Raw genomic sequence first — 72,089 nt, 5'->3', positions numbered from 1 at the left:
CATCTACTGAAATCCACACGGACAGTTTCGGCCCAACCAATCAAAAGAAAATCGAATTCCAACCATAAATTTATCCATCATTAAACCATTTTAATTTATATTTCTCATTGGACAATTATACACTTTAAACAAACATACATACAAAACACACACACACACACACACACGCCCACGATTCAAACCATACCATCGAATTTTCGACTTCTCAAAAAACTGTTTACTTAAAGTGCCTAGAATTGTTGGAAAAATGGAAGCGAAGCCTTGTCTAAACTAAGGCAAAGTGCAAATTAATACAGGCGCTGCGCCAGAAATGCATTCTTCCTAAAATTGGCCGCTCTTCCTTTGTCACAAACACACATATACTTCATCGAATTATGCTAACACACCGAACATAATAACTGATAGAACAAAAAAATAAAACGGACTCTGTGGAAATTGCCAAACACGAGACAATCGGCAATATTCAATAAGAACCAAAAAAAATCATATTTATTCTACGTACATTTATCATAATCGTAAATTCTATTTTTTTTATTTATAATTTATCCAAATGTGTCCAATTTAATCATATATCGACCTCTTGACCTCTTGACCTCTTGACCTCTTGACCTTACTTACTATCCATATCCAAATATCTCTTTGCCTGTCCACTATCCAATTAAGTCATATATAGACAAAGCAATGTTTTAATTTATTATTCAAATTTTGTTTTAGTTTATATTGTATGTTGATAATTTTAGAATTAGAATCATTTTTTTCTTGAAATGGATTTATATGTAATTGAAAATGACAACAACGACGAAACAAAAATGGTTTCAACTTTTTTTTTCTGATAGAATAATTTGTGTTTAAAATAATTTATATTAGACTTTTGTTTTGTAAACCCAAAGTTCCCATTCCCTTATTTACTTCCGTCCATGAATTTTTCAGCTATGCATTTAAATTCGTTCATTTAAGTTAAAGTGGATATTTGAACATAATTTATTTTTACTTTTGATTCGTTTTGTTTTTGTGTCTAAATTTTTGTGATGACTGATTTTTTATGTGTTTTTTTTTTAATTTTCTTTTCCACATTCTAGAAATGGTTCATAATTTAATTTCTAATATGATGTGGTGTACTGATGATAATTTAGTATCTGGTTTTTATTAAATGTGGGTTAATTTTTGTGTTTATTTTTTCCATTTTTTTCTATACTTTCTTACATTCTGTTTCTGAGATCATTTCTTCTATTTATCTCAAAAAAGGGGGTTCGGAAACACCAATTATTTCCAAACGAATTCAAAACTACACACACTTTGTATGGTAGCTAACATAAGCATACATATTTGCATATCTGACTGTGAAACTATGTGTGCTCACAGCGTTCCGTCCCCTTTCCTCTATCAGTTTTTATGCACTTTCCTTGAGTTTGCATTTTTTTTCCATAATTTTCCTTCTCCTTATTCACACACTCCTCCTCTTTTGTTCACCCGATTTGATTAGTTTTTATTTTGTTTTTCATTTTGTTTGGTAAACTGATCAATTTTGTTTTTCTTCTCTTTTTTTCCCTCCGTATGGTTACACACTACTTATGCAGAAAACGTAAATGTAGTAGATCGAATATGAATTGCCGTTTTAGGCATGATAAAAATCGCACAAAATGGGATTTCGAAGTAAAAAAAAGAAACAAATATGAACACACACACACACACACACACGCAGTGACCGAATACATTTTTAGAAAACAAACATTCTATGCAACTTTGTACATTTTTTTTCTGGGGCGGATGAGACATATTGGATCCACATTAAATATTAACATTTATGTTTTTTTTTCTGTACACACAACGATCAAATTCTTTTCCCCGAAGCAAAACATATATGAATGTCCGAGAATGGAAACGCAACTTCTATTCACAACACATATAAGTGAAACAAAAATAAATTTTTTTATTGAAATGAAACAACACAATCGAATTTTTTCAAAATGTAACAACAAAAAAGATTTTTTTAAAGTGTAACATCGGTATGTTGTTACACTTACTACATACCGATGTTACACTTTAAAAAAATCTTTTTTGTTGTTACACTTTGAAAAAATTCGATTGTGTTGTTTCATTTCAATAAAAAAAATTATTTTTGTTTCACTTATATGTGTTGTGAATAGAAGTTGCATTTTCATTCTCGGACATTCATATATATTTCAATTAACGAAGCGATTGGGTGAAGAAAATTTGGATGTCGGTTTATATTTTCTCAAAAAAGTAACAAGATATGTATTTAGTTTTAGGTAACGATTTAAGTAATCAACAAAACGTCAATAACAAACTTTGTTCTAGATTGGTGTATATCGTCTGCCGTTGGCACATGATTGAAAGGTGAATGTTTTGTTTTTGTTAGAGAGGGGAAAAAGTACAGTTTTAAATTGAATCTCGCACACATGCAACAAAGTCATATTAATAGAGAAAGAGTCTTCCACTCGAGATAAAGAGAAAATATTGAGTTTACTGTATCTATTTGTTCGATAAGAATTTGATAGAATTATTGGATGAATACTTCTAGTGTGCGATGCCGTTTAGGATAGGAATATATTTATTTTTGTTTCTTGTGCTGTTTATCGTGCCTAGAAAAAGTTTCAGTTGAATGTTTGAAGACGAAAATAGAACACACACAGCTTTTTTTGGATTCAGCTGAACATACACTGAGAAAAGGTTTTCTGAAGGTTTTTTGGTGGTTATATCGTATTGCAAATAAAGTTGGACGATTCACAAAATCCATATAAAAAAGATTGGAAACTAACCATTTACAAACGCCATCTGTAATTTTTTCAGAAAACTTTTTCTCAGTGTATACACTGAGAAAAGGCTGGAAGGAAATATTCCAACAAGTGCGGGAATGCTATCGAAATTCCAAACATGGTTGGACAATTCACAAAACCGTCTGCAATGACAACATTTACAACGCAGGGTTGGAATATTTCCTTCCAGCCTTTTCTCAGTGTACACACAAGAAATGTGTATATATATTGTATGTGTTTAAAATTTTGAGGTAGAATCGGTAAAAGCAAATTATGCAAACTAACAATCATTGTTCCGAATTGTATGAAATAACAACGTAACCGAAACGTACTTATTTTGTTTATGGTATTGGCTTCCGAACGGAAGTGCCGGTGCAAAAATTAATTGTCCCTTAAATAATGACATGTTTTATGTTTATTTTCATCAATATTTTTGCTTCGTTCGAAAGTTGGCTTCGTAATTGCAAATTAATACTCACAATGTCAATAAGCCATTTATCATATGTCCAAGTGGTGAATTACTAAAAATTATACACCCAAAAATAAACAAACGACTAACAACAATCCATATGGAAAGGACATTTTTGGAAATTAATGTTTATGTGGCTAAAAGTATCTACCCAATTAGAAAAAAACACACACAACATTTTAATACCCAATTAGACATGTCGCGCAGACAGATATTTTTTTTTCGGAATTGTGATTTTGTTAACACAGTGAATTTTGAAATGCCGAAACGTATAAGTTTTGATCAGTGATATTTTTTTTTCTTCTTTGATTATTTTCTCTTTTTTTTATTTTTCCTTCATTTATTTAGTGAGTAGAGCCAAGAAGTTTAGTTCATAAGGTAAAGCAAGTATGCAAAAATTGTCATGCAAATTTGTAGCGCTAGAACCATTCATGGAAAGCAATATTCAATTATAGTTGATATGTTTTTTTTTTATTTTCATAACAGATAACTTTAGTAGCAATTTTATAATATTACTCTCTATTTTGCGTCTGTGTACGACGGCAAGTAGGATTTCGATAGTGTTTGATTTTTAGATAAACAACAACAGAAAATACTGGAAAATTCGCAAGTAAACAGAGCGAGTATTATACCGCTTGAAACTTTCGCGCTCTTTTGATGTAATTCTGTTGAACCTTATTGTAAACAAGTGTATTAATAAAGCAAAAATTATATTCTTGATACGAAAAAAAAGCGTAAAACGAGTTTGTTTTTTTTCCCCATTCAGCTGATGCATTCATTTCGATTAATCCAATATCGATTCGGTGAACGTGTTTTTTCTTAATTCACTCTCCATTCTGTTTGCCATAGTCCAATGAATATTCAGAATACCCTTGCTCTTAGCTAAGAAAAAAACATACGGAGAAAAGAGCGATTCGGGTTTTCTGTTCCTCTCTTCTTTCATTTTTTTTTCATCCATCGCCCAACATACCGCATAGATAATTAAATAAGTTTATTACTTCCGGGTTAATCCGAGTTAATTTTAAGGTGAGTTGATTCAATTCATTAACTTGATAACTTAAATATACCCGAAAAAAGCTAACACCAAATCTTTCGTTTTGAACACCTGCCGAAGATTGCATGTGAAAAAGCGCCTGTGCTTATGCTATATACCCCATTGGAATGGGATTGACGGTGAATGTAATTTACAGTGTGAATTTAGGCGTGAAATTGCAATATTTAAGCCGCTGTCTTACCACTTTTTCTTTAGCCCGATTAAATTTTTTGTCTTGTCAATTCCCAAATTTCAAGTTCCAATGAAAACCACTTATTGACTAATTTATCGGTAAGCTAGTCGGAAGGTAAGTAAGAAAGGTAATCAATGAATGAAACTGCAGTTTTTTCTGTGTTTTCTTCGTGTTTGTTTTTCTACACAATTTATTTGGCTTTTACCAATTGATACCGTCATAGAATTGGAGAAAGGGAGGGAGGGGATAGAAAGGTTGTACAATAAACTCAATTCCTAAACAGGTAACTTCAAATCAGAATTGTCGAAAATTAAATATAGTAACACAATGTTGCATCGCAAACCGAAATAGGAATGAATGGACTGGACATAGAAGCAAGAAAAATGCATTTGATAAAGAAAAAAGAAAAATCTATGGAATTTCGGGAATGGGATAAAACGTGTTCGAAAAGTTGAGTATTTCATTATTGTTTTTTTCTTCTTGTTGTTCTTCAAATATTGTGACAAAACAAAGTCTAAAATATTCTCTGGTTAAACGGAAACAAGAAAATATAAATTGCTATTACCACTATACATTAACCATCTTTGCATTCTACATCCAAATTCAGCTGGACGATTTGGGCGAGGAGTTTCCGACGCGAGCTATTCTAAACGAGAAACAAATTTTTGATTTTGGCATGTATTTATGAAACTCCATTGTCAAACTATCATCATTATCAGCTGATTCCGAAGAGTAGCGATTAATTAAAAAAAAAAGAGAGAGAGAGAGAGAGATAGAGATTGGAGTGAGAGGACAACAGAAATACTGCCGAAAGACTTAATTTAGCGCTTAAACTAGGCCGGCATCAAGGCGTTGTTTGAACAATCCCTGTGGATCGTATTTGTCGATAAGTGATTTCCAGTCTTGTGGTCGTCTTGTTCTCAAGAAATTGATGACTTTCTTCGAGTTACGTTTCTGTGCTGCGCTGCATTTTGAGCAATCGGATTGAATGGCGTCAGGTAAAAGTTCTGCAATAAACGAGAAAAAAAAGAAAATTAGCTGTGTGTTGTGTTTTGGATTGTTTTTTTTTTCTCACAGAAATAAGTTGAATGAACAAAAAAAAACCCCAAGTGCTGTTGCTTCGTAATTAAAAAAATTCAAATGAGTGAACCGCTTGCGGAGAAATGGAGGAAATGCTCTTTTCATCCAACATGCAAATAGAATTGGATAATTATGCTAGATTTGCTATAAGTGTGCTCCAGGTTACGAAATGATATTTATTCTAAGTGCTAGGCACTCCTGCATACAATTACACCGAATGTACATTTCGTATATGAGCATATCAACAACAAGAAGAGACAATTGATTCTGCATTTTTAATTACTTACTGAATATAAATGCGCTTCCTTGTATCACAGCCAACAAAAGCGGATGATAAACTATACAAAAAGAAACAAACGCACACACACAATAACTTGGAGCTCGCATGGTATTGCACAGTTCAGGAAGCAATTTCCATATTTCTAAACACACACACACACACACACACACATTCTAAGATCGTGCATGCAACCCATTTATTAAGTTCTGACAGGGGTGGGTTTGTTCTGTTTGTTTTTGTGTTTATTATGTTTGCGTTTGTTTGTTGTCACACACTTTTGTTCAGGCCAATCTTCAATGGCTTTTTAACATTTGTGTGCTTCCCGTGCCGCACCGCGCGCGCACCATGAAATATGCGTTATTGTGAATTATTCGCATTGCACGGTAAGATCATGATGAATAGGGACGGGATTGTAGGTAGAGTGAGAGTAGAAGTGCTGACTTTTCTGCTGTCATTCGCTTTCGCCATACGTGGCGTGATTAGAGTGATTAAAATCATGCTCATTATGCGATGCGATGCTGTTGCTGATATGGTGGCGATGACTTTAAATGATGTGTGTACTTCGCTTCTTTTTTTTTCGTGTGCAAACAACAAAGTGGAAGAGAAATGTTTCGAAAAATTACGGAGCATCAAGTGCCATCTGAAATGTGTATTTGATCCGTTGCGCGTGTATTCTATATTATATGTATATATCATGATGGTGTCGTTTCAATGGGTTCATCACAAGACACGAGCTACAGACACAAAGCATTTGCTGCATATGCGACCCAACCAGCAAATGGTAACAAAAACGAAAAGAAGAGATCATGTTTATAATGAACTCCTGTACACCATGAACCTGCACAGCATCAGGCATTACATGAATTACTTTTATTTTTGCACTCGGTAATTAAATGTCTATGTGCTTGTGTCTTCAGCACTTGTCATGTGTGTGTGTGTGATTCATAATTCATGCAGCATGTTTGCGCTCGACACGCTTTGAAGAGGCAACGCTTTGACTCGGTCTTTTCATCCGCACACTGTGCAGAAGAGGGAGACAGAGAAAAACTAAGCGAAAATGATGACAGAAATAAAGTCGCTTGAGTACGCATGGATTAATACATATAAATTTCGCGCACGCGATTACATCTCATGATATAAAAAAAGTGGTTTTGGTGGAAAAAGGCGCGATTAACATTGGAACCGGACCGGTTATGAGAGCAAAGTGTGTAGTAATCATTTTTGATGAAAATTGGAATGATTTGAACAATTTCATTTTCTTTGAAAGACCTTAGATACGTTATTTCCAATTTTTTTTTCTTCTCCTTCTAAATGTTCAAAGTTGACAAAAACATGCTCTTAAAAGATCATATACACAGAGATATGGCTCACACATTTAAATATTTATATATGTAATTATTAAACCAAATCGTCGAGATGAAGCACAATTGCGTGCTTGAACTAACCAAAATGACAACAAAACCGAGGCCGCGTACATTTAACATGCAAAGACATTTATATGATAAACTTTCATTTATGACATGATGTGTGCGGTTGGTGACTGGGCTAAAAGAGAGAAATGGAGGGAGTGGAAGAGATGGAGAGAAAGGGGACCGAGAAGCCACAGCAGAAATAGCTCTTGGTGATTATGCTTTCGTTGATGATTGCATGTAAACGATGGCGATGTTGCATAACAAGCGCCGCGCACTTGTTTACACATTTCCAAACATATCGTTCGCCGACGATGAGAGATGCAAAGAGAGCGAAAGTACATGTGTGAGTGTGTGTGTGTTTGTGTGTATGTGTGACCATCGTAGTACAATGTACACGGGCTAAAATGACAACCGAGCCCATTCAAAATGCATCGAGCTTGGCTTTGCTTTGCTTTGCCCGGGAATTATAATTCACGTGGGTACTTCTGTCGTTCATCATGTGTGAACATGTAGACGTAGATGTGGGTGATTGTGTATGTGTATATGTGTACTCGACTTCACACGATTGCATGAATTTTACACTGGACGACAAAAGAAATGAATAAAATATGTTTGGAAACAGCAGCAGTTATTGCAATTGAAAATTTCCTCTGCCCTAATCCAATTGGACCAGTTGATTTTGGCGTCTCCCGCTCTCTCTCTCTCTCTCTCTCGGCGCAATGCCATTTTTATTGATAAATGAATTTAAATTGGAAAAGTCCATTTATTTGTGTCTATTCCTGAAAGCAGAACAAAATGGATGTAATTTAATATTGATTACGATTGGCGTGCTTTAGCTCTTCTACGTCGAAATTGACTTCCGCTCCAAGTACACTAATGGCTTTATTTGATTTAGTTTCTCTCTCTCTCTCTCTCTCTCTCTCTCTCTCTCTCTCTATCACTTTACCCGCTCTTGCGTTCTCCTTTTCCCGCTTTTTTTTCTATTTTGCTATCTTGGTTGATTTTTTTTTCTAAATGGAGCAGAAAATAACCGAACAACCTTCTTCTGCTGTCTTCGAGTTATCACAAAACATGAAACAAGCGAGACATTTTTCAAGCACATAAATCACCATTGATCCGATTTTAAGCTTGTGTCTCTCTCTCTCCTCTTGCATTGTGCGAATAATGCGTTTTATTTGTCATTTGATTTCACAATGTTCTTTATTTTCTTCGCTTTTTTGTTGTTGTTATTGCCATAAATCTCATGTTATTCTCTCATTGTTGTTTCATCGCCGGAATCGATACAAAGCATCCATTTCCAGCTGCACTGCACATTCGGAACAGGATTCGTATAGAGTAGCAAGTCGTCCAATGTTGACATAAATACTTTGCTCTGTTAAAAACTTTTCCCGAATGGTTGATACTGCTGCTGCTGCTGGTGGTGTAGCATGTTTTACATTTTCAACAAGATCGTATTTACTACATTCTGCTGGTGCAATCTTTTACTTCGTTTTGTGTTGATCGTTGTTATCGCCGTCGCTGTCGCCGTCGTTTTTTCTCATTTGTGTTTACTGGAGGAAAAGATAATTTCCAATCTTATTGCATTCACTTGCATTTATTTCACCTCATTTTCGTTTGTCGATGTCTTGAGCCATTGAACGATTGCCAACGACAACGTCAACAACAATCACAACGACGACGACGACGACAGCGCAACAAAATCCACGAACTAAAATGGCAATGGTTTTTGTTCCACATCGTTTTCGATGCATTCATCGCAAATTGTTCTGCATGGAAACAAACTACATTATTACAGTATCCATTGTGCAGTCGTTTGGCTCCTTATTGCTGTTATCATTTGAATTTGTATGTTTTTGTGTGTGTATGCTTTAGCATTTTGTTTGTGATAGTTGTTCCCACTTCATAAACAATACAAATTTAAAAAGCAAACAAACGAATTCCACCAAATTTTGCTGCCTTCGTACAATGTAATATGATGATAATTGGTATCATTGTGGACTAGATGCAGTGCACACGACAACACGGATGGCAACTACCATTGCTGAATTGCGACTTTTTTTTCCCTCACTCTTTCAATTCCTGTTCGACAAAAGTTTTGAAGATTTTTTTTCCTCGTTTGTTTGCTGTTATTTTCTTCTTTTTTTTCTCGCTTGTACCGATTTCGATGCACGAAGTAATCCAGTGTAAATGAAAAAAAAGTAGAGAAATAGACGAAGGAAAATGTGTTTGTAAACCATGGATGCGATTAGCGTACTTTTCTCATTTACTGTTTTATTTTCCATCATTATGGTGTGTTTGTTGTTGTGTGAATGTCTTTTTTCTTCCATGATTACGCTTCGTTTCTAGTAAAGTGTTTGCGCGCAAGCGAAAGCTTTCTTTACTGTATTGTACATTACAGTGCTTCAAATTTATCTATCCTTATACATATATATATATATGTGTGTTTGTGTGTGTGTATTTCATTTATTTTGTTTTGTTTTCATGAGTTCCATCAATATACTCGTACGTGTTGTTTTAAGTTTTTCCTTTCAGCTCGGTATTTATTTCCATTTTGGCGCACTCGTCGTTCTTGCTTCCTCTTTTTCTTCTTCTTATTATTATTCCCTTTTTGTTGCGCTCAACCATTGTGAGCGCGCCCAAATCATGGTCATTACCATTGCAGTAATGCGTCAACAATACATGCCGCACAACAAATAAAACCAAAAGTGTATAAATTACAATTTGTTAAATTTAAAGTTGGATTACTTTTCTTTGCATTACACTTTTTACACTCGCTCTTTCTCTTTCTTTCGTTTTCTTTTTCTGTTTGTGGCCACCCAGCCCTTTCTTCTTGCTTAAGTGAATTTACATAGTATATTTTTCCTGCAGACATTTTGTGAGTGAGATCGCGTTTTCATTTTGTTCCGGCTTTCTTATGCAAGCGAGAGAGAGAGAGAGAGAGAGAGAGAGAGAGAGAGAGAGAGAGAGAGAGAAAGAGAGAGAGAAAGAGAGAGAGAGTAAAATAGATGGGCTGTGACAGAGTTTGCGGTGAACAACAAAGTTCAGATTGAATGAAAAAGGAATGCCTGTTGGTATTATGGAATCCAATGAAGTAACTTTTGATAAATGTATCAAAAGATGCAAGTTCTTAACATCAATCCCGTGTGCCGTTCGTTATCTCCATCTGTGGTGTGACGTGACGTGACGTGGTGTGTGTATAAAGAGTATGTCATTAATGGTCGACAAAAAAGGCCATCGTCATAAAATATTATTATTACATTGTTCACTATGCAAAGTGAAATCTACCGTATGGTTGTTACAGCAAACAAAATGAAAAGTGCCAACAAACAACTGTTAACTTGTTAGTTGGCTCAGGTTTTTGTTAAACGGCTTAGCCGATGCAAACGCGCAACACACACACACACACATGCACAGCGAATGCTCTGATGCTTAGAAATGTCAACACCGAAAGCCCATGACAATCTGATTGCAGAGCACGAGTATCGAGTTCACGCCATCCATGGAAGCGTCTAGATCCCTTTCTCAATCCCACTCTCACATCTCTCGAATTTATAATTAATGTGTACGCAAAAGAAACTCATGCCGAGCAACCGAAAGAGTGTCGGTGTGTCGTAAAACAGAAATCGGTGCAAATGAAACATTTTAAATTGGATTTTCATTACAGTTATTATTACGTAAATGCGAACCAATTCATTTTCACACCTGTTTTCAAACGCGCTCGTGTGCAAACCATATTTTATTGTTGGTTTTTTTTTGAATGAGTCGTTGTTACTGTTAATTGGTTAGCCAGCCAGTCGGCCCACCATATTTGAGACCGTTTTGAATGTTGTTGTGTTGCGTATATCGGTTGTCACCTGCAATTTCGTCCACTAAGCACAAAAAAATTATTCAACTTGATTTTGTGTTAGCCTCGCAATTTTCGCATCATAGCATCGAGGTGGTGGTGACGCCGAAGGCAGAGTTCGATACGGTAATTTGATGTTTGGTATTGTCATTGATGTGATTATGGTGTCGATGCATTCGAAACGTCAAATGAATAATTGAGTTTTATGCTTTCAACATTTTATATAACTTATTCAATTATGGTTTTTCCCATTTTCATTTACAACTTTGCATAATGAATTTTTAACGCTTCATCGCATTTATAAAATATGGAGAGAAGAAAAAAAGGCAGTGACAATATACGTGCACGATCAGTGCGTGCGCGCGCGCGCTCAAAATCATGACACTCTTTTTTCATCTATCTGTCACTCGTTCGCTCTCATTATGTTCGCCTACATCCACTCTCTTCTTGGTCTCGCTGTCTGTCACTAAAAATCATGCGACACATCAATCATGAGCGCGGAAAGAACGCGTACCGCATACCATACATCGACTATGTGACATTTTGACAGCTTGACAAGAACTCTGCTTTCCTCTCTCTCACACTCTCTCTTTCTATTTTGTGCTTCATAACACACCTCGTGTGTTTCTACGCCTCTGCAGTTGCCATACATATTGATGAAGAGAATGAGAGCGAAATCAGAGAAAAAAACACATCATGTTGGTTGTACGCTTCATTTTGATACACACATATTTTGACCTTTCCTCTGTGTATCGATAAAACAATCTGTGTTTTCGTCTGTTCAGAGACGCTGATATTCAAATCGAACGGCAAAGTGAAATTTTTCGCTCTCGCAGTCAATTCATATTGGCTTGCCTGTGTCTGTATGTGTCGGTTCAGGTGTTATTTTGAAATGTTTATAAAACAGCCACACAACAGCAGCAACAACAAAAACAAAGCGCCCACAGAAAAAAAACGAAACCATGCGAAAATACGATCTCAAAAGTCATTTCGTTTATCTGATAGTATTTCGCATCATCAATTCGCCATGTTTAAGACTCAATAAATTATCTAAGCAGAAAAAAACGCAATTAATAATTTTTTCTTTCGCCTGTCTCTGTGTAACTGTGCTGCGGCGCCATTTCCATTTGTTTGACATACTAATACAGTTCCTATTGGCCGCAAAACACTAGACACTCTCTCTCTCTCTCTCTCTTTCTCTCTGCGTGTATGGCTCGACCACGATGTTCACTTAATTTGACTAAAACTTCATTAGCTTCGTATCCATTTCACACGCCTCGTTTATATGCGCTCGACGAAAGAGATGCACCGCATTTCGTCCCAGGCCAATTTGATATTGCAATATTGATAACGCGCCACAGCAAAAAGTGGCGTGTGTTTGTGCAAATGAAAAACGTGCAACGTCAATAATATGACATTTGACTGGGACATATCTCTCGTCAATGATCAGCATGAAAAGTTTTGAAAAGACATTTGCGCTAAACACACGGGGCCACACAATCATCACTATCATAAATCAAAATTGCGATGAGCTAAAATGCAATTAACAACATTAATTGCGTTTAAATGCACATTTTTGTCCTTTTCAACTGAGTTTTTGCACAAAAATTGGCCTGATTCTACGCTTGCACTCGCACTTCAGTTAACACGATTTAGCTAATTGGCTCGATTCATCTCTCTATCGCTCTCTCCCTCTTGCTGTCCGTGCTCCGGAAGCGAAGCGGACGCATCCCGAATAGCTCGGCTTATAGTTTGATATAATTACATAACTGCCGGTTTGATGATGTGTTGGCCAAGCGATAAGATTTTGTCGCTTTTGTGTGCTAATTGGTTATTGTTAGTTTTATGCTTTGCAACAAAGCATTTAAGCAAACATAAAATTAAACAAAACGAACGAACGAACGAACGAAATAAATAATGTATTAGTTAACCCAGTTGCTCACGGGTCGCATTGAAAAAAAAAAGCGAAAAGGTCTTAAAGCGATCTAGACATTTTTCGCTTCATTGTCGAACTGATTTTGTTATCGTGCTATTTATATAAATTACTATTAAAAAGCAGCAAACACCGCTCTCGAGACATGCAGTTTAAAGTAATATTCTCTGAATAATTGAGTGCTAGTGTATTATCACCTTGAATTTTGTATGAAAAACAATTTGCTTCCATTAATTAAAAATTCAATTATGAATGAGTGAAGCGTGCTCATTGCTCACCCATGCACACCAATACACCGATAATGCACAGGCACACGAGCGCGCACGCACACACCGACAAACAGAGCGTTTGTATGTATGTGCAAGCACATCGAAATAACGCGATGTGCCCATAGACACTTGGAAAGCAGATTCGCACGTAAACTTTCAGTTTTATGTCCGAACGAAACGATTCACCGATGAAATTTCATATGAAAAATCGAACTTGCTCTCGGCGTGTATGTGTGTGTGTGTGTTCGGTGCTTTTGTTCAGCTCTTGCAGTTTCTTCGGTTGTGGCAATACAACCGACAACCGACAGCAATACAAACACACAATATACCGATACGGCCAAGCTGTTGCTGCTACCGCTGTAGCATTGTTATTATTTTGACGCCCGTCAAATGCTTTCAAACGAAAGCAACATTAATTTCAGTGGCCGTGCCCGAAAACGAACTGCGTTCGCACGAACGGCATCGTATGAGCCATGCTCATGAAGGTTAATAGCATTGGGTACTATAATACCGAAATTGCGAAGATGGATCGATGGACATACACTTAATGCTTCGAAAATGTCGTCGCACTTGTGACAACGTGTCATCAATACTAATTAGAATTTTACTGATAAATTGCGTGTCATTTGTGGCGACCAAAAATGAATTTTAACAAAATAATGATTGTTTGCGCATTTGGCAATTCCATCGGTAATTGATATGGCAATGCGCGGCCCCAGTAACACCGAATTATTATGATTATTGTTATTTCGATTCTGAAGAAAACCATGGACACAAAACGAAAAGTAATAATTGATTTTGCAAACAAATTATCGAAAAGTCATATCTGGTTGACGTTCCCACATCATCGAAACCCAAAGGAAATGGCAAATAAATTGCCATGACGAGAGAAATGAGGGCATTAATTCTATCACTATCACACACTCAATGGGTTTTTTCCTTTCGGCAAATAATGCGATATGCTTTATGGACAACTTTTAATATCTTCATAATCGAATATTTTCTCTCTCTCTCTTTCTCTCTGTCTTGGACTTGATGTCGGTCCGTTTCTTTGGTTCTCATAATTGAACGGCATTTCTCGCATGACCAATTCCAGCCTTTGATAAAGCGTCAATGACATTTTACGTCCAACGAGCCATCACAACAAGGGCCGGTGCGGTTGGACTGAATGAATGAGTGAAAAATGGCGAAGAGGCGTTCGTATTCGTTTTTCTTCTTTTGTTCCGTTTTTGGCCAGTGTCAGAGTTTTTATAAACGAGTTAGGAAAAGTAATGAAATCGATTCGGTTGATAAAATATTTACATAAATGTCGCAGCTGACTTCTAAATCTCTGATGTTTGACATACAATACTGCTGAAGTGGCTTGTTTTCAACTCTTCACTCGTGCACAACACAAGCGAGCAAGCAAGTAAACACATTGGTAAACATGAACATTGAACAACACTTGACAGTGATGATGGTTTCGGTTTTGTGATGAAGCGTCGTAATATTTTTATGTATCAATTAAAAGATGAAGACTTGAGATGAAAGAAGCCTATACATGCGTCTGTACAACACTTCATAATTTTGTTTTTTCTGCCATGAACGACTAAACGAATGAATGGTCAAACGAAAATCAAGAGCCACAAAAAAGAAGAAGAAGAAGTACTATAAATGTAAACAAAGTAGCTTGCACATCGGAGTAAACTCAAGTCAACGATAATGGATGAGTGAGAACCGAGTTTCTTTCATAGACACTTGCACACTTCTCGGTTCATAGTGTGTAATTTGACGCAAATATTTGTTTTATGGCTACATAAATGTGTGGCTTGGCACACTTCAACTGTTTAGTTCCTTCAATGGATTATGTCGTAAACATCCTTCAATTCTTCTAGCACACTCGCCACTCAACTTCTCGACTTCTTCGATTACGAATCGTGGCCTTTCTATTATTCCCATATTGATTATTTCTTATCTCCTTCTCGACAGTTGTCAATGCGCGGCCGAAACCAAAGGTCCTGCATCTAAGCGTTTGACAGCTAACTTCTAGCGCTATGAGACAAGTGTCAAAAGTTGTGACTCAGATCGTTCACTATTGAATCTTTTTTATATTTGTTGATTAAGTAGACAAAAAAAAAAATAAAAATGTCACGAATGTGCAAAATTGATTTTTGTGAGAGGGTAGCACGTGATAAACATCAATTTTATGAGTAAAAAAATGTTCTTTTCATTACGGAACATTGTTGATGCGTTCAATTTGTCGCGTCCATGAGTGCGTCTAACGACTTAAACGATATGAAATGAACTTCACTGAATGCGCTCATCGCAAATTCGTGTTTTGTTAGTATGGTGCAGGGGTTGCGGCCGAAACGCTCCATCGAAGTGAAAAAATGGGAAATGGTCGAAGCATCAAGCAACAAAATGGAAAAGAATAAACACAATACATATCGAAAAATACGATACTTACTTTTCAGTTCACGACCTTCACGAGTGCAGGCCCCTTTGTCCAACAAGCATTTGATATAGTTGGTTAGTACACGATCATTACCGAGAACTGAATCGATGTTGACGTTATCGTATTTTGGTGCATATTTTGTGTCGGCCATAACCATGCATACGATTGCCAATAAGAGGACCATTGCAAAAGTTGACTTCATGATTCTATATTCAGGCTTATATGTTTACTTTTGTGTGTATGAAGAAATACGCGCGCTCCAATCGGATTAAGCTTTTGTTTCTCGTTAACTGCGTAATTAATGCTGACGATTCTGTAAGACAATAAAAGTAAGAAAGTTCAGAATTTGAGAAAAAAAATCACACACAGTCACTCAGCTACGAAAGTGAATCTTTGTACAAAGTTTTTCTAGATGGATAAACAAATTTTATTAAATTTGTTGCATTTTCCCATTTTGTTCACCGTTTAAGACTTTCAAGAGTTAATCGAGCCCCAATTAACAACCGAACTTTAAATAATGAAATTTCTTGCCTGCGCTTACCGAACACATGCAAGCGAGACCATATTTGTTTATTTACGCGACACGAAAGCGAGAGTGATCGAGAGTGATATTCTGAGAGAGAGAGAGAGAGAGAGAGGAGAACAAGCAAACAAAAGTTGTTAAGTTGCAAGATGAAACACATCAACATCATTATCTTTAAACACAATTTGTGTGCGTGTGTGTGTTCATTTTCTTTCCTTTTCCTTTCGTTCGTATTTCTGTCAAAATGGATTTCTGCAAAGTATTGCATGTCTCGTTGCTCAGTGGATGCATCATTTCACATTGGCTGTGCACGACGCCACCGAAACCGGGCCAAACGGAGTCGAACAAAGAAGAAAGATCATGAAAAAAAGTGATTGCAATAAGAATATTGCTCTGAAAATTAGTTTCCCAAATGATTTACAGTAGTTTAAGTATACAAAGTCTGTTCTCTTTCATTCTCTCTTTTTCTGCTTTTCTCTTTTTTCTGTTTTTCTCCCTTGACGACTTCGTGCGCACTGCGGCCGCTTTGTTATTTGTATTTTATGTTGTGTTGTGTTGTGCCGCTTTTTCGGTTGGTTCAGTGCAAGAAGCGACCGTTCATCGAAGTTTATATAAAAATAATGTTCGGTAAATGTGTTGTTATTTGTAAAGAAATGACTTAAAGCGTAGCTCCGTCAGCAAACTTTTGCTGTGAACAACATTTCAAAAAGCAATATTTTATGCAGTTATTCAAAAATGGTCGGGGTAAACTTTTCATTTGCTTAAGTTGTTCGAAATGAGTCTTCCTTCCTTTTAAAACTAATTAACTTTTTTTCCCTTCCAAAAGTTCCATCAAAGTTAGCGTTGGCCGTGTAATGCATACACTTTGAAGTGGTATTTATTCGACTTTAAACTGAAAAGTGACTCAAGCCAATGTGTGTGTGTGTGTGTGCGAGGGGCCAAAATGAATTTACTGCCACAACACGGAATACCTTTGAGAAAAAACGAAGTGATGCAGTGATGGGTATCGTTTGGTAAACAGCAAAAGGCAACCAATTCGTTTGCATTCAATTGGATCTTGTATCGGCAATCATAAATTTTATTGTTTGTGTATTAATGAACGATTTAACTTGCAACGACATTCACATTACAAAATACATGAATGCACAGCGCATAAGCACTGGAAAATACCTGCCGCAAGCACTGTTTTGCAAAGTTTGCTCTCTTTTTATTCAAACTTTTAAATTGTTCTGACAGTTCTGTTATTTTTCTTTGAGAATTTTGTTTTTGTCCAATTCGCACTTTTTCAACTGCATCCATCACAAATATTTGCTGTGTTACAACGTTTGAGAGATAATTATCACTTTGAAATTTTAATTGAATGGATACCGACTCGACTCGATTGAGAGAACCAACATTCTGGTTCATGCCCAAAGCGCCATTAAATAGGTACCAGGCTAAAACGTGCATCCAATTGAACGTCCTGAGTGTTTGAATTGAATTTTTGAGTTGATGATGCTTTTTTTGGGTTGTGCTTGTGCGAATGTGTTGAAAATCAATTAAAACACAAATTCGCATCGATTCAATGTTGCAAACTACTATTTAATTGATTTGGTTTGAAGGTATTTTCGTTTCGTTTCGTTTCAGTATGCGATTTCGTGCCAATCATTTGAAATTCTATGAATACGCAACACATTCAATCGTTTGTTTTTATATGCCCTGGGGTAAATGGAGAACAGTTTATCCATCGGAAAATTGTCAGAATTGAGAGAGAGAGAGAGAGTTGGAGTGAGACAGAAATAAAAACCACTGAAACAGCACACAAAATCAATTTACTACATCATTTAATGGCGCAGTATGCTCAATCGAATGGAGTTTTAGCCGAGAAATGTTACGAAAATAGTCATAACATACAAACAGATGCACAGAGTTCAATAGAATCAAATCATTAAGCTGACTGTCGTTAAGTGCGATAATGGATGATCTCAGCGAATTTAAATTATCGAGCATTTTATCGATTTTTCTTGCGGATTAATTGATATGAATGATCCAGCATTTCATTTGAGGATTAATGCATGTGTGTATTTGCCATCTGCATAATCAATTCAATCATTTGTTCTATTTTCAGCACACCCTAACCACAAAAGATCACTCATTATCTATCGTTAAAAATAGCAATTGCACGAAGAAGAAGAAGAATAAAAAAAAAATTGTTTATTGTACAGTTTAATCGAAAAATTCTGTTTCGTCCAGCTGCGCGCGATTATTTTCTCATGAAAGGCACAATTTATAGCGGGTATTAACCCTTTGACGACCTTTGGGACACATATCTCCCATTTTGTTTTTCGTCAATAATTTTCACATTTTTAAACCGATTTCGATAAAATTGGTTTCTATTGAAAGAGAATGAATGTAGCTACCAGAAAGTACCATAATATTGGATATTTATCATCACTGTGCTCAAATAGAACACTTCAAAGTCAAAAAATCTTGACTTTTTTTTCAAGTTGCGCCAAACCCTATATAATTTGAACGGTGCAACTTTTAAAGCTGAAAATTTGAAATGTTGTGCGGAATGTCCGTTACTTTCTAAAAATAATCGACTTTTCTCCAAAAAAATATTTTTTTAAATTTTTATTGCTTTTGGCGCGATGGGACATATGTGTCCCATTGGTCGGTAAAGGTAACTAATTACCACTGGTTTGCCTGTATTTTGACCATTATTCGCGAATTTTTAAAAACCAAAATTTACAAAAATATCATCAAATTCGTGATTAAATGGGCACAACAAAGCACAATTCAAACCATTTTCGGTTCCAAACAATTCTGAACATCTTAAAAACGAAAAAGATTTTACACGTAGTTCTTATGGGAGACATATTTTCTTCCATACAAAGGTAGTTACCGTTACCGACCAATGGGACACATATGTCCCATCATTTTTTTCATATTTTCAGTTGAAAAAATTAATTTTTGATAACACTTTTACTAAGGTTTTTGGGGTCGCTGAGCACAAATCTGCTATCAGAATTGCAAAATTCCAAGCCGTTCAGCTTTGGTCGTCAAAGGGTTAAGCAATTTCCATCATTTGAATGTGCAACAAATAAAGCGAACAACAGTGGCCATCCTCTCGGCAATGCTCTCCGTTATTTATTCGTAGGCTTTATGAAGGTATTTAATTGAGATCCCGTGTCGCATCAACATATCAAATGACTTCAGCATGGTTAAAAAAAAAAAAATAACCGAAAAAACCACTAGGGATTTTGCAGCGAATTTCAAACCATTTTACATTTTAGCACCCCGATGTAAATCAATAAATATCTTCTTTTTTTTCATTCGCTCTCTCTCTCTTTTTCTCTTTACAGTCTGAATAAAAACAGAATGGAAAAGAAAATTCTACAGCGCATCTTTTTTTCTTCTCAACAAAAAAGGCAACTACTCACTGTGATATGTGTGTCGAAAGTTTATGTTTCGGTCAATTCAGCTGATTTGATTGAGATTTGTGTTGTTGTTGTTGTTTCGTTTTGTATTTCTTGGGAAAAAATAAAAATTGTTGAATTGAGACTAAGTTGCGCGCACCACACACACCGTTCACATTCACCGACTGCAATTCACAAACTGAATAGCCAACGCTAAATCAATTTCAATTTATTTACTCACAAAATGTAATTTGTGCCTTTTTTTATGTGTTGATTTTGATTTGCCGAGACCTAAACATATATATATATATATACAACGAGCACACGTTTAAAAATGTTGTTGTTCACGCACACAACCGCAGCCGCATTCACACTTAACTTTAAGATCACACTACTCAGACGGACAGACGAACGAACGGGCAAATGAAGCAAAGTAAATGACGTTGTTGTAACACATTCGTCTCAGCAGCTTTTTCTTCGCTTTTTGTTTCGTCGGGGGGAGTGAAAACGGCCAGACGATGGAGACGAGCATTGAGTGAGAGTGATAATAAGAGCGAAAGAGAAAAAAAGGCCAAAAAGCAAAATGAAATGCTCTTTATGTCGATGTGATGCTGTGTTGGTATGCTCTATCGATGTGTGTGCACGTGTTATACGCTGTCTTTGATGAGTGAGTGAATAAAGTTTCATCTGATCGTCTACCACTGTTGGAAATGGCACCGTATAAAGAAAATTATGCGATTCTACGAAATGACATTGTTTATGGCACTCTTTGAAGGTTTGTAGTGGTTTTTCCCGAATGTGCACATTTTTATCTGCATAAACATGGCGCAGTGGCAACGCTTCCCACTTCAAAGCACAACCTCACAATATTTGCACGCACCATAAGCTGTATGCCAATTATTGAATATTGACTAACCCATACACATACAAACACTGACTGACCGTTTGGCACGACGCAGAAAAAAAACGTATTTTTTCAAGTAAACCGTTTCGTTATTATGTGCCAAGTGTAATTATACTTCAATGGTGGTGCTGCTTACTTATTTGATAGCATGCAATAAGCCGTTTTTTTCTACTTTTTTTCAATTAAATTGTTTCAACGACCTGATTCTCCATCCTGCTCACACTTCCTCCTTTCTTACCTTTCTCAGTGCAATACGCGCGCGAGCGTTTTTTTCTCTTCATTTAAATTGTTATTTTATAGTTGTCATTTAATGATGATGTTTTTTTTTCTCTTGCGTCTTTTGCTTCATCGTTGTCTCTTTCACTTTCATCTATTTTTGTTATGGTTTTTTTTTTCTACTAGCGACCGGCTATGTTTGCTCTACATTGTAAATATATGTAACAGAAATGGCTTCAAGATGCTGTTGCTACTTTGACTGTTGCTGTTGGTGCTGCTGAACATACGGTTGCGGACCAAATGACATGTACGATTGCTGTTTTATCCACATTAAATTCAATTTCACTTTTATTTAGACAAATTACCGTGCACGTTTTGTTCAGTTTAAGTTTTTAGCATTAGTATTTCCTTACAATTTCCTTATATTCGCAACACCGTCATTGTTTGCTTCGCTTGTGTGGTTATGATCGTTTCGGGTGCCATAGCAACATAAGCCAACAAAGCGGCTGAATTTGGACTGTTTGTTTTTTTCTACAACCTGATGTTTATGCATTTAGTCGAGTCACTTTTTCTCGAACACGGATGAGAATGACAGCAAGCGAACGAATTCGATGATGAGTCATAAAAGCGATTGTTAAGCTCATTCGTTTGTTCGGTTCATCTGCAAACAGAAAACGCCGACATTTGTTGTTCGAATCATGGAAATTGTGCGCGTGTACGGCAATTGTGAAAATGATTCTCACTAGGGGCCTCACGTCAATTTATATATTCACAATAAAAATAAATACCATAAATTGTTTTATGTTCCAACAAATTAAACGAATATGTATGCATAATTTCAATTTTGCTGAATATTTTGAATCCGCTAGCACTATAACAGTCAACGCCATCTGTATGCGTTGCGGGCACAATGTATTTGTATATGTTTGACACTTAGTTTCGAACCAATTCTTAGCAAAGATTTAAAAAAATACAGTTGCTATGAGGCTAGCTGTCATCAGAATTACAAAATCACCATTATCTGCTATATTATTGAAATGTCAGAATTTTCAACAAAATTAGCTAAAACGTGCGTTATCGTATAAGGTGAATATGACTAATAATACTGAATAATAGCGCGTTCGGGTAGTAATAAAAAAAATATTGGAATTTTAGTAGATTTTATTAGATTTGAATAATAAAAATATATTTTTGTGCATAAATTTTAGCGTGAGACCCCTAGGATTTTCACACGGAATAGCACAAATAAATGCGATTTAAATGCTTTTTGTAGATTTCGTGACTTTTCCGAATCCGCCAAAGTCAGTTTATTCATCCCTGACTGAAGCACACACACTGTGTGCGATATTTATCATGAGTTGCCGTTATACCGATTATGGCTTAAGTGATCGAAATTCCATCTGCGCCATACAGAATCATTCAAATCGTTTTGGCAAATGGATGGCACAGCAAACACACCGCTCTGCTAATAACATCATTCTCATTGCAAAAATGAATGACGTAATTTCAAGTCAACACGAATAATAATCACTTCATTTTCTAAGCATTTTGAACATTTTCCAAGCGAAAAGAAAAACTCACTCAAACTTTGGGACGACTATGCTAATAAAATCTCACTCGACTTTTTCTCTCTTGCATTGCACGCCGCAGAAAATGCGATAATTTGCGGGTTTTCTTTGGAAGAATTTTTTCGTTTGCGTTTCCCAAACTACGATCGAACTGCAACGACTGAAAAAAGAACGAATCAGATGTATCTCGATAAAGTCAATTACCTGTTGACGGGAACGTAAGCGCGCCATGAAAATATTGTATCCAAGACAATGGCATTTTCCGAGGCTTTCAGGTTCAGGTTTCTTGTAGAACAATTAAATGCGATGTATTTTATTTTTGTGCGTTTTTCTGTGTCTTTTTCCTTGTTTCGGCGAATTTATGTTTTTTAATTGCTGTCTGCAAGTTTGTCGCTTTTTTCGCATTTCATTCTTCGGTCGAATTTATTTGCCGTGTAAAAAAAACAGTCCACTGTTGTTCGTGTTCGAATAATTAATTTTGACGGTGTTGCTGTTATTATGACCTACCGACCGGCGTACAAACTGATGTACTTTACATATCATGAATTCACCAAGTAATATTTAATCTGAATTTGTGTGTGTATTATGTTATTTTTTTTATGCCTCATTCAATGCTACTTGGTCGTTGTCGTTGTCGTCGTTGGCGGTTTCGATTGTGTGTTTTTGTCATTTAAGCTTATGTAATGCGGCGTTTGTTTGAATAAAAGATTAGATTTTGTCATATATCTTCTAAATATGCCGAGAAAGAGTAATCGTTTTTCGGCCATGAGAGCGAGAAGATGCGTATTTTCCCGAATTAATACTTGCACAATGCACGGGAAATTCCCTCGTTCATTCACTCGCTCTCACGCGCGCGTGCTTACAATGAAAGTATAACTCAACGCAACGAACGGGCAAACAAAAACTCGCCAACAAAAAACCCTATATTACGGTAACAATTGGCTGACCGGCTGCTGAAATTAGTAGCAAAAAGACAGCGAAGAATTTAGAAGGAAATAGAGCACGGAAAAATGCATTTAAACCGTTCATCCGGATTTAGTTTCATACATTTGAATTGAATTGCCTCATGCCGAAATTGAGACGCACTTTCATTTTCGTCCCAACTGTTCAACTACTATCGATATACATTTTTTATGGTTATTTCTTCCATTATGAAACCAATGAATCGAAAGAAAAAAAATCCGTATCAGGTCGCTAAATCTATCTATCCCGGAATTACAATAAAAACCATTTGTGGCATTCAGTTTGCTTCATTTAACTTTGTCGACGAAACAGCAAGACCGAAAAAAAATGTAAATCACAACGACATTTCACTAATCGCATGCTTTACATTTCGTGTGACCCGAGCGCTATGGATAAAATGTTGTACGAGCGATAGCCCGCTAGAATAAATGGCTGTGTTTGCATGAATTGTGTTTGGAGTTGGGTTCCGCTTATTGCTGGAGCCGTGATATTGAGCCATTTTGTAGAACGAAAAATAGCTTGCGTCATGTCGCGTTCGTTGACAGTGAAACGCCGTGCCGATTGAAAGGACGTTTCAATCAACAGTGAAAATATTTCCATTTTCTGCTATGGTTGCTGTTGTTGTTGGTGTAATTGATTTTTTCTATCGCAAAACGTATACTTGAATTAAATTAATCATTGCCGCTCAAGTACTTTTTCAAGATTTCGATTGTCAACATTCTATTTTAATCAAAGATGAACCTCATTTTTCAACACGCACACACACCACTAAAGTGGACTGATACAATTCAATGCATTTAATTGATTTTTTTTACTGCCTGTCGAATCACCGAGCAACATTCCCAACTTGAGATTCTTCAACTAATGGTATGAAACGGAATGAATAAAAAAAAGTCTTAAATCATTATGCGCCTCTTGACCACAAGCAATAAATTCTATTTACGTTTGATTATTTACTCTCGGCTGTTTATTCGTTCAATTTCGATCGATAATAATTCCGTTGAACATTATCTAATGATGGATTCTGAAATTATTACGAAAGATGATCGAACGAAGTGCACAATGGCAATAGCCCATAAGTCTGATTCCATTCCAAAATGGACTTAACATGTGGTTTTCGTGATGGCATTTCACAAAATGAGTTTTACTCATTTTCGATTGAAATCTATTCACAGAAATTTCGTTATTTCGGGGCTTTTAAAAACAAAGAAAAATAATTTTGTGTTCGTTTTGTTCGATGTATGATCATAATGAATATGTGCCGCACGATGTTGTATTGCTTGGACGTGGATTGCATTCGAATTCAAACACGTGTAAATGCATAATCATATATATCGATATCTTGTCTTGCTCGGGGCACTTAGAAAACAGAGTAGAAAAAAAAACATTAAGAAAACACAAAATGGAAAAAGATAAATTTTGTGAATTTTTATGGAACTTTTCGATGGACGAGTGAAAAGAATATGAGTATCGAAAGCATATATATTCTTTGGTTGAGTGTGGAATGACTGAAATTCGATTTTTTCGGTAGAATGTTTATCTTTATTCGGAATAAATTATTGTGTTTATCTTAAATATTTTAATTTGTTTGCTCGCCACATACACTCAGAGTATTGTATTTTTTCTAAGCATTTGGCCCATATCCATGAAATGGTCGAAATCAAGAGATCGAAACGCAATCACAGCAACATTTCTCGACGAGTATTGCTTATTTGTTTCTTCTACTTCTTTTTCTTCGCCTCGTTCATATTTTGGGAGCGAGTCATTTTCCTCTCGAAAACATATATTCGCATATTGAGGGCTTTAAAGTCAATAGCTGCTCCTGTCTTTTGCTTGCTTCTCTCTCTCTCTCTCTCTCTCTCTCTCTCTCTCTCAGTTTCGCAATAAAAATGCAAAATCAGTACTGTATCAGCGACACAAAAAAGAAACGACAACACCAACTGTGCAGACGAGCATGTAAAAAATCGTGTGTGACTGCGAAAAAATCCGGATCGATTTTTGTTCATTCGTGATACGATAAATGTAAGCTAAGCGAGATTCAACTGAGCATTCTTTCTTATCGCCATGCATAGATTTTGGAACAATCGATACAGACAATATTGCGCAGAAAATGGAAATCAGATGCGTTTATGGCAAGAAAAAAAAACGGAGACCGAAGAGAGCATATTGCACACATGCACTTGCTTCTCAAACCAATCATTAACTACTTTTCTCGATTAAACTAATAAAAATGTCAATCGTTCCATACATGACGTCCCATTGAGTGGGTAGTTTGGGTATTTGGACGTCAGTTTTCTGGAATGTGCTTCTTTCTTTTAAATTTTATTTTTTTGCATGCAAATTTTCTCCCTGGAAACATACACATTTTTCGTTGGAGCAAAAAAAATGTTGGTTTGTGTGCCCCATGGATGATAGTTTTTGTAAATATTTTGGTTCTTACCATGGATTCGAATATATTGTGCACATTGCACGGTGAACATATTAAAATGAGCTCCAAATGAAAATATGCTCGAAATAGTTTCGACATTCAAAAATGTCGGTAAAGTTAGGTTGCAATACCTAAACATAAATATATTGCCGGAACAACAAAAAGACAGCCAATTACATCTCTAAACCAACTCATTGAATCATCAAATTTTTCGGCAACTTTTTTCAATCGTGTGTGGCTTGAGTTGAATATAATCAACTTTACGGCGACACTGGCAGCTTCTCTGCTTCTCTGTTGTGTGCTGACGCAGACAATGTGTATTTTCCACACCAAGGGTCATCTCGTTACCATATGGCACAATGCCATCAACTACTTCTAAACTTTGGTCAAATTTCTACTGTTTGTGACATTAGTTTTTTTTTATTCAACCGAGAAAAATGAATAATTGTACTTTTCGAAGGTTCATGTGAAGTGTCGGAAACAGGGATTGCATTGGTGACAGACTTCTACCGCAATAACACATACACATTTCCGTCCGACTCAAGTTTCCGATTGAACGATGAAAGAAGTCACAAAGAATGGCACGACCAATGTATACCGAATTTGAATCGAGTTAAGTTTATTCGTCAAATGCACGCACGCTCACTCGAGCATCGAATGAGCCAGACCAACATCTGCTCTTGATTCCAAATATTTTCTTCCTCTCCATTGAACCCATTGTTTATGTTGCATACATTTAACATCTCCAAGGTTTTTGGCTGCACAAACCACAACTTTCGATCTGGTTGTGTGCGGTGCCCAATTTCATTGAACACACTCGCAAATCCATTGTAAACAGCGTATTTTTTTATGCCCATTTTCAAAATTGGCTCACCAAATAGACGGTTGTTATTTCAATTCGCCATTGATGCAATGTGCCCGAAATTCCATTGAAAAAAAGCAAGGGAACAACAAAAAACGGAAATAGTAATATTTTATACGGTTTTACAGTGGAAAATGACGACATTTGTCCCGTGTGTATTTGCAGTAGAATTTAGCCCTGGAATCCCTTCCGTTTTAGTTACATGATTGCCAAAACATAAAAGCCAGCGAGTGTGTGTTGCAAACGAATTCCAAATAAAATTGACAATATTTACATATTGCTTCCGAATCAATAGGATTTTCAGCCAGTTGGATCGAGTTTGAAGCGGATGCATGCAACGATTGCTGTCAGTGCAAATTGAAACTTACTGTGATTTCATTTTGAATTGTCAACACATTCGGTGTGATGCTTGTGGTGCTTTGTTTCTGAAGCGAGCGTGATATCACACTCTAGCCAACCGATAGTGCACTAGCGAAAATTTTATCGCAACACAACTACATTGTTGCCGCATTGAATGATTCATTTTTATTTACAAGTTCATCAGAAAAGTCAGCGATAAGTGGGATTCCTTTGAATGCGTCTTAGAAATAAGCTTCAAATGTGTATGGAAAAAAAGAAGCGCTGCCATTGAATGACCCACCTTTGAGTTAATTCCTTTCTGTCTATCTCTCTCTGCTTCTTCTTTTCTTTCGCTATCTTACTCCCTCTGCCTCTTCCTCTCGCTCACGCATTTAATTTCACGAAACGATAATTCCGATGGCGCATGAAATGGGATATCAAATGAAATTGGCAGAATTCTTATTTCACATTTCATTGGAAGCAATCATATTTGTATTATATATTTTTCGAATTGGAAATCCATTCGTTTCGAAATTACTGTGCAAGAGCATCGAACGAAAGAGCGCGGACTGAGAGGAAAAAAAAATATTGTAGTTGTATGTCATCTTCGTAGAAAATGAATAAAAGTACACATAATATATCGATAGCGAGCGAGAAGGAGTGGGAGCGAAAGTAATCAGGTCGAATTCGGTTGCTGAATTGAATAAAGTAAACAACGACAGAGAAGCAAATAAACATGTGAAAGATAACTGGGCTATCAGTGAACGAAAGAGAAATGTAAGAATCACAGCGAAATATAAGCTCCTTTAACAGATTTTTCATTTTTCTTGTGGCATTGAAAGAGGCTTATAAACCGACATAAAATCAATTTTCCTGAAAATACACGCGCCACACCATTGCACAATTTTATGCCCCATGGTGGCCTTTCATTCTCATTCGCTCGGCAAATAAAGAACGAAATAAAAAAAAGAAAGACACAACGAACGAAAAACATACATCAACGATGAAGCGAAATGAGATAAGACAATTTGATGCTACAAAACCGTTTGCGAGACACATGAAGAAGGAGGCGGAGAAAAAAATTTTTTTCTTCCGAATTTGATATGAAACGAAAGTCACCAGTCACGTGAGACGAGAGAGAGAGAGAGAGAGAGAGAGAGAGAGAGAGAGAACTAATATGTGAACTGTGCACGGCTCGCGTATGTCTCGGTAATTTATCTTGGAAAATGACTCAAATGGAACGGCATCGCTTCTCTCGATGAATGCTGCCTGTAACAAAACGCATCAAATTGTGCTCTTTTTTTATTGATGAGACGCAACGGAGCGAATGTTTAAAAGTGTTTGTTTTCAATGCGAAATGGCAGACGATCACGTAATTCACGTTTCGTAATTTCAATTGAAAAAAGTCGCACGACGACGACGGCGGAAAAAAGAGCTCAACAAACAAAAGTGTGTCGTCAACGTTCCAAATACGGAAGTGAGCTCATTTTTAATCCATGAGAAGCGACGATTTTCCGGTGAAATGACTCAAACAAATCGACTTTATCTCATCGATTAATTCATGCGCTCTGTAAAAATAAGAAATCGAAGTTGAATACAAATTGTTTCGTATTGATTGTATCTGTTCTGCACATACATACATACACACACACACACACACACACACACACACACACACACACACACACACGGGAGCGCACGAGCCTACTATGAATTCTTTGAATTTGATGAATTCATTTCATTTATTTTCAGGCAGTGGTGTTTTTTGTAATTTTCGCTCCCATTGCATATTGTCCATGTCAAACTGTCGCATTTACATTCAATTTGTATACAACGAAAAATATACAGGGATTTTTATTACGTGTGTTTGCTTGGGTTTTTTTCCCTGTACTTTTTGTTTCCTATATATTTGGAATGCTCTCCCCTGACAAAAAGACAAAGTCGAGCTGAGAGCGAGCATGAGAGTATGAAATGAATGGTTTTCCAGGGAAGACCAAACAAATGCCATTTCCGTTGCCGGCAAACATAGACTGGGCTGTTTTTTTTTTCGAATTCTTCAGAGATGCTGTTTCCTTATTTCGGTGGAAAACGAAATGAATTCCGTGTTTGTGTGTACATTTCGCCCCCACGACCATTGTTCACTTGTCTTGTCGTTCGTTTTGATTCGCTTTGGTTTCGATTCCATTTCTATTCCTCACTCCGTCCAAAAAAAAAAGACCAACCAGTATAGCTTTTCATTGAACTCGCAATCTGGTTCAGTTACGCTTATTCCTCGTAATAGCTTCGAACAAACGTCTGAAACACGAATTCCACATAAGAATGATTTACGCACTTTGCCACAATGACAAAAAGGCACCGAAGACGAATGCGAATAACGATGACGGCGGTGGCAGTTGCGGTGGCACATAAAATATGGCAAAGACAGCAATAAAAATGTAATATCAAAAGTATTACTTACAGTAAATACGATATTGTTAACATATCAATTGGCAAATAATATTATCACATTTTTAGCGATCGTAATTTGGAGTACACGCCAATTGTGTGACAAAAACTGACATGCTGGAAATTTGTATGCTTCACCGAAATTAGATTTCGATTTTTTTTATCGCATGAGTGTTTTTTTTCCTCGGCGAGTTCCGGTTTTGCGTGTCGGTGCGTGTGTATGCGAACTTACGATGTAAATGTCAGAAAAATTGAATTGCAATACGTTGTGCGTGGAATTATGACAGGCAACAACAGCAATAACAGTAGCAACAATGGAATAAAAAAAAAGAATAGCGGCATATGTGGAAATTTCATTGAATTTGATGAATTGATTCCTTTTTCTCTTGTCTGGTATGCGTGCGGCGACCGAACAAACAAAAAACAAGTGAAATAAATTCTGTGAATACTTATTGCGTATCCTGCATGCATCGCAAGAGCATTTATAACGGCATTAGAGAAGTGCGCGCCAATAAAAAAAAACAGCGCAATAAATCATATGGAGTCATTATTTTCCGTTTTATTACCGGAGCCGGGTGCAAAGCACTACATCACCGATGATAAAGTTACAACCAATGACACATATCCTTTTTTCGCCGTTGCTCTTCTTCGGCTTGATATGAGCATTCTTCTTTTTTTGTTACCATTCAAAAGTTGGAACCCGATTCGCCGCTGATAAATTCAAAACAGAATTTTACTGTACAATCACTTCCCGTCTAATCTCTGTTGTAAAAGAGAAAAGCTTACAATAAATTAAAGTGGATTTGCAACGGATTTCAATTACGATCTCCCATTACAAAAACACACACACACAAGGCATTTGATTTGTATCGTCCATAAATACCAACGACTACTTACCATTAAAATACTGCTGTTCTCAACTTTTTATGTTGTATCTCTTTTATAGTTTTTTGAGCTTATTATATATTTTTTGGAGCAAGCGACGTTGCTCTTTGTTATGTGCCACATCGTGAATGACTCGGTTAAAATTCTGCTCATTCAACGTTTTGGCATCGTGTTTTTTTCCAAGGAAGCAGTATATATGGTAAAGCATCAATTGTCCCTCATATTACGTGAATAAAGAAAAGCGCCAATTTGCGAATTGAAACTTTTTGACTTCAAATTTTTTTCAAAATTCAACCTTTTTGACTAATGAATAAGCACTATATAATCACACAAACAGCCAAAACTCACCAAATTCATCATTCTGACCAATCTGAATATTTCCTAGAAAAGAACAGAATCAATAATGCGCAGTTGTGTAGTTTTTAAATTTTATTGCATTAGATATACTAGTACTCTCTACTTTATTCATTAAATTTTTGAATCAACTTACGGATACTCATTTATATTTGCGAATAATTTTGTTTGTTTGTTTTTATTCCACTGTATGTGTTTTTGATTGTATGAATTGTTGGAATATGTTTGTGTTACCGTGTGCATTATATGATGTGTCTGTGTGTTAATTTTTGTTGTTGTTGTTGTTATCTTACGACATAAATTTCAACTGGAAACGAATCAATAACGCATACATAGCATAGCATAGCATAAATTTTTGTGTTTTATTTATTTATTTATCTTTTTCTGGAATAAATATCTTATTGATTTCAAATTGTATCGGATAAGATGTTCATATTGATACATTCAACGAATGCATCTGTTTTACGATATTTCCTCTTTTTTGTTCGCATAAATATACCATTGTGGGTGTGTTAGAATCAGTTTAGATTAAATTGGCATTGTAAATAGATAGATTTATAATGTTGGTTCATATGCGTTTTGCAAATGGCATGATAATAATAACTGATGCGCAAAAATATTGCGTGCGATAGGATTTCCGGAAATGCGGGTTGCTTTGGAATGCTTTGGAAATGTTGTGACAAATCAGTGTACAAAACAACAATTGCATTCAATGCGGCTGGCTGGTTGGTTGGTTGGTTTGCTGACTGATTGTGTGCTTAGATGCTGGAGAGATGGTGTTTGTTAATATTTGCATGAAGATTTCCATCCGCAATTTAGACACCACGGTATTTCCGAATCAACATCGCCCAAACATCGGGATAACGCGTCTGCAGGAAATTTGTCAACTTCTGAGCATTTTGCGCCTGCTGCGGCGAACAATTGCGACAATTTCGCAATATGACTTCGGGGAGAGCAGCTAGAATAACAGATATAGGAAGAAAAATCAAGGAAAAGAATGTGAAAAATGGTAACAAATGAAAATTACACAACAATTTTTAAATCACACAGTTGAAAATTTCGATTATTGCTGATTGTTTGCCGTGTATGCGTGTGTGTGTGTGTGTGTGTGTGTGCGAGAGAGAGAGAGAGAGAGAGAGAGAATGTAAACGGTAGTGAACCAAACAAGCTGAAAATTATTTTACGTTTTTTTTTATAGACGCTTCATACATTCGATATGAATTTTATTCGAAAATCAATGTTATGTCGACATTATACAATTTTTCGTCTGTAAAATGCCATTAATATTGTTGACATAATTTTTCCATTTACGACCAACCATTTGTCGAAAATATATATAACAACAGTGGTGCACAGTGTGTGCGTGGAGTTGTAGGAAGTGGCACAGAGAACAGTACAAAATTAATTTGTGTATCTGTGCACTGCTGATTATATTCATTCTCATGGATCAGAAATCTATTTGACGTTGAAAACATGAAAAGAAAGAATAAACAAAAAAAAACGAGGCCGAAAGCGACAGAGAGAGAGAGAGAGATACGAAGAGAATGGGAGCGAGAGAGGGAATAAGCATGGAATGTATGATGGTTTCGCAATGATTGAATGAATCTTTTGGGAATTTGCCGAAATGCTATTTTGATTCAGTAGACTTCAATCTATCGGATGTGGCGCTCAATCGGGGGCCTGTTTGTCTATGTTTTTCATGTTGCGTTTGTGGTGAACGGGAGGAAAATGACCTCATTCTTTATGCTTTACCTACATTTCTTTTATTAAATTTTTCCGGCCCTTTTCATTCTTTATATTACCGTTTGACTTATTGTTATGTACGGAGGATGGTGGTGCATTTTTTTGTGCTGAATACTCTGTGAACCATCCATTTAGTATTTTTTCGTTTGGCTCATCAACTGACAATTGAATACAGAACAGTGACACACAATGTAACCTAAACGATTATTCATAAAACAATAGATCGCACAGATACGCATCACCAGATTTTTGGCATTTGTCCCCCCTTGTGGTTGTTATTGTTGCCAAAAAAGCACATTTTCACTTCGGCTTTGTAATAACATGTGTGAAAATCACGACCGAACACCAATTGAATGTCGTTCACTTCGGATCGATTCAGTTGGTGATGAAATTGTATAAAAAAAGGCCTCGTGCAATGGACACACGAACGAAAAAAAAAGTCGACAATATGAATGAAAATGCGACAAATCGATTGATGCGACGATATATTTATATCGGCACAAGCACAAAGCTTATTTTAAATGACAAAACGTAGTATCTCTCAATGGCAATAAGGTGACAATTGCAAACAGCGACCAAAGTTAGGCAATTTCTTTGGCTCCTCCATGTTTTCCCTTTTGTTTTCGGCATTTTTTTTCTGTTCATTTCAATCGCTCACTTTGATGTTTTGTCCGAATCAACAACGTATCTTCCTGCAGGTCATTGAGTGTAATGGATGGCATGGCAAACAGAAATTCGGGCAAATACACACACACACACAAACACACATAAAAAAAAGTATCCACAGTCGTCGCCCTCATCGATGTCGTTGTCGGCAACAACAACAAAAACGCAGCAGAAGCACGTTTCAGTCGATTCAATTATAGGCGTTCGAATAACGTGTCTGCTATTTTCCTGCCAAATGTAATTTTCGTCGAAAATATCATTTCACCGTTATGTTTATAGTGTGTGAATATGTGGCAGTGTCCCGTTACACACCGATAACCCTAGTTGCTTTATCAATGGTTTCTCTCTCTCTCTCCATTTCACACACTCCCAGTTCTAAAAAAGGCATAGACTTTTCCAGTCTCTTCAGCTCACGCTGCGAATCATAAACATAGCTACAAATTCGTTTGACAGTCCAAAACAATGCGCTCTCTCTCCATCTCCCTCTCCCCCTCTCTTTTAAGCACTTAAGCTTACTAATGTAATAACATGGTATGCACGCAGGTGAATTATAGTAACAATTGGTTGCCTACCTTTATGGGTTAATACACGTGCCTTGAAATTACGTCAAACAGCGCAATATTGAGTTTTCTTTGTTCGGTTCCGTGCAATAAGAACGTATTTCGGTATATATATGCGTAAAATTCAAGAAAAGGAACATTGTTTGCATGATTCCGGTTGAGTGGAAATATGTAAATACACATTGAAATTCTTTTGATTCTTCTCATAAATTTTTTGAGCGGAAAGGTGGTTGGCAGACTGTAGGCTCGAGGTGACGAACATCCCGTATGAAAACCAATACACTTTTTGTGCATGCTACTACTTCTTCTTCTTCACACTATCGTACACACAATCGTGCACAATGGAAGCGGCCATATTGAATATTTATAGTGTATTGTCATTATTTCTTCCAATATGGCGACTTACAGTATGTGTTAAGAAGAAGAAGCAGTACCATTCCTCAGTTTGCATACGGACGGTGACGAAGGAGAATAATGCGGTGAGAGAAAAAAAAGAATGTAGACGGTAACCAGGACCAAATCAAGAGTATTCGAAATTCCTATCATAAATGCAGACAATGCAAGACATTACTTGCGTGATCATTCACTAGCCAAAATTCGAAACAAAAAACAATGAAATTTTCTTATCAATGGAATATTTTTGGATTTTTTTCCTGCTACTGCTGCTGCCGCCGCCGCCGACAGCTCTCTCTTGTCCGGCTCATTCAAATGTATATTCGGCGGAGCCGATGTCAAAAATAATTATGTTTATTTAACGGCTAATGCCGCGCGCGCAACCTCTCTCTCTCACCCTACATTTACGACGAAATATGGAATCGTTTTTCTGGTTTTGGCCGGTTGTCGAGTCAACAATGTCGACTAAGCGTATTCCATTCGGCTTTTGGCGGAGTTCAATGTGTACATAATTTGGATTTTGTTATCACGACCCATCGATTATTCATCATTAAATTATGGAACTGTCATCATGGAAATCCCATTGTTTGCACTAGATAAAAACAACATACCCAAACATTTTCCTCTTCCCTTTCTTCTTCTTCTTTGTTTTCTACATAAACAATTACATTCGCACGGTAAAATTTGACCGTCTATTTATCAAAAGCTTCATCGCACATTTTTCCCTTGTCTTGTTCTATCGACAATAATGGCCAGGCAATTTTTATCTACCAGGATTTCAACACAGTGCGTTGTAGTGAAAGAGCGAAACAAAATGGAAATATATAGTGATAACACGTCTGGCGAAACATTCGAGCATGCTGCTGTCATGTCATTTGATACCGCTGTGCAACACCATTTTCATTTATCCATCTTGTGATCAAAAATTCCGGTATTGTTTGTGCACCTGTGAGAATGTTTCGTCATTGTTTCGCTCCTTAATTCGTTTTCATTTGAATGCTGAAAATCAATGAGAAAGATGCAACCAATGTGTCATACTAGTACGATCTGCTTCGAACAACAAAAAATATCCAAATTCTAAACAGAAGATGTGTCGAGAATAGAGAAAACAGCAACACCGAATTGAGTGAAAAGTTTGGAATGCTTATATAGTGTAGGCTACATTTGTGCCGTGTGTATTGTGTTGGTGGTGTGAAGTTTGTATTGTTGTTGTCACACGAGGCGACATTTTCCAAATGCCTATTCTTTATACACCTATAAAGAGCTTTGTGTGCTTCTTTATGTTATTTGTATTTAAAGACCGTGGAATTTTCGTGCTTTGGACTTTTATTGTGTTTACTTATATATTTTTTTAACTCAATACAAATGCGGATTCAACATGTTTTCGTTTACGCATTGAATTCATTTGAAAACGACGCTGTGCGGCCCGAGACATTTGTGCCCGAGACATTTCACTTAAACAACAAGCACGGTTTTTTTTACGCACTCAAGTCTATGCGTATGGTATAGACGTGCCGGTTATTATGGTTTTTTTTCTCGTTTCTTTCGTTCGTTTGTTGTTGGTTTTGGTGAAAATATCAAAATCCGAATTAACGTTCCATTTGTTAAATTGGTAAAAGGTAAATGGACCAAAAAGACATTTCTCTATGATGACATTGGCTTCGGCGGATCGATGTTTTTCATACGTCACATTTGTGACTGGGTTGCTTTTTTCCCCTCTCTTGACATTGTTGAAATATTTCAGTTTCCATTGTTTGTTCTGCGGTCGAACTCAAACAATGATTTCGCTGGTAACATTTTCCACTTTGTGATTCGATGAAATTTTCGAGAGTGCTTAACTCAAACACTATGATGACGACGACAAATGAAAGGGTGGCCCCGGACGGAAAAAAAAGCGGCAAGAAGAAGATAAGGAGCCGAATGAACAAATGAATGTTGCAAAGAATAACGATTCAACAATCAGACTTCCTATTTGACATCGAAAACTACTTCGTTTCGCTTTGAACGGCACACAGAATGGCAAGATTGATTGTTGATGGCATCTTGTCTTTACCTTTTTACACCGAATACCTACGGTTCGGAATGCTTTCATTTCGGTTGACGTTTTTTTTTCGCCGATAATTTTACAATCCATTTCGTCGATAGTTGTACAGGAAGTAAAGATAAGTGCCGAGTTCAAGAAATGGATAAAGAGAGAGATGGAACGAGAAAGAGAGAGAACGACAAAGCGCAAAAAACTTGAAAAACGTAAACCGAAAAGACATTATATAATCGCTTTGCATTTATTGTTGTCAATTCAATGAATTAAGTTCTTAGCCTCTATGATCAAATGGTTTGTATCGATTTTGTTGAAAATGCAAGCATGTTCCAGAGCGAAAATCTATTGACAATTTACGAAACAGGATAAAATGCTGAAAGTGACGGCAAACACGCAAACACACCGCACCGCACCGAGGCAAATACACCATACAATGCACATTGGAAATTGGTAGAACGTGAATTGAGCCCAAGGCCCATGCCAGCAAGAGCCTTGCCTAGAGAAATGGGATGGTTGAAAAATGGAGATCGAAAGAGAGAAATATTGAGTAGTAATAGCATTATGCATGAATACAATGACACATGTTAAATTGCAACTGGGATTATTGGATTTTCGCGATGCTAAGCAAACAGTGCAGACGGAACACACAAACACACACACAGCAAAGAGCATTGATTACTGTTTGCGATGGGTATGAGAAACGGGCGCTCAATCGGTCCTACAGCAGAGAAAGAGAGCTAAAGCTTGTAGTTTAATGTATCCGAATATATGCTGAAATATGGAGTATCGACTCATTCATTTTGCCATTTCTGTTTTTTTTTGGAGGAATGAAAATACCTCGAGCAAAGCTGGTCGTTATTTTCGGTGTATTTCGTGTCTCAACGACTGAGAGATAGATAGAGATAGAGAGATAGAGAGATAGAGTTTATTTTCGTGGAGAAAGCGTATAAAACTTCTTAAGTGCTCGTTCTGAATAAATTATACTGAGCACCAATATGACAACAATAAGATCGTAACAACATGTTTGTAGTACCGAAACAGAAAATCTGTAACATTGGAACTTCTGCGCTGAGCAAAAGCTCATGCAGTAAATGCTGGGCATCGATTTATTGCTCGAGACATTGTCTTATCGCCGACTCTTCTCTCTCTTTCTTTCTTTCTTTCTTTCTTTTTCTCAAGCTCTCCCTCTCTCTCTCTCGGTCTCTTCATCTCTTCCCTTTTTTGCTGCCAATTTTGTTGTGTGTACAGTATTTCGAATTTCACGATGTCCCGAATATTCGCTCGAACGACTTCGTATATGCATTTCGAGGCGAAATTCAGCTGCTTCGACAAAACGACTTGCAAATCTTACATTGTGTTTATTATTTATTGCAGTCATTTTCCGCTCTTCAATTTCTTATCATCCAAACAAACGAAAGTAACGAAATATTAACTGCGCTAGAGGAAAAAACCGACCAAATGTCCATCGGTTAATTTTGGGATTAAACATGAACAATGACCCAAACGAAAAGTGTCGTTATCTATTTATAATGATACGAGATCAGATACCAATGGCAGATGAAGTTTTTTCCATTCACTGTCCAGGCCCGAATTAGCGAACACACAAATTCTGCATTTAGGTAAACACTTCCACTTTGAGCAGTAGAAAAGTTAAGCAAAAGTTTTAAATGGGGTGCAATCATTTACCTATTGATTTTGACATTTCTTGCAAACGGAATCATTTCAACAAGTGTGCAATCAATGTTTGAACATTTTTTAGTCAACGGCTTCTGTTTTCTGCTTTAATTGAAACATTGATGCACTCATAAAGTGGTGGTTTCGTTGTTAGCAAGGACTCGTAAAGTCTTCAACATAATAATGGCATTTGTTTGGAAATTGGAAGTAAAAGCCAAAGCCAAAGCCAAAGTCAAAGCTAAAAGCACAGCATCTGATGAGGCTCTTGAGAGCTAAATCCGACATATTAATCGAAACGGATAACAGACGTAATGGTAACGAACAAAAGATAAAAAGGTTAAATCGAGAAAATTCTCGATTTTGTGCACGTCATTTGGTAGCTTAAAAGCTCTGATCGATTTGAATTATTTGTAGCCAAAACGAATTGATTGAGTTAAATGCCAAACGTCCATTTGGTATGTTGTATGTGTTTGTGTGTGTGATAAAGGTTCGAAAATTGAATTTTCTCTGTATTCGAATATTTTATTCAATAAATCGAACTGACACAGTAAGTGCATAGCATTTGATTGCATTCATATGTGTTCAGTCAATTTATTGCGGGCAAAACCCAAAAATAGCTTGAAAAAAACATTTCATTTGTAACATGAATTTACACATTCACTGTCAGTCTATAGTGATTGAAAACTAAACATCAAGTGATTCCATTAAAACGGTCTCAACATGGAATCGATTTGGACTGGACTTTGACGGGATCTCAGAGTCAATTCCAATGGCTTTTTGACCATGCCACTTTTTTTCTCCACATCCTTGGCTTGAACTGAATCAACGCGAGCGGTTCAATTAATTACATCGAGCAAATAACTTTAATGGCATAATTCGAGCGCACATTTTCCACATCGATATCAACAAAACGTGCAAGGTTATTTATGTTTCACACCAATTCTACTGCTATTATTCAAGTTCTGTACTTGAGTAGTACTTTGCAGTGTGAGAGAGAGGGAGAGGGAGAGGGAGAGCAAGAGAATGTTATACCCATGAAAACATGAAATGTTGTTACACTGACATATGAGTGTAATTCACAAAGTTTACGTTTACACCTCAACATATGGTTCCCACGTCAGAGATAACGAGAATGTTGTCATAGACATAATTTATCTGAGACGGAATATAATTGAGGTTTGCAATCTGATGAAAATAGCATAAAACTATTATTTCAGTGGCAAATTCCAGTTTCGTTTCGGTATAGCTCGATGCTTTGGCTCATGGTTCATGCAAAGCGTAGTTTCTATCAGCTCTTGCCCATTATTGTGTTCGTTTCAACTTGAACTGTTTTAACTGTTTTTATAGCATAATTCGGTCCTTCAACAGCGAGTAGTTAATGAAACGTCTAATCTGTAGAACATTGTGACGCGCAGCGATGGCGGCAGCAGGGGCAACAACGTTATGTAATTAAATTCGAAATACTTGAATACTTGAGACTATTGTTTTCTTTTCATTTTGATAGAGTTGCGGGTGTGTTTCAATGAATTTTCTGGCTTCAGGCTAAAATGTTATGTCAGCGAAAACTTTTTCACTCTCTCTCTCTGTGTCTGGATGATGCTTTGCGGAATTCAATATTTTGGCTTGATTCAATAAATAAATAAATATGCTGCACAAAGTGTGTACTCATTTCTGGGGTTGGTCTTCAAACAGCATACCATAGCTATGAATCCAATGATTCACACCTGCCCTGAAACGAACTATATTCGGAGCAGAACAGAGAAAAAATCCATCCATTTCATATTATTTGTTACCGCCTCTGGTGCTCACTCCTGGTGTGCGAAAGAAAGTTCAATGTTCATACCATCAATAAAATTGTTTATTTGGATTTGAAATAAATATTGGACGCATTTTCACCCCGTAAATGTGACTATGATGTGTGCGGATTTACATAAAAGAACAATTTCCCTCTCTCTCTCTCTCTCTCTCTAGCTTCGTTTGCATCTTAGCTTATATTGACGCAATCCGGCAACTGTTTGACATTTTATCAATATCTAGCTCGGAGCAGGCCTGACTATCGAGAATTTTATGTTTTCTACGGAAAATTATCATCGAGATGAGAAGCGCTGCGCTTAGCTCGAATATTTATATTATGATAATGGTTGTGCGAATTCTCTCAGACTCTTTCTCACTCTCGCCGCTTTCGTCTCTTGCGCTTGCTGTCAATGTTTTATCAAAGAGAAGTGAAATTTGAAAGAGTGCTTGCGCTGCTCAATGCACACACACGAATGGCAACCGCATTCATAGACGAAAATTTCGTCTGGCACATCTCCGAGTGAGATGTAATTTGAAGTGCTTATTTATTTAAATGCGTTTTGAAAATCTTTGCCATACTCGTTGTGTATTCATATATGTGACGAGAGTAGCGCTAAAATGTTCAGGAGCGGAGATCTATGGACGGGCTCTCGTCGAAATGATAGAGATAAATGATATGCGTCAAAATATTTGAAAATGTCTAAAAATTCAGGTTTGTGTCAGCGCGCCTCAAACCAATGAATACTCATCAAAATGATGAATACAACAACAACAAAAACAAAGAGAAAAAAAGAGAAGGAAAAAAGAAAAGGAATAAAAACGAACGAGCATAACATTGAATTCTGAGGTCAAACATTTGAAATGGGAAATGTCAGATCCATCAAGTGGAAAATACAATATTTTGCTTTCCACCGCCAATCCTTGATGAATATGTGTGTGTGTGTGTGTGTTTGTTTACGTGTATGGTTTTTACGATAAACGTTGCATGCTTGCCGCTCGCATACTCCATTCAGTTTATAATCTTTATGTACGAGTAACGATGGCGAAAAAAGGCAGCCAGCAATCACACACGCTTTGTTTATTCAGTTTTCAAACGATGAAATAGAAGAGACGTTTATCACGTCAATATGATAACTTGAAACCATTTGAAAAGCAGACCCAAACAAAATATCATTCGTTGAAAAACATTTCATTTCGTTTATTGAATGGATTTGTTTGGAGGATGTGTAGGTAGCTGAATTGGAATTATTCATGCAATTTGCATGTTTCAGAACGGAAACCAAACGCTGTAACTTGATGAAATAATCACCCAATGAGCCCTTTGTTGACAGCCTATCCCATTCTGCCATGCCATTATGTTGTGTGAATTACTAGTGCATATGGTTTCTTTGGCCATTTGATACACATTTTCAGCCTTTCTGATCCTGAAAATAGTGAACAATACAGCGCCGCCTGGGGAACTAACACAGACGCGTAATTGTTACAGCAAACTACACAGTAAACACAATAATCAATAGCTGAATCAAATGAAGCTTTGGTTTCTGATTTAGTACCTTTCGAACTTTCTCTAGTACAAATGGTACTTAAATGGATTTTAGTGACAAATTTCACTAGGGGAATTTATGTATTCACGAATTGACAGGAATTCGCACAATTTTGCACGCGTTTTGACTTCAAATTCATTCAAATATTTCACGAATTTTGCGAATTCTTTGCAAATTGGTCAAATCCAAACATTGACAGCTGGTGCCACCTTAGTTGTCATTCGCAGTGACAAAGCAGAGAATGTAAACAATTCGTAAAGAATTCGCAGAGAATGTGCGAATTCGTTACAAAATCGCAATGGAACGATCAAATTCGATAGATTCAACTGACATAAATACCCCTAGGAATTTCATATTGCGGTTCTAAAGTTAGAACCATCGTGTTTCGTGTGTATGTGCATGATTCACTATTTCTCCAACCAGTCTCCAGGTGCCGCTTTATTTTTCTTGTTTGACGTTTCCTATCTGTTTGTATAGACGATCAGAGAGGCTGCACTTTTTAATTAACGTTTTGTGCTACGACAGCGAGAAAAAGTATGATTTATGGCGGCTACGACTTGTTATCAAGCATTGATGCACTTTATTCGCCGAAAAATTTTTCCGAATAAGGACGCAACAAAATATGTTTTTCAAAGAAAAAAAAGGAAAAAAACATTGCAACCATTTTTCCACTGGATTCATTTCACTTTTGGTATGCAATGCATTCTCATTACAGCGTCGACAAAACAACAAACTGATTTTTCATGAATAACATTTTTGCCAACGTAGCATGGAATATTTTTGAAATAATTTTCAATAAAATTAGCATACAAATTGATATGGAGCATACTGAAAGTGCGAGAGAGCGTTGATAGCGCCCGAGCAGAAATATATATAAAATCGCTATTTAATTCCCTGAGATTACATTATTAATTTCATGGATTTCAATAGATAAGAGAAAGCAATAATATAGCTCACACGCCCATACACACAAACAACAACGATGCGGACAACGACGACTACCACGACTACCACGACGACGATGGCAATCAATTCATATTTTTTTTTCTTTTTCCAATTTTAAATCGTGCTATCGAGCACTTTATCGCATTTTTTATCGCCTGTTGACAGCAAAAGCCTTTTCCTCCACCATGAACTCTCCCACCACGGCTCGGAATTTATGCGAATTTTATGCATATTCATGATTCGGTGCGATCGCATGTGTTCATTTTATACAAGATGAACGCGATTCCTTTGTAGAAGTTTTAGTGTTTTTCTTTCTTCAACCGATAAGAAAATATTTGGCGATAGCGATAGCAGCTGCGAGTGAGAAAAGTAAAAAAGTTACAAACAAAATCCAATTAAAACTTCTTTAATTTTTCGATGTCGTCCCGTTTATCTTGATCGCATCGGTGACATTTATTTATGTGACGCGTTGGCCAAGTGCTTTCGCATTGCATTTACTCTCAATCGGTTCGTCGATTCAAAACACTTGGTGTCATTTTGTAACACGCTATATTTTTGGTATACACAGGCACACACACACACACACATACATAAACGCAGCAAAGCTTTTCGCTAAATTATATGTAAAGGGAAATTCCACAGCTGACGCGCAGTATTTGCATATGTTGCTGTTGATAAATGGAGAAATCCCGACGAAACATTATTATCATTACGAATTTCAAAGACCAACAATTTTCAATTTCATTCGTAAATGATGACAAAATGCAAATTGATTTTACAATATTTCAGCATGAACATCCTCATGAGAAGGATGGAATTGATGTGAGTTTTCCATATAACGTTGCGCATCATACATGCATCGGCAACATTTTATTAATCCGCAATTTTTTCACAGTTTTCACCGGAACAAAGATTCAGTAAATCCACACATATTGGCAAGCATCTTCAAACATTCAGCTTGATTAAATTGGGTAAAAGTTACTTGAGCTTTGATAATCTTCAATATATAATAGTATTATTTCATTTTTTTTCTTTCTGTGTTCATTGACAACAAAAGTTTATGTTGCCAACGATGCAACATGAATTATGAAGTGTGATCTAGACATAGTATGTGCAACGGCATCAATGAGTAATAAAAGATGCAAGAGGGATTTTGAGGTGCATGAACTAATGTCGTATGTCAATAAAATACGAACATTGTCTACCTTGAAAAGTCAACGGGAAAAGCACTTCGCATGGATTGTGCACTGTACAGTTGCGACGGTCGCTTGCTGTGTGTCTGTATGTGTGTGGTTTTGATGGCACTTTTTACTTGATCCGGAAAAACAACAAGAAATTGTACATGTGGCTTAGGTTGTTCCTATTTCAAAATGCCATTCTTGCCAAATGAATACAAAATTTACCAAAGTAGCTTGCGTCATGTGTTATTTTATGGGCTTGCATTCGGTGTTTTGTATCTTTTTCTTCTCTCGCCATATGTTTGTGAATACGTTTTTGCACAATTGCTCAAAAAAAACCTTTTAAAAGGATCATCCGGTCATGCTTTTCACCAAAAATTTCATGTGAAAACATTAAAATGCTTTAAAAATTATTTCGATCATAAAACACTTGTGCTCGAACAACTTGTTTGCCGCTCTCAAACTACACGGTCTATTGTATCGTTCAGTGCGCGATTCATTTCTAATCGGTAGAATCGGAGTGATCCCTTTTTGACCTTGCGGCCCCGAAATGAGTGTGCGGGCCGTCGTTTTAGTGTATGTACGGTCAGTTATGTTGTCGGTTTGTTGATACGTGTCCGACTTACAATGTCAAACATCTAAATACTTTGTCAAACCGCTAGAATTGAAGCGTAAAGCAAAGCAAGTGGAAAAAAGCGGCCCCAAGGCAAGCCAAATAAATAGATAGTTAGTTATGATATGCATTCAACATATATCCCCCGAAAGTTTCATTCGTATGAATTTTTACACTGTTCCGATGTAGCAGAATCCATAAAACTCAGTTGTTTATTCTAGTGCAAAAAGTGGCGAGTAAATGGTGAATGTGTTAACATGCTGTTGGGTTCCGTCATAAAGTGGAAGACGAAATATGTATAAAAATACGGTGAAAATAATGGGAGAGTCAGACGAAGTTACGATAAAAGCACCGCGCGTACACAACCCACAACACGAAATCATCCAAAGTGGTGCGGTGCAATTTGAACGCGACTAGCTGATAGCAAGTTTCGCTATTCGTTGTTTATTTTTATTTTTACGTTTTTTTCCCTCAGCAGTTTTTTTCTTCTTCTTCTCGGAATATTTGCTTGGCGAAAAGGTAGCGCGTTTTGCATCGTTCGATCTCAATGTTACCATCGCCGACGGTTGCATGCTGTTTTCAGTTTTCATGCTATCATACAACTTTTGTGAATCTCATTTCTATTTCAGCGCCAGAACATCGGTAGAATTTTTCTCTCTCTCTCTCTCTCTCTCTCTCTCTCTCTATCTCTTTCCTTTTTCTTGGTTTCTTGCTCCGTTTTCGTTTACTGCAATTAACAATTCCCCAGACGTAACTTAGTATTTTGCGATTTCATGTTTAACCACAGCATGGCTTTTTTCCACTCCCTCGAATAATCTGTGTGTCCCAAAAAGCGTGGCTCTTTTTTTCTCTATTTCCGTTTGGTATCTCGTTGTTGATAGTTGAACGATTGCAAGAGGTCTTTATCCATTTATCTCATTTCGAGCTTTTGACTTATTTGCATGTTTAGGTTATGAGTCCTTTTTTATGCTGTCGGAATTGCAGACGATACAGAGAGTGAGATGTGTGTGTGTGTGTGTTTGCTTAACGTGATGCGGATACGGAATGCCGATTTTCTAGTCCCTCTAGTCGGAAGTAAAAACCAAACGAAATTCGTTGCTGTTGAATGCAATCTCATGAGCATTGGGCTTAATTGCTCGTATACAAAAACGGAACCCTTCCTATGTTTCCGAGCAATAATTATGTGAATTCGTCTGTATCTCTCACTCTCACTCTCGCACTGCGGAAATCGTCATGCAATCACCTACTTTTGCACAACCACTGGGGCGACCACATATACAAACGAACATACTATATCGATCCCATCACGTAAATTCCATCTATTTCCAGCCCCCAATTGAATTGCTTTATATTTGGTATGAAATCGTTTTAAGTTTCATGCTAGCGATATTAGCAATTGTTACTTCGTTCCATTCATTTACATACACCGACCACAAACCGATTGAATTTCTCAAAATGAGCATACATATAATTTACTCTACGAAATGGGAAAAAACCGAAATATTAGAATACAAATCGGTCGTCTGTGGTGAGAGCCCGTGTTATTTTTTGTGCTACGAAAACGATTGGTTGCCACGCAAAGAAATGCACTTGATGCGGTATTCGTTGAATCTGTCTGGTGTAAATGAATATATGATGAAAGGAAAAACAATACAGCGAAATAAAAGAAGAATCAGCAGCAGCAAAAAATGCGCACCGAAAAAATGCGGAAAAGATTCACTGCACTGGATGGTGTGTATGTGTTTGAAATGCGAATCCACTTGGAAATGTTTCATTTTTTTTCTCTTACTCTCACTTGGACATGGTCGAGCGACAAACGGGAATTATAATTACTGCGGCGAATAAAAATATATTTCAAAAGTGTAATCAATGTGGGATATAGAAAGAGTTCTGCGTTTCGCATAATTTAAATTACTTTCGTCGTGGAAACGAGGGAAACAAATCAAGCCGAAACGAATGAAAGTTGCGCTGTGAAAGAGATTACGAATGAGTCACGATTGCGATTTCTGTTTTCCCTTTATGTTGGATTCAACGCTCCACAATGGATAGCTTAGACTTTAGGAATGATATTATTCAATCTCTCCATGGCATTGATATTCGTGGTGCGATCAAAACTTTCAAACTTGAAAGAGAGAATCCTCGATGAACCTTTTTTTTTGCCTGAATTGTGAGCGAATAGCAAAAGTGGAAGATGTAAAAGAAATACGAGGCGAGAATGTCCAAACGTCAAAGTTATTTTATCGTTTCGAGCTACAAATGAATTGATGTGTAAAAATGTGTTGATGACGATCCAGGATTATGCTCTTATGGAAGGCTAAATAGCCAATTGTATACTTTCCAATTCTTTTATTGAAGCACGGTGTGCTGCGTGTGGGTATGAGACGACGCGGAGCACACATACACGTCTTTTCCACCCTTGCAATTTACACCAGTCGAGTGGTCAAAACACATCGAATTGCACTCGTATCGCACACACACACACACACATTCAGGCTAAGCACCTTCTTAGAAATGGTATTCAATTCAAAAGAAGCGAAACCACATATACGTCGCCAAATTCGAAATCTATTATACATTCGGCAAAGCTCTGTCGAATCAAGGTTCTGTTTACTTCTTATATATATTATCAATTCGTTTTATTTCATTTTTGTCCACTTTGATTGAAATTCCCATTCATTAAACACCAAATGTTTGCTACAACGATGTTGAGATTACATTTTTATTTCTCGAGAAAAAATGAAAGAGATTGAGTGTGAGAGAAAGGAAAGGGTTTTGGCAAATTGAATATATATGATATTTTGAGTGACGACAGAATAGATGGAAAAAAGTGAATCGTTTGCTTCAGTGAATGCTTAGTTCGTATTTGAAGACCTCGTCGGTATTTGTTTCGACTGAAAAGTTAAATATGAAATATTTGACGAGTTTTATCCCTTGCCGTAGCTTGTGTACACACACAAAACAACAGAAAACACAAACTCACATTTCGTGTTGTGTGTGTGAACTTTGTTGTCGTTCGCACTTGTGCTTATTTACCGCCGGCATTTTCAGTTTGCATTTTACAAAGAAACCGTTTCATTCCAATCAAATTGTGTATTACACATCAACAAAAAAGTTCATAAACGAAGAGTGAATAATAAAATAAATTCCGTTTATGACAGAAACAGATTCAGTGTTGACTTGGACGAATATTTTCACGACCACTTTTGCTAACCTATTGCCGTTTTTTTTATCGTTTTTCGTTTTTGTTTCTCTCAGTCTTCATAAAAAGTGTGCCCAACCATAAGCGATAAAAATTTGTATATAACGGGAAACCCCTCTCAAATGTGGCCACAAAGAAATTATAACGAGTGTGAGCTTATTACACATTAAAAGTGGATTTCTTCGCATATTTTTTCTCTTTGTCTCTCCCATTTCGCTGCGATATTAATGAAAAATCTGGAAATAATTCATAACGACATTCAATGGGCATCCACCAAAGTCGGTTATAAATCTTTTATGTGAATAACACGCCGAGATTTTGGTTTAACGATATGGGCCGACGTTTTCTTGACGCAGAAATTAACAGTGATTCAAATGGCGTGAGTGCTCAAGCAAAAATGATTCATTGTTCGAGATGTGTTCGTGTGGTATGTTTGTGTGTATGTGTGTGAGTGCGTGAGACTTTGTATCGATGAAACCGATCGAAAGCCTTTTAATCCAATGTCTTGACTCTGGCAATCGGTGTTATTGAGTTTGGCCAAGCGTTCAATCCAACGGACGGAATTATTTCATATTGATTTTGAACTTTCGATAAGAATCAATCCGAGCGTATATCGTTTTATGTGTTTTATTCGTTTGCGTGATAGTTGGGAGAATCCATCGGACGATAGCCCGGGAGTTTCAATAAAATTGGAAACATATTTTGCTATTGGCATATCACGTATATGGCTTTGTAAATGTACGCGCGGAGCCAGAGAGATAGTGAGTGTGTGCTTGTGTTTGTGTGGTTTTTAGAGCTTCTCATGAGGTATAATACAATCAAATCTAATGTAATGAAGCGTCGTTTTGGTGTTTCAAGCTGAACAGAAGCACGTGCTGATTTACGACCTAAACACAAATCCATTTCTGTAACGTGAAATTGTTAAACCACTTGAATAAATACTGTTTGGGTTTCGGGACACAACGACATTCTCAATTTTCAAAATCCATCTTGCGTTTTGTCGAAAATTTTGCATTGAAAGCTAATGTAAGGTTGTTGCTGGCAATAAATTCAACAAAAGTTAGTTGACAATCAAACTAAAACGAAACAAGTGTCTTGATAAATAACGTCGTTGTTGTGTTGGTTTCGAAAATGAAAACTACCTAAGAATCCATGTGATTTCTACTCAATTACTGTTTGGCTTTGAAGCTTATTTTGAATGCGGTGCACACGGGGAAATTCCCAAATTGATTCGAAGCTTATTTCGTACGCTGTCTGTGTGTGTCTCAAGACCGAACAGATTGACACGAGGTGGAGATGGAGAGACAAAGACAGAGAGAGAGAGAGCGACAATTCCTAGAAGGCGTTGAGAAAATGAGTTTTCGTGTAGTAAACCTTTGTGGAATAGTTTGGCTTTGATTGATAGCATCGAGTAAATGATTCCATTTGAGCGAATAAAATGAAACATTAATCATCGGTTTGCACAAATAATCATGTAGTAATTATAGCTTCGCACCAAAGTATCGCACGTCAAACGTGCTGTCCAACATTTCCGACATGCTGTTTTTCGGCTACATGCTCTCTCACTCTCTGCTATTTAAGCTCATTTGGGACTGTCTTGTTTATTACTTACATAACTGTGCTTACATAATTAAATCACAAATCTAAATTAGGTGAGCACACCGTTGCAAGTAAGCAGCAAACGGCTGACAACGGGGCAGCGACAGCAGCAGCAGCAGCCAACAGTAAAGCAACAGGCCCAATCATAATTCTTCTAGATACGTTGTCAATCTTTTATTTGGTCGCTTACGGTTGTTGCCCAATTTCTTTTCGGTTAAATACAATTTCGTCTATAAAAATGACAAAATCGTCTATAAAATTGACAAAATCGTCTACTGAAAAATTGTCACTTTTTTTACAAATTCGTCTATATTTTATGACAAAATCATCTAAAATTCTGACAATTGTTTTTGTGACAAAATCGTTATTAAAAAAGACAAAATCGTCTAAATTTGCAATTTCCGAAAAAAATGACAAAAACATCTAAAAACCTCCAAAATCGTCTATGGACAAAACACGTATTAAAAGTGACAAAATCGTCTAAATTTGCAATTTCCGAAAAAAGTGACAAAATCGTCTAAAAACCTCCAAAATCGTCTATGGACAAAACGCGTATTAAAAATGACAAAATCATCTACATTCACCATTGCAAATTTTTATTCCGAAAATACGAAACTACTGAAGTATTTCGATGTGCGGAAAGAAGTGGTTGGAACCATCAAATATTCCTTGTTGTAGTTGGAATTGTATCAATGCCAAACGATGTAATGACGGGCAGTTTCTTATGATAATATCCAGAAGTTTGACACTCGGTGCATTGAATGACGCTGAATCGATTCGCAAGGAATGAATGCTCGCACAGAATGTCATCAATAGGCTGCGAAACTCCCTCCAGCGTATGCAGTAGTCAATTTGTGTCAATTAGAATTTATTTTAACAATAAGCATTAAGTTCTGCGCTCCATTCATTGAGTTTCAGTCGAGCAAAAAGGGGGAATTGATATTTTGAACAAACATTTTCTCATAAATATACAATTATACGAATTTGTGGAAATAAAAACGAGTTTGAAACCATTTTTCAAAAAAATTGGTGAATGTAGATGATTTTGTCATTTTTAATGGGTTGTTTGTCCATAGACGTTTTTGTCACTTTTTTCGAAATTGCGAATTTAGACGATTTTGTCATTTTTAATACGCGTTTTGTCTATAGACGATTTTGGAGGTTTTTAGATGTTTTTGTCACTTTTTTCGGAAATTGCAAATTTAGACGATTTTGTCACTTTTAATACGGATTTTGTCACAAAAAAAATTGTCAGAATTTTAGATGATTTTGTCATATTTTGGAAAAAAATTTAGACGATTTTGTTACATTTTTAGATGGTTTTGTCATAGACGTTTTTGTCATTTCATTAGACGATTTTGTCAATTTTATAGACGTTTTTGTAAGCAGCCTTTCTTTTCTCGTGCCATCAATTCATGTGTACGGCTAATTGGTATGCTACAGCATCGCATCGCATCGCATCGACACGATACAAGTTTCCCTTGAAAATGGTTCATTGGATGGTAATGATGTATTGAAAAGTTCAAAAAGCGAAGATACGCTCTGCATTGAGCACCATCACCGTGTGTTATCTGTATGTTCGGCGTCAAGAAAATGAACGACAGCGAGAGAAGAAATTCGATGGAAATGCTGTCTGTGATATTGGGAATTCATTTATGTCGGTGGTAGAAAACGAAAATTATTTTACACACGTAAATGCTGCAGCTCAATCCACAAACCCAATCCAATATTAAAGATTTGTATGATATTCGAGATTGAACTTGAATCAAATATACATTAAAGGGAATGAAAAGACGACAAACTCTCTCTCTCACACACACACACACACTCGCTCTCCCCGCTCGGCACATTCAATTCGATGGGCACAAATTGGCACAGCAACACAACAACGCACTGTGTGACACATAGTACTAGTAGCAAGGCGATGAGAACATGAGCAGTCGTCAACGTGGTTTTCAAATTGAATAATTTATGCTTTTTTCCATACTTTATGATTGGTATTGCTTCGTTCCGCATCGCAAAATTTCCGCACTAATTACACGATTCCTAAACAAACTACGTTGTCATTTTGCTATAACATTCTTGGCGCTTGTACAGTGTACACAGTATACACAATCTATTGAATCGCATCAATCGTACTCAATTGCATCAAAAACTACATTGTACATTGCTGAATCATGGATAAAACAGTGGGGTTATCTATGTTTGATGGCTTAGAAGGTCAGCCGCTTTATGTTTGTGGCAGTACCACATACCGTGTATCACGTAGTTTACTTTCAAAATTGTAGCCAGGATTTAATTGGGATTGTATTGCCTCCGGTAAATATTTGACTATTCCACTCAGTTATTATTATGGGCGGACTATTTTTCGATGTGTACTGGTATGCGTGCATACATGCGAGAAACATGATGGGAAACGATCGAAAAGTTTGCACTTGCTCAAAGTTTGTAATGTGACGCGTTCAGTATTTTAGTCCGAAATCCTAACCGTAAGGTATCAAACTTGTATCCGAATCGATTGGATCATTTGAGCTGCTGCTTGTCGTTCATTTGAAACGATTATGCCAATTGCTCTGTTTCCGTTTCCCTCTCCCTCTCGCAATGTTTTACCAAACCGATAAAGCACATTTTCATCGCCTAAACAACGTTTTATCTAATTCCATTAAATCGGTTTAAACGCCTTCCAATCCCATTTGCTCATTAAAATTTGCACCGAGTTCGAACACGATTCATTACAACGATTCATTCAGTTTTTGGGCGATGGTTTAGTTTTTATCGTTTGTTTGCGACACAGTACCGCACCCATCAAATGACACTGGTGCCAAATTTCTGTGATTTCACGAAATGAATCAGACATCAATCAACGCGTTTCCAACTAAATTCGCCCACAAACAACTGAACACAAAGAAACTCACGGAATTTCATTCGGCATTTAATTTAATTGTATGTGATTGAAGCGAACTTTGTCGTAGTCAAACACATTTGGTGCTTGTTTCAAACATTCGTTCGTTCACTCGTTCGTTTAGCAATTATCGATTTCCATCGCATAAAAACGGAGTAATTTAATGAACTGACAATATGTTTAGCATCACATCATCGTGTGGGATGCACGTATTTAATTGTTTAATGCTGTTTTTGTCATGTTTGTTTGTGTCTGACATTTCATTATATTCGGAAGGCGCATGGCACCATTTATGGGATAGCTTCATCAGTTTTAATCGTTTCGTATATGGAGCTAACAATTTAAGGATTGCCAATAACAAATTAAACATGAGTGAAAATATTTACGGAATTTCTTTAATATGAATCCAATGTGTACGAGCGATGTACGATGTGCGGTGCAGGATTCGAACACAATTGAAGACATGCAATCATTTGATTATACGCAGCTGTTGTTGTTGCTGCTGCTGCTGCTGCTGATAAAATCAATGAACTTTCGATTGATGTAAAAAGTGGTTCATATTTTTTGTTTTGCCGGAAAATTTCATGATAAAAACAGTACAAGCGTGTGTATGCACGCATAAGAAACCCAGAACATAATCCCCTGCCAACAATAAAATTTTCTCTTTGATGAGAAGCAACAAAAATATTTGCAATTCTGAGTATAGTATAATAACGGCGAGGGGGATTCATTTTCGTGGCTTGTACGGCTGTAATGCTCTCTGCAAAGCAGCAATCACCAAGCACGCGCGGCTGGAATGCAACAAAGTGAAGCTGTACAAATTTATTTAACGAATTTGATTAATTTATACGAAAGAAAAAGTTTCTTTTTCTTCTCATCGATTTAAAGAACTGGATGGTTTTTCGCCGCTTCGCAATCTTGGCAATGGCCTGGGCGAGAATCAAATTAAATCAAGTACATTTCGAGGTAAACACGAGTCCTATTTGAATTACTTATTTCGCTTTTTTTTCTCCATCTTTATCTTCCTGCTTTTCATGAGCAAGCTGAAATTTAATAGGCACGCATCTTCAAAAAATCGAGTCCAACAGCCGAATAGCCGGTCTATTTATGCCCAACTCTAATTAATATTAGAAAAAAAAAGTTTCAAATTATTTGCGAATTGTTCATTGGTGAGTGGTTTACACGTGTTCGGAATGTTGGCGGCAGAGGCAGGGCATCAAATAAGAGAAGTCGAAGAAGAAAAAAGGAAAAGAAGAAAGAAAAAAACGACTGACTTTTCTATACGAAATTCCGTGTTCTATTCGCAAAGTGATTTCAAGTATGTGTCCGAGCCGTTGTTGCCTGTCACAAGGGAATTGTATGCTCCGACGAATGGCATCAAATCAATCAGTGAATCAGAAGAAAAATCGTCATAACAATTCACAAAAATGATGATAGCCCATCCAAACGCACAGGAAAACGTCTGTTTCTGCATGAACACCAAAACTTTAACTGTCGTGGTCATTGAAAGCTCCCGAAGCCTATCGAAACGACAACAAAAATTATATACGATACGATCGACGAGACACTTAACGAATGACAGATTTATGCAAATCCGTTTTGCTGATATAGTAGACAAATTTTGACGTTGCGATTTCATAATTTCCGTCGCTGTAACACGTATTCTTTTTCTTTCTTTTCTTTTTCTTTTATTCTTCCTTCGTTTTTTCTGTTGTTGTCTGCTCAAATGTCGGCATCGTGATTCAATAAACATTTTCGGTCCATTAAATAAAAATGCTGATTTTTATGAAAATGGAATATTGAAGCTCTAAACAAGTAGAAGAAGAAGAAGTAAAAGAGGAAAAGAAAGTAAACATTTCAATTGCCCTAGCCGATAAAATGAGATTACCCATATTTACGATGGGCGTTGCGAAAAGTGAAAAAGAGGCCTGAAAAGTAAGATGATGCCATTTAAAGTCGTAGTATCGAGGGATTTCACTCAACATTCTTTATCTGTCCGAGTTTTACATTTTTCATTCTTTTGCCTTTACCATTTGTCCATAACTTTCAGTCGTATTTCATCGAAAAGAAGAAAAAAAATCGTTTGTCACTGGGTCCAAACTGGCGATTACATTGAAGATCTAAACATCTACAAATGAGTTGATTTGATTTTATTTGATTCAAATCGCATGCGAATAGGAAAGGAAAAAATTATGTAATGACGAAACGGTAGCGACACAGAACACGCTTGAAATATTCTCAACATGATGCGAACAGACATAAACGGCGACGATGAGCAAACGTGTACGGCCAAGGCGAAGAAAAACAAACTTTCTGAATCACCTACACTGCTGCCCATGCACCGTCTCATAAATAACTTTATAAACTCATCAGAATTTTGCATTTTCACCATTATACTATGCTCAGCATTATGTTTGCTTTCCTGCGAATATCATCGCCTCCAGTCTCTCCTTTATCGCTTCTTATGCTGGAGCTTTCGATTTTCCGATAAAATTGCACGAAAAATGGACGCACACAACCAAAAATCCAAATATTCATTCAATTTTCATGTGGCGCGGCCGACACACATTTCACATAGGTAACTAACTAGCTTATTCAACAGTGCAACCATTTTTCCCTCTCATTTTCCGTCTCAATGAAGTTTCGGTAACAAGGAAATTGAAAAACGCTGCGGAAAACGATGCAAAAACTTTTCGCTTTTGATGCCAAGGAATTTCATATTGGAATACCGTAAATGAGATTTGTCGTTAAGTGATTCGCTCCACGAATAATCCAAATTTCAGTGTCATGTTGCCCATTATCAGTGTGAATGCATCCAAAAGGTATGCCACCCAACACATATACTTGGACCTAATTTGTATAAATTCAGGGGTTTTTCCTACTTATGACACATAAGCAGACAAAAAAGAACGAAAAAGAAGAGAAAAACACACGACCCATTCGATATTCATAGCTTTTCATCAAAAATCATTACATCTGGCGTCTGTAAAATAATAAATGAAAATGATGAGTCTGAGAGAGAGAGAGAGAGAGAGAGAGAGAGAGAGAGAGAGAGAGAGAGCGGGAGAGGCATGGGCGAAAGGTTGCTCTGGTGAGAAACGACGGATGAAAGGTGTATAGAAAAAAACAAGAACGAAAAATGCAACAACGATGCCCGTTCGGTCGATGTTGGATGTTGTTGCGCATCTCATTTGCAATGAAAAGCATCTCGTTGACTCGGATGACGAGCACTTCATAAATGAATAACTAATTTTCTTTATGGAAAAAGTGGCCATTTGTATCGTTAGCAACAATTCCAAATTGAATTTTCTCCTTTTTAGTGCTTCTTTCACTGTTCGGCTCTCATTTTATCCATTTCATTTTATGGCAAACGTGACGCATTCCAGCCGCAAAATTTCCATTTCGCTGACTCTCTCTCTCTCTCTCGGCGCTCTTTGCGAAATTTTCGCTGCTTCAGAAGGATTTACATTTGAAGTAAGAGGTTTTTCAAGTGTTTTTAATTGCCGATAAAAAACCGGGCCATTTTCAACTGGATGGGGCACAACTATCAAAGTGGATTAGATGAAATGCAGCGGTCACCAAAAAGTGTGGCAACTTTCGGATAAATGAGCATATCATCATTAAATGGCCATTAAAACTGCAAAGAATATGGCATAATAAATGAATGGGGAAAACGGCTCATGTATTACCCGAAATTGATTCAATATGATGATAATGATTGATGTTGTTTTTGTTTGTTTCGAAATCATGATGCTTCTATGGCCTGCGTTGAGTCATGAAAACAAAACAATATAGTCCGGATGATGTGTTGATTGTGATAGCCACGTTTAATGAGCATTGATCATTATTTTCTGTTTTGGCATTTCGAGAAAATTCTATGTTTCACCTTTGTGATGAAATCAACCCGTAGCTCAATTTCTAATTCAACTCAAGAATGAGGAATTTATTAATTCAAACTGACAGCCGTTAAATTTATGTGCGACCGAAAATATGGCAAATGGTTTTGACTACGTGTTGAAATTGAGAGGGATTCAATGAATATTCAACATGTATGCAGCAGCCAATTCTCGTCGTACACACCAATGAACCAGCACCACGGTTGAATTGGGAACAAAGCAAGTGTAATGTAGTTGCGAAAGAATGAGATAACGGAAACTGTAATTTTTTACAATTGATCGATAAGACGAAATTCATGTGACTTTAGTGACAACTCGTCACTTCTTCATCAGTACTAATCAAATGTAATTCGCATTGCATCAAATGGGTGATGCGAGTGAGAGTGTGAGTGTGAGTGAGCGCACGTACGCTACTGAATTCATTGTTCATTGGTTTCTTTTCGTGTTCGGCACATAAACAAATTCGACGCCGAAATAAAAAGCGAAACGAAACAAACGGAGAGCGAGAGCGAGATCAAGTGGAAATACGCTTTAATTTCGTCAAAAAGTCATTTCTGTTGCTGGTGTGTGTATGAGTGTGTGTCATTCGCTGTGTTTTGTAGCGTGTTTTTATTTGATTATTTTGTTTTGGTCAAAAGTTTTGAGAGAGGGAGAGAAGAAGAGCAGCGATACAAATGGTTAAGTGACCCAATCAATTCAAAAGTTTAGTAACAGAGCGCAGTCAGTCGCAATGGAATTAAAAGGCAACGCGCGCGTACCCACACTTAAATGCTTTGATACCACTAACACTGATTTCATATCGCATGATTGTGTGTAGCAACACCAGCACCAAGCTAAACAGCTACTTCAATGAATTGAAAGAATTAGCGGCGATCTGAACATGATGTGTTGCGTCGTAGATGACAGCGTACTTAGGTGGTTTTGACCGATCAACAATAATAGAACAACCAATGGAAATGAATGGAACAAATCGTAAGACATGAATTAAGCGATTTTGTCCAGCCGTTTGTCCAATTAAGGATAAATCACAATTCATTCAATTAAATTAACCCAAATCCAGTGTGCTATTACAGCCACGATTCATGCATAGCCACCATTCGTGCACTGCCATCGCATTTATTGTCATCCACAAGACACCACGAGCGAAACGGAACCGAAACTGAAACGGATCAGATCACTTTTGATTTATTATTTACACTTTGCCATCCCTTTTTTTCTACTTTTTGCTCTCGGTTGTCCAAATTGAGGACTCCAAAACATTGAAATAAGCAAAACAAAGCGGAATTTGCCGCCAGCGAGAAAAAAAGAAAGGAATGACCTTTTAGTACACGTATCTACCATTGATTGATCTATTGGGTAGAAAATAATGACGTTTTCTTCTCGCTTGCCTCCACGGTTATTTATCGGTGGAGATTTTTTCTTTTGCTTCGCTTAACGAGCACATTTTGATCGGAAAACGTGAACTTTCTTTTTTTTTTAAGAAAGACAAAAACAAATACTGAAAACAATTGACAAACTAGATCAAACAGGAAAAGTTTGGTTTTTCCGTTGTTTTCCCCCACCTCTCTAAGCCTAAATAAATTTTTCGATTGGAAAATGTTTACACACAATTAGTATACATAATAATACATACCTTTCAGCTGCCGACCTAATTGGTCGCATGGGCTTTTTTCTAAAACACACATAATTTGCCGACTGACGATGGCTTGATTATTAAGTAATCTGTTAATTGTTTTGTCATCGGCTTGCACGCCGCAATTTTGTGTATTCGTTAATAAAATTATGAGTAAAAAACCGCAAACCGTTTGACGCATTTTCACATTCATTTTGGAGATTGTTTTTTGTTTGTGTTTTCTTTTTGGAATTTTTTATTTTTATTTTTATTTTTTTGTTTGTATTTGAAACGTTCTGTTCCGTTTTAATGGTTGTAATATTATTTGTAATACGCGTTTTGCGGCACTTGGCTGAATTCGAGCCGATCGAATATTATTCGCTGAAATTTCATCAAATACTCGTGTGCTTTCCGATGAAAATTTCCCACCAACTTCTTCTTCTTCGGTTTCGATTTTGTCGGTGTGTGTGTCGTTGTCTTTCCTAGTCGTCGTCTTCGTCAATTTTTTTCGCGAATTTGTTTGCTAAACTTCACGCTCTTTAATTTTAATTTATTTGTTTTTATTTGCTTTCAGTTGTTTTCAGTTGTTATTGTTGCTACACCTGCACCCTTCGTCTATGTCTCTATCGTTTTGCTTTTATTTTCGAAAATTTTATGCGTACCAATTCAAAAATTGCCAGCTGTCGCGCCGTACTCCAGAGAAAATTATAGACAAATAAAAAATATGTGTGTACTCTATGAATTACAATGAAAATAAGCGCGAGCACAAACAACACATTCAAAAAATAACAACACAAATTAAATGGTTTTTCACTTTCTCTCTCTCGCTCTGTGTTCGTGTTTCGAAATCTGTCTTTCGGCGTTTCAATGGTTTGGCGCAACGGAAAAAAACACAACCGAAGAAAATATTCAACACGCGCGCGATTCGGCAACGGAAGTGTTTCGGTTCGCGATTATATTATTGTTCCGTTGTTCCAAATGTTCGTTAGCACAAATGATTTCGAAAACAAAAATACGGCAGAAAAACGAACAAAAATTATTATTCGGTCCCGTAAATTGGTTTGACGGTTGGTTGATGTGTGCGTGTGATCCCCCAAAAAAAAGACGACAATGTTTCAATTCGAATTGCTCACGTTCTCGGCGTGTGTATTATATTTGAATTTTTGGGATATGAAGCGGCGATAGCTTTTCTCAATGTGTATTTATATAATCAGCTGAGAGATGCGCAGCCAACGAGCTTTAGTCACAGACTGAAACTGGCATTCGGTTGAATGGCATAAATATACCCTCTTTTTCAGTACAATACACATCAGAATCAGTGTCTTGGTGGAAAGCCAACCGAGCACCGTGCTATGCTCACTCTCTCGCCTATAATCCAATACGGCGAGGCAAGAGCTCTGTGGTACACACAAGGTGAAGGGAACGAACGTACCAACGTACGAACGAAACGAACGCAACGAGACCAAAATGAACAAAAATATGTGCTTCGATATACTCACATTTGCTGTCAATAGAAAAGTAGAATAGGAAAAAAACATAAGTAAGAACGACTCAAAGTTCGAAACAACAACGCCAGTTTCACCATTACCACCACCACCACCACCAACAACAACATCGTCGTACAAGTTCTTCATTCCCATTGTTGCGTCCTCTTTCGGTCTTGATGCGTATGTGTGCATGTACGTTGGTGTTTTGGTATTTCGCTTTTTTTTCACGTTCATCGGTATAAACAAAATGCACATTGTAGTATTTGGTGTGTGCATCGATGTCGTCTCATTAGTATCGAACGTACACATAACTGACGATCGTATCGCGTGTGATGTACCATTATTCCTGAGACTTATTTACAAATATGCTTTTACTAATGGTATTGCCGCGTGATTTTTCTTTCCTCACCTTTTTCTCTTTTTCTTCTTCTTCTTCTTTTTCCGTTCGGGTGCGAAACAATTACGATTTTTCATGTAACGGTTTTGTTGCATGAAAGCATGGAATCAGACATATTTCTTTTTATTTTGTGAAATCGTCATTGTTACACCAATTCACCACCGATTGCATCGTTTTACTTGAAATTTGAACGAATCACCGAATATAATCCGATATGTATGTATGGAATGCTCTTTGCCAGTTTTTTTTTCATTCTAAAAAAAGGGTGAAAATGTGCTCTCACTTCTCGAGTGAGCTTGACTTTTTACGCTAATGGACTCTTGTTGTTCAAAACGTACGTGCATATGGTTGTGTATGTGTGTGTGTGTGTGTGTGTGTTTGTACTCGTGATCGGCAACAGTTTCACAACTTTCCTGTTTCGATATTATTTTCTTTTCTTTCTACAATACTATATATTTTAAGTGAACACGTATACTTAACTGCCTACCCCCCCCCCCCCCCGTATGGTTTGATTCTAAGTTATTTGTGTCCCGTTTGAATAGAATTGACGGCGACGAGAACGACATTCGCATGAAACGACGTTAAAGGCGTTAAAATGCCGGTAATATTACCTGTGACGAAAAATGTGACAAAATTGTCGTTACACGTTTCTATGTGTGTTGTGATATGTTGTTAAAATGAAATGCCAAAATGAAATGAGAGATCAATGAAAATCAACATTTTTAACGACCTTTTCATGTCTTCAACCAAATTGGAAACATAAAACCTAAAAAGCATATGCCATTGTTTTTTCTTATCCATATAAACGACAAATAGTGCCCATAGTCCTCTACTTCCTGCAATGAAATGCGGATTTCTTTTTAGTTGGATTCAGTTTTCTCTCTCTTCACCCCTTTCGTTCTGCCGTTCAGCGTTGAATGCAGTTGTTGTTCTCTTTTCATCGAACATTTTATCGGTTTTTACACAGTCCAATCAACTAAGTCAATATTTGGCGCATGAAAGCACTTTATGTTGTGACCAGAATGGAAGTATAACACGAAGTGGTAAACGATTTGCCGAGTAACTGTGACATCGGTTTTGTGAATGAAAATACGCCGGACACGGAACTCTCGTTGATGGATGCAGCAAGGTGTTAGTTTTTTTTCTCTTCTGAAATCAAGCAAACGACTTCGTCCATCTCATTCTCGTTAACTTCCTCTTTTGGCCATCATTTTTTTCTTCTTCTCAGATTTGCGGTCATTCCAACTATCGTTGATTTGATTTACTGGTCATTGCATCACGTTTTTTGGACAATTTGTTATTCAACCGATTTAAATTGGTAATACCTGAAAGTCGCAGCTAAAAAGGGGAATCTATCTCTCGCTCTCTATCGCTGTGAGTGTTTGTGTTTTATGTAACTGAATAAACATTATTAAATTTTAGTTTGGTGTGCACTCTCGTTCGCTCCGCTTTCTCTCTCTCTCTCTCTTCCTCTTTTTTGATCTGGCTTGCATTGAAACATGTCAAATAACTGCGCATTGAAATTGACAAACAAAAACCCAAACGGATGAAACAATTTGCCGCGTCATTCTGGAAATGGTTTCATTTGCAAATGGATTTGTGCAAAGCATAATAATATCCAATTCCATTCGAACCAGCCTTTCATTCTTTCCGTATTTGTTTCTCTCTCTCACTCAATCGCTCACTCTCACTCTTTTGCAAGCATCGGTTCGGATATAGAAATATGCAAGATAAATATGCAAAGCATAGACGCGTACGGGCGACCGTGCGACGAACGTATCAACGGGCGATCGTGCATTGCGAGACGCACGCGTAAGTGTAAGTAGTACTCGCTTCGCTCGGCTTCGGCGCTAGGTCGCTTCGCGACACTCCGAAATTAACATTGTATACAATTCGTATCAAATGAAAAGATAAAAAATCTGAATAACGTCTATCTTTAGTTCGAATAATTTTTTCATTTTCCAGTCACTCATCATCATCACCCACCCATTCATTTAATGTTCTAATTTTTCTCTTAATAAACATATATCTATTTTATTTTTTTCACTCGAATTCAGAGCCATTTTCTGTTCCACCGCATAATTCTTTCTTGCATTGAAGAAAACAATATATTTTCTCTTAAATCAGTGTTTCAAGCTTAAACGATTCTCTTCCAAGCTACTTTATATAAAGCCAATCTACGTGTGTCTTCTCCCCATTTTAAGTCTCTTTTATCCAAAACAAATTTCACTCATGTATTGTTTGTCCTGACGTGAATTATGAATTTGTTCAATTTATTTATTTTTACATGAAATAAAATCTCTTTAACAATAATACGCATATATTATGATTGCCATTAATCCACATTAATGTACGTTGTATCGAAAAAAAATTTAAAAAAAATTTTTGTTCAAATTTTTTGAAAATTACATTTGAAAATCAAAACTGATATGTGAATTCGCTATTTAAGCCGCGAGAATTTTAACGGCATATTCATTAACAAAACCAAAAATCAAAAAATCGTGGAAATAAAAAAAAGTAGGACAGACAGACGGACGTTTAGTTTTATATATATAAATAGAACATCTACGTAAACATATTTCTATGTCCGAACCGGTGCTTGCTCTTTTGCTCTCTTGCACGTGTATGTGTATTGCCAGGCGATTTTGTACTAATTGTAAATTCGTTTAGATGTTGAACGCTTCAATGAGCCCGTGTGTCATGAAAATGTTCGCTGATACTTTACACGTTGCCAGGCATCATTCTAACGATTGCATTGAATGTGCGCACGTGTCAATTTATGTCGATTTACTTCCAATCAACTGAAGCTCTAGCTGAACAAAGCAATCATTACGAATGGTATTGCAAATTGTGCACCGAAATAAAGCAGCAATTTTTTTTGAATTTTTGCATAAATTATCGACGATATGGCGGTGAATGACGTCACAATGAATCTCACTTGATCGTGCGCTGCTTTGTCGTATGTTTGCTTGGTTTGCCCGGTTTTAATGAAATTGGATAATCAAGGGATCGGGAGGTAGGCAATTATTAAACCGAAAATCAACATTATTCGCGTTGAATATTATACATACGATACATACAGAATGAATGGATGAGAGGGGCGAGCGTAACGAGAATGTTGAAGATATCAAATGTCATAAATTGAAAAAGGAAACTAGTTGATGGAAGGAACAAAAGAGTAAAGACGGAAATTTTCGCTCAATTTCCTTTTTAGGTATGTATTATACTTTATTTGAACACACGGAATCGACAGTAGGTATCGTTTGCTATAGTTACAGTGCCAGAGATAAACTTCAACTCATCTGCTTTTCACTAGATTTGAAACTGATATTTCCAACTTTCTTTCTTCCAGAGTATACTTAAACTCTTCCGATTTCAGCCGAGTAATTTCATTTTTTTTTCTCTCAACAACGGGGGTCCCGTTACTCATAACCGTATAAAATTACACAATCTCGGTCAAGAGCACGAAAAAAGCCACACAACGAATTAACGAAGAAAAAAACATAAAAACCTTAAGCACTTCATTTTGTTCCGGTTTACTCTTATCCCAGTGCACGGTCATTGTCTTTGGCTTTACGATATCGAAAAATTCGGACCGACCAACGATTTAATCAAATATTCATAAATTTGTGGTAATTAGTTTTGATCCATCATTTTCTATTATTATCTTAATAAAATTGAATTCCGTTTGTAGAGAAAAACCGAATTGAGTTGAATGTTATTTATCCAAAAGCTATCTTCAAAGAAATTTGAAGCTTTTTGACCAAATCCAATTTCCGCAAATGAAAATACATAAAAAAAAACTGTTCTTTTTGGTTGATCATTGCAAATCAAATTCAATGCCATGAATTCATTCTGCTAAACTTGATACGGTCAAGATCAGAAAAGATCGTTCCTTCGAAGGAAAAAAAGATAGATGGAAGTTTTAACAAAAGTTAATATTACCAATTTTTATTCTCATAAAGAATATCCAATTACAAACGTGAGCTATTGGCGTAATTATTTGTACACATTTTTGCCTCGTACCTCATTGTTATAGTTGTTGTTTTCATGTTACTTCGTCTCAATCAGCACTAATAACAATGGCAAATATACTTGTATTTCATAGCCGACATTTGCATCTTTTTCCGTTTCCCTAGTAATGAACCATTCGAAAAAAATTATTCATTCAACGAAGTTCCTTCCAAACCGGATGGAAATGAAGCATTTTCGGAAAATTGTATGCATCGTCAACCGTGTACGCTGCAATCAGAGATAACAAAGTATTTTGTTGAACTACTATGGTTGTGTAGTATGAAAGTTGCAACTTATGAGTAGGTTGTTAAATGAATTTTGCCGATATTTTGAATCATTTCTTAAATTTCTTTGTAATTTAACTCGTCAATAATGAATTAGTGAATGATTAAAATGTAAAATTTCATTCCGTGTATTTGGACTCATTCTTTGCCAAGATAGAAATGTATTGCTTTCAATTGTATAGATGAGGATAAAGTTGATCTACCTATCTGATAGAAAACAAAACAAAAACAAACAATTGAATTTAATTGTTCATCGTTGTTAATTCATCAAATGAAAATTGAAAGTAAAATTAGAAAAGACCATTATTTAGGCTTGTATTGGTTTGCTCTCGCTCCAGATACAACGACATCGTGTATCATGATAACGTTAACTCAGCTCGACAGAGGATTATAAAAATTATTTATGAACTTGTGGTAATGAGTGTAGTAAGTTTTTCGCAGCACTGTATACACACAATTAATCGCCAACTTTTGAATGGAAAAATTATATATTCAAATTAAGCAGAATCCTTTCAATTTCAATTTCAATTTTAACTTTCAGCCGCGTTGATTCAATCGAATGGCATGATTTCATGGGCTAATGCAAACCGACCGCCTCCGCCTGCCTATATTAACACTATTGTCTCGTTCGCCAAACAATAACCAGTACAAAACCACATAATTATATCAAAATTCAATTAAATATGGCCACTGTTTGAAAAGCAAATAATTAAATTACATAAACTGGGTTGAGACATGTTAATGCGATGACAGCGTAATTCGGCACATCTACATGGGAACAGTAGATGCTCAGACCGATGTAGGTATATGACTACGATACGTTTTGCATTTTCATCTCCCGTGTCAATTCGTCCAATGCGATTGTCGCATTTCAACCCCGCAGCAGGTTGATTTGATGCCAATTCACGAATTATCGCTTCGTTTGACAAGTTCCCATAAGAATTGCTACGAAAGTGGGTTTTATGACATCTTTTTTTTCAACATGGATTGTTATCTTAAAACATTTTTCCCATTCATCTGTACTGAGCTTAGATTGAGAATGGGGAAAAATATGTTGGACTGTCATGGAAACGATAAAATGAACCAAACTCAAATATTCTTGTTGCCATGTAGCAAATGAGGAATGAAATACCTTCCATGACTTGTTCTGTATTACACATAGTATGCATACATGTTCCTTGAATAAATGTCAACCATTTCTATTGAAGCAGTTTCATTTTGAAATATCGTAATCGTTCATTCACTATACAGTTTTCATGGTGATTTTATGCGTTTTTCTGTAATTTTACCCAGAATCCTGATGGAAACAAACGCATCCATCATTTAAATTTTAAATTAACTGTAGCGATGTGCGAAATCGTGCAGCGTCGGTATTTGGTGGATGCTCGAACAATAAATGCTGATCATTCCTTTTCTTTGTGATGTTGTTTATGTTGATTCGGATGTGGATGCGTTTCGAAGACGGGAAACGATACATAACATCCTTACTTAGGCATCCGCACACACACACACGCACACAAACAAACACAAAGAAAGAGAAGCAATACATTTAATAAATGCACTAGAACGCAATATATTGCCAGCAAAAAGATGTAAATAGCTGAAGATATAGGACCCGGTTGTTTGGTCTAATGGCAGAAATATATGCACGAATACAGTCGATTTTGAAACACTATGTTAATCAATTCGATATCAAGCTCAGCATAATCAATTCGGTATCAGAATTGACTGGGTGGCTGCATAATCAAAAAATAAATCTTTTTGACATGGAAAAGGAGACGATAGCGACCGACTAAATTATCCACATCGTTTCAATAATTATGGGAAAACGTTTATGTGTTATATTGCCTGGAACTAAACCGGCAGCAGAAACAAATAAACCTTCAAATTTGTTATCGTCTAGGAATCACTTAGCCGATGAATAGCATCCTTGAAGTATTGATCAAACAAATTTCATATTTTCCCCATCTCGTTTTGCATGTGGTGTGCATACTGAGCTAGTTTTCATCATCGTCATTTCGCACGTCATGTGAAACGATAGAAATTCGGTTTCAATTTTCAGCTTTTATCCAATTTACTTGCGGGGAGATGGTGGTGGTGCATTAGAAAATGTTTTCACTGCAAAATGCCAATAAAATGCCAATAAAATGCATCGGAATGTAATAAAATTTCATTGAGCGCATGCATATCAAATCATCGATATGCATCTGGTGGACCGCGATATTGCTGGTACTCTATATCTAATGTGCGATGCGCAACATGACGTCACACCCATCGCTAGAAACGGAACATGTTTTCAAAAAAAGCTCGAATCGAGAACGAGAACGACAAAAACAAATGAAATGATTATGCAGTTTCAAATAATAATTTAGTTTCAATTGGCCCACAATTAGCATGCAAATAAAATTGCATTTTCAAAAGTTTCAAACTATTTTCTTTCGGACAGTGATGAAATGTTGAAGAATTAGAGAATTCAAAATAAAAGTTTAACTAGCACACAATGCATGAACAGAGAATGATAGAGAGAGTGAGAGAGAAATGAAGGAAAAAACTTATCCATTTTTGCTGAACGTTAAATTTAAATGTGACTTTAGCTCGACTGAATGGCCCGAATGCCAATGAATTCCAACGGCGTATATGTTATAACGGGTTATGCTATACAGCACAGCTTAGCACAGCATACACACATTTTGTGCATGGACAAGTGTTTTTGCATATAAGAAAAAGTTTTGTGCCAACTCTGTTGGAAGAGCAGAACAGTAATAGCTTATCTAAAGTAAATGTTCGCTTTGTCGGATGCATCTCGGATAGTGAATTGCTAGTGAAAAATGTTTGAATTCCGTCTTTATTGAATTTTATCGCTTTTCTACAGTCACTGAACCGACAACAAAGTTATGTGCACAACGGAAGGATTTGAAAGAAGCGACGACGACAACAGTAACAACAACAACCAGAAATAAAAGTTCCGATGTGCGCGACAAAGTCCATGCGAAGTTTATTGTGTTTGGGTTGGCCACAGGTAGTTGCTTATATGAGGGGTTTGGAGCGAAAATGTTATACAGAAAAGTTGAGAGGAAAAATGTCAAATGAAAAGAGATAGCTATATAGTTCACTATAGTTTACTATACAGTTTACTATATAGCTATCCCTTTTCCGCTCATTCATCGTCGACATTTTTCCGCTCAACTTTTCTGTATTACATTTTCGCTCTAATCCCCTCATATGTGCAGTTGCAACGATGTACCCCGTGTGTGTGTATGTGATCCGTGCTTCGTGCTTTGTTCTGTGGCTTTTTCAAGAGGGTCACCAATGTGAAAGTGCATTGTGCATGCGTGTCAAAGCATAATCATATTTTCATTAAGTCAGTACTTCGCGTAGCAACGTGTTGAAGTTTGGTTTTGGTAACGGATCCTGTTTCAGGCTGAAAGCCAATAGGTGCAACATGACGTCCGTTTTTGTAGCAAAAATTTTACATTTATATTGCATTGCGTATTCCATGTACAAATGCATTTAAACCCACTGTCGCTCACTCACATACACACGCACACACATATCGGCAACGAGCGGAAATTCTTGGCGTGAAGAATACTAATGCAAATGATGATTGCCTGCCACATATTCGGATGCAAACCGATTTTGTGTACACATTATTACTGCTGCGAATGTACACATTCCGATTCGGAAATATATGTGCTCATTGTGTTTGTGTGTGGGAGGCGAGGGGGGCTGGTGCAGGCAACACCGAGTGGAGAATATAAACGCGATAGACCGAGAGTGCATACAGTCAAATTATGTCAATATGAATTACATCCAGCTTCTATTCAAATTCAAATATGTATGAAAACTGTCGTGTAAACGAAGTTCCTATATCTTCGTTACATCACAACGCCATTCATAACGAACAAATCTTACAAAGATCTAGATGGCGCTGTTGACGTTTTGAAGAAAAATTGCAAAATGACAAATACAATATAACACTTGTCAACCATATTTAATTCGAATGTAATCACTGCACCGTATGTATTTACTCGAAATGGTATCAATTAATTGATTGTATTGCCGTGAAAGGATTCTATTCCGATCCAAATCAAATAAAAGACTCAACACAGTACAGATTAAATTGGTTTTTTTGTGTTATTCGTGCTGCTGCCGCTGCCGCCACTACTGCTGCTATCGTCGGAAGTTTATTGCTATGAATAAATAAATACACATGATGACAAAAAAAACCGCATCGCCAAAAATGAAACACATTTCAGAACAATTTAACGACCAAACATGAAAATGAATTTCAACAAAAAAAAAACCTATCGGAATTTCGATTTGCCCAAAGAGTAACTATGCACGCTAAAACTATGTACACATCAAACTATAAGTTTTGAGACATTTTTATGCTTCGTTTTTTTTCTGTTAATTTTAAGCATTGTCATGCTAAAACTTTGACACGATATCGTTTAAATTGACTAAAGCACTTGTCTATACTATACTGGTGACACCTTGAAGTTAAGCCAGTTTTTTGTATGTGCTTGTGCTTATGTGTATGTGTGTATGTGTGTTGTCGCCTTATTTATGAGCAAAACTTTTGGCATTCCTTCAAGTTTGCACTCGTTCACCAAAAGTGTCGCGGACGAAGAAGGGAACAACAGAGACAAATTTAATGTGTCGCTGCAAGTGAATGAATTATGAGCTTTCGAACCGATCGAACTAAGTTGCGCGGAGAAAAGTGAGTCAGTTTCAATAGTCTACATGGAGCATTCAATGTCAGTTGAAAAAGAAGGAAAGAACAAAAAAACGTATATCTCTGATTCAGAAGTGGTATTTGGATCCCTCTCTCTCGTCATTGTTGAGCCACGAAAAAAACAAGAAAATCGATTCATTCGAAAATACATTGGGATTGTTATTGTGATGGCAACGGAAGGAAACAATTTTTTTCTCGTTCTCTCTCTCGCTGACGAACGATGCATAAAAGCAATGTTGGGTGAGAGACTTAATTGTGAGCAGTGAATGGCATGGATATCTGAATTCAATTTTGTGTCTTATGATTTGTATCAAGGGGCCTGCCTATACAGTGTAACTGTGCTAAAAAGCGCCCTTTGTTCAGGTTCAATTGAAATGGGTGCGTGTGTGTGTATTATGAAAACTTTTTCTATATATCACGAGTCAGCTGAGATAGAGATAGAGAGAGAGAGAGAGAGAGAGAGAGAGCGTGAGCAAGAGCAAGAGCAGCACACGGGGAGATAAAGAGAGATAGATTTGGTTTTCCGATCCCATTTCAGACTGTCACCCAAATGATCGAATAAAAGCTCGATAAAACGCTTTGTGGCTGCCTGAATATCAGTCATAACATCGGAATGGAACGATTTGGAATTTCTTTTCATCTCTCAAGCCATTGCACGGCAAACGATAAACTTTTGCCTGATATTATTTATCGTCATATCGATAAATTCGTATATGCGAGTGTGTTTCTGTTTATTTTTCGCCCGAATCATTTTGACGTGTTATTACCATCAATGGCTACACACTCATAACGATGCGATTTGTTTCAGATTTCATGAATAAACATTGAATATTTTGTACATTTTCTCGGTTGAGCACGCAGCGTTAACGATTTATCAAAATAATGTTTATTCACTATTCGGGTGCACAAGCAAAGCAAAGCAAAGCAAAGCAAGTCAAGAACAAAAACCACAGAAAACAAAAACTGAACGAAACATACATTGCCCTTGTCATGTACACGGCGTCAAAAACTTACCACTTAATATTTTTCGAAAGGATATTAGTCGAACAATAATGATTTCATCGATTTACTTTTTTGAAAATAAATCGCCTTCCGTCGCGCATCCACTATATTGTATATAGAGATGAATGAATACCATACACATTAATCGTGAATACATGGTTGTATGTATATATAGGTTGTACGTGCGTTGATTGATTAAAAAAAAATTCCTCCAACGCGGTCAATATTCCCATGTGATTATGACTTCGTCGATGAACTAAATTGATTTTGAATTGACTGTTCATTTAATTTTATTAAATGATAAACAGAAATAGAACGTATCAGGCTATGTTTTTTTTGTCTTCAGTAACACAATGGGCTTTTTTTTCGTTCCATTTCATTGGAGTGATTAAAATTGGAATGTGTGAATTTCTGGGAAGATTTTTTTTTCAATCTATGATTATTATTTCAAGTAGCTGTTGTTTTCGGTCACACCGAGTTTTATTGTTTTAGTTGTTGTAATTTTTTGGCGTGCACTCGCACCACAACACATTGTTACATATTTTGCTCTCTGTGTATATTTTTTGCAAACGGAGAGCTGAGTCCACTGTAATTTGATACTCGCTGAGGATGACAAATGTCGAAATGCATCCGAAACAAAATTTCATTTATAAATAAATATTCATATTGATTTATGTTTGAAATTTGAAAAAGGAAAGTCACTTTAAGGTGTTTTATTTAAATTTAACCCTCAACTGCATGCATTTTTCCTAGGACTGGGAGTACTGGTATTTGGTTGATTTTTGGCCATAGATAACGAAAAAAATATTCATAATCCTAGATTTCCCATGGTTTAGTCAGGAAATGCGATAGAAATAAGTCAGAGAACAATGAAATCCATTGTTTAAAAGTGTCAAAAATATGTCTAATTTGGAAACCGAATAATTTATTTTGTCAAATTTTCGTTTTCGTGCACATTTTTGTTTATAACTCACCAATCGTACGACATAGACAAATGACGACAAAGACAAAAATAAAGAAAAAACATTGACAAATAAAAATTCCCCTTGAAGCAATGTCATCCGCCGTACGATTCACATTATACAGGTGTTTAAATGATGCCCGCCAAAAGGCGGGCTTATGCAGTTGAGGGTTAATCATAGATTGAAAAAATCTTTCCATGTATTAGACTTTGCGGTACAAATAAATGTTGTCGTTTTTTAACAACTACTCATGTGTGAATTCCGTTTGAATTGTGTCATTATATATACATATATATATATATATAATTCCTGATGACACGAATTAATTTAGACTGGTGAGTCTAAGAAGAGTGCGAATTATGAGCAAACGGCAAAAAGGGTATGTTTGCTTGAATTTGTGATTCATTGGAATCGAAGTGTGTGTTTGTGTGGTAATAAAATGATTCCAATGGGTCCGTCATAAAATTGAACACGGTGTTTCCGTGGTATTTCATCGGATTTGCTATAAATAAATATCATGAAACGAATATTTATTATTACAGTAAGAGAAAATCCTATTTCGACAAATAAACAAGTGCGAAAAACAAAACGCGGTGAATTTATTGGATTTTCACATGGAAACGCGCACATACCCGTTTTTTTATCACATTTTTCTCTCTCGTTTCTCAGCCTGGATCTGTTGTTGGCAAAATCAATTCAGAAATAGAAATTATTTCATTCCACACCGGTGGTGATGGGGAGTGTTGTTGTCGCTTTTGTTTCTTCTTCTATCGTTTGGACGGTAGCAGTCATTAAATCTCATAACACAAATGGAAACACTTCCGTTCGCTAGGAGTGAAGGCGAAAACAAGGCGTATAGATAAATGTTCGCATAAATTGTTACACCATATAGATTTGAATCGCGTTCGATGCGAAATTCAAAGCCGGTTCGAAATAGAATCGAGTCAAAGGATTGTTGATGTTTCGTATTTAATGCATTGTGGTTTTTCTTCGTTATGTTTAGAAATAATATATACAAAGCTTTTGTAGTTCCTTCAAAATCAAGTCGAAATAGGTGAGTCCGATTGAAACGGATAAAGTGGGAGCACAAAAACAAAGAATGTGCTATGAGCTCATAAATTGTAACGCTTTTTTTGCCAATCGACTATCGCTAGTATGCTGCATAATATTAAACGCACCCATTCATTTTTCATTGTTTTCAAATTCCGCGCGAACAAATTACATTAAGCCTTAATGGGAATGGATGCATTTAGTATTATGTGACTTGTCGCTGCTGTCCATTTACGTTTGGCACTAGCAGTCGTAGCTGCCAATTATGGGCAATCAATCAAATGTAAACACACCCATAACGCAGCCCTTCAGCCAAAACGAATTTTTGTTTTTGCTGTTGGTCTGAATAAAGGCGAAAGTCGATTGAATGGACACACACACATACATACACACACACACACAGAGAGAGAGAGAGGGAAAAATTGCGCTTCAACATGAAATGAAAACAAAAAGTGCTACACGTCGAACTGAATAACGTATAACAAATGCTCGGTTTGCTGTAAATGATGAGCGTACTAAATTGTATGCTGCCATCAAGAGAGCTGCCCATTTAGCACACGTGATGCGTTGATCAGCTACAAAAAGTGGCAATAGAGCAGCGAGAGTGCAAAAAAAAATATCCGCTAATAACAATAATTAAATCACGAGCATATATTACATTATATATATAAGTAAAACAATTTGTTATGCTTGCTACCCCATATTGTGTCATCGTTGGACGACGACAACGGTGCTAGCTTTTGTTGTCATCGTCGTTGTCGTCGTCGTCGACAATTCGCTCTATTTCAGCCTCCTATGTATTTTATGGACATTTAAGCGATGATGCTTATTACGGCTTTCTGGCAAGACAACAGAGCGCCGATATGACACATCAACACGACCAACAAAGGGAAATGAAACACAAACACACACGCATACAGCACATTACAGCACAATACAACCAAGTGCAAAATGTTAATTTTTCCCTTGAGTTGAATGATGTGCCATTTTTGGCATTTTAGCGAGATAGGGAGTAAGAGAGAGAGAGAGAGAGAATATGGGAGCGAGGAGCAGACACTGAATGGAATTGCCAATACTATTAAGAAAGAATCTAAATTATGCACATTTCAAAAGCAATCTCGGCTTATGGCTTTCAGAACATGCCGCTTGGGCTATCTGGAATATTTATTTGAAGGACACATATCAAAGCGTTT

General features: G+C 36.7%; 3 protein-coding genes across 9 annotated transcripts in view; 1 reads left to right on the top strand and 2 right to left on the bottom strand.

Annotated features, from left to right (window-relative positions):
* Nucleotides 1-3,986, top strand: part of LOC129578650 (uncharacterized) — a 25,384-nt gene extending 21,398 nt beyond the window's left edge. For 3 of the 7 annotated variants that reach the window (XM_055467524.1, XM_055467519.1, XM_055467521.1), the window contains exons 9-10: nucleotides 1,080-1,152; nucleotides 1,578-3,986. In XM_055467524.1, the coding sequence (XP_055323499.1) occupies nucleotides 1,080-1,097 (18 nt within the window). In that variant the 3' untranslated portion in view covers nucleotides 1,098-1,152; nucleotides 1,578-3,986. Of the gene's footprint in view, nucleotides 421-1,079; nucleotides 1,153-1,577 lie in introns of those variants that run through there. The other 4 variants (XM_055467525.1, XM_055467522.1, XM_055467523.1 and 1 more) reach the window with 2 other exon arrangements.
* Nucleotides 3,987-4,611: 625 nt separating this feature from the next.
* Nucleotides 4,612-19,865, bottom strand: LOC129578656 (ejaculatory bulb-specific protein 3-like). The gene is made up of 3 exons (XM_055467533.1): nucleotides 19,670-19,865; nucleotides 15,737-16,037; nucleotides 4,612-5,479 (listed from the first exon to the last, which is right to left on the bottom strand). Exons 2-3 carry the CDS (start codon nucleotides 15,924-15,926, stop codon nucleotides 5,301-5,303), a joined length of 369 nt encoding a protein of 122 aa, XP_055323508.1. The 5' UTR covers nucleotides 15,927-16,037; nucleotides 19,670-19,865; the 3' UTR covers nucleotides 4,612-5,300.
* A 10,810-nt stretch (nucleotides 19,866-30,675) lies between these two features.
* LOC129578655 (uncharacterized) lies at nucleotides 30,676-58,244 on the bottom strand. Its single transcript, XM_055467532.1, has 2 exons — nucleotides 56,987-58,244; nucleotides 30,676-31,567 (listed from the first exon to the last, which is right to left on the bottom strand). Exons 1-2 carry the CDS (start codon nucleotides 57,177-57,179, stop codon nucleotides 31,425-31,427), a joined length of 336 nt encoding a protein of 111 aa, XP_055323507.1. The 5' UTR covers nucleotides 57,180-58,244; the 3' UTR covers nucleotides 30,676-31,424.
* Nucleotides 58,245-72,089: the final 13,845 nt, after the last annotated feature.

The sequence above is a fragment of the Sitodiplosis mosellana genome, unplaced genomic scaffold (genome assembly GCF_009176505.1).
Source record: "Sitodiplosis mosellana isolate CC-2019 unplaced genomic scaffold, AAFC_SMos_1.0 Smas_scaffold_6226, whole genome shotgun sequence".
NCBI lineage: Eukaryota > Metazoa > Arthropoda > Insecta > Diptera > Cecidomyiidae > Sitodiplosis > Sitodiplosis mosellana.
The sequence above is the reverse complement of the archived record's forward strand: the minus strand, read 5'-3'. Positions and strand labels throughout refer to the sequence as shown.

Coding starts and splice junctions, on each gene's coding strand:
- LOC129578656 (XM_055467533.1), bottom strand. CDS start 15,926: ATGAAGTCAACTTTTGCAATGGTCCTCTTATTGGCAATCGTATGCATG. Junction 5,480..15,736: donor TGAAGGTCGTGAACTGAAAA/GTAAGTATCGTA, acceptor CGTTTATTGCAG/AACTTTTACCTGACGCCATT.
- LOC129578655 (XM_055467532.1), bottom strand. CDS start 57,179: ATGAATGTGAAAATGCGTCAAACGGTTTGCGGTTTTTTACTCATAATT. Junction 31,568..56,986: donor ATTAGGTCGGCAGCTGAAAG/GTATGTATTATT, acceptor CTGTTATTCTAG/CTGCTCTCCCCGAAGTCATA.